The sequence below is a fragment of the Notothenia rossii genome (genome assembly GCF_949606895.1).
Source record: "Notothenia rossii genome assembly, chromosome: 4".
Taxonomy (NCBI): domain Eukaryota; kingdom Metazoa; phylum Chordata; class Actinopteri; order Perciformes; family Nototheniidae; genus Notothenia; species Notothenia rossii.
The window spans coordinates 63122108-63187107 of record NC_136902.1 but is presented as its reverse complement, the minus strand read 5'-3'; the positions used below and the strand labels follow the sequence as shown (position 1 = coordinate 63187107).

The window sequence follows — 65000 nt, the reverse complement described above, 5'->3', positions numbered from 1 at the left end:
TTCTTACTTTTTGAATAAAAATAATTTTTGTATCACTACCCTTCTAAGGGACAACATGGGTTAAAAATGAAAAAGATGTACTATAATAATTATTTAGTTATAAATAATAATTTTACAGTGATTTGGAAAAAGCATGTATTCACTAAGGAATTTGAAGTTGGCCAACTGTCGAAACTATTTTGAGCAGGTAAAGACCACCATATGTTAACCCTTTGATACACAACATGGGTCAAAAGTGACCCGAGTGAGTTTTAATGGTAAATATCTTTGGAACAAATTACTTTAATAATTCAGAATTCCAGGTATTGCTCAATTAACTTGTTTTTAATCATCACAAATTCTTACTTTCATTTTTCGTTTCTTACTTTTTGAATAAAAATAATTGTTGTATCACTACCCTTCTAAGGGACAACATGGGTTAAAAATGACCCATATTGACTTACAATGTTATTTGATGCATGGGTGAGTGTTTCTTAGCTATATTTTTGGAAATTAATTAATTTAATCATTTAATATTCCAAGTATTCATTAAATATCTTATTTTTGATCACAACACATAATTATTGTCATTCTACCTTTCTTAATTGATGAACTAAAATAGTTTTGTATTTCAACATCAGTTTTACATACATGGGTCAAAAATGACCCATGTGTGCAAGTGTGATAAAAATGAAAAAGATGTACTATAATAATTATTTAGTTATAAATAATAATTTTACAGTGATTTGGAAAAAGCATGTATTCACTAAGGAATTTTATTGGAAGCTTTTATTTGTAAACGATTGCCGTTAGGAACCTGTTTACCGTGGACAACTTTTCACATGCCAAACTTGTCACAACTCAACAGGCTCCAACCCCCCGTGTTCTGTCGGCAAACCGACCGTCTCAAGTCCCCTCTCAAGTCTCCTCTCAAGTCTCCTCACAATTTCCCTCTCGAGTCCCCTCTCAAGTCCCCTCTCCAGTCACCTCTCAAGTCTCCTCTCGAGTTCCCCCTCCAGTCACATCTCAAGTTCCCTCTCGAGTCACCTATCGAGTTCCCTCTCGAGTCTCCTTTCAAGTCACCTCTCGAATTCCCTCTCAAGTTCCCTCTCGAGTCCCCTCTCAAATCACCTCTCGAGTCCCCTCTCAAATCACCTCTCGAGTTCCCTCTCAAGTCTCCTTTTGAGTGTCCTCTCGAGTTCCCTCTCCAGTTCCATCTCAAGTCCCCTCTCCAGTCCCTACTCAAGTCCCTACTCAAGTGCCGTTGGAGGTTCCGCTGGGGGTCCTGCCAACTCCATGTTCTGTCCCGTTGGGGGTCACGTCGACTACTCTTCTGCCGGGGGTCCTGCCAACCCTATGTCCTGTCCCGTTGGGGGTCCCGCCGACTACTCTTCTGCCGGGGGTCCTGCCAACCCTGTGTCCTGTCCCGTTGGGGGTCCCGCCGATGACTCTTCTGCCGGGGGTCCTGCCAACCCTATGCCCTGTGTCGTTGGAGGTTCTGCTGGGGTTCCTGCCAGCTCCATGTCCTGTCCCGTTGGGGGACCCGCCGACTACTCTCCTGCCGGGGGTCCTTCCAACCCTATGTCCTGTTCCGTTGGAGGACCCGCTGAGAGTCCTGCCAATCCCATTTCTTGTTCCGTTGGAGGTCCCGCTGTCACCTGTGTCGCCGGGGGTCCTGCCAACTCCTGGTCCTCTTCCGTGGGGGATCCTGCCGAAACCTGTCCCACCGGCTCCGGTTCCTGTCCGTCCGACACCGGGTCCTGCCCGGCCTCCGGAGCTGTCCCGTCAGCGCCTTCCTGCCCGGCCTCCGGAGCTGTCTGGTCTTCGCCCTCATGCTCGGCCCCCTGAGAGCCGCGGTCTTCGCCATCGGGCCCGGCCCCCTGACTCTACCTGCCGCTGCCTTCGCCCTCATGCTCGGCCCCCTGAGTTCGCCCGCTGTGGCCTTCGCGCCTCCATGGTCTCTGCCTTGCCCCCGGGCCCGAGATCCCTTCCGGGTCCTCCGCTGTGCTCCTGGGCTGTCAGCCCAAAACCCGTCCTGCTGACACCCTCCACCCACCCTGGTGGCCCTAGTTTTGTGTGTATTTAAGTTCTGGTTTTTCTGTCTGTCTGTTACAGCTGCTGCCTTCCTGGGGCTGTTAATTATGTGTGTGTGTGTGTGTGTGTGTGTGTGTGTGTGTGTGTGTGTGTGTGTGTGTGTGTGTGTGTGTGTGTGTGTGTGTGTGTGTGTGTGTGTGTGTGTGTGTGTGTGTGTGTGTGTGTGTTTGTGTACATGTACATGAGCTGCGCAGTTACCCTGATGCCATTGGCCGTCCCGACCCCGCAACATCTGAACCGTTGATTGGAGGACGTCATCCAATCCCCGCCCGTTTCCGGAACATCGTACGGGGGAAGGAGTACACAGGCTGGGAATGAAGAACATTCTGGAGGCTCTGTGTTGGGAGACAGACGCCTCGAGCCTCGTGATACTTTACTCGTGTGTTTATGCTATTAGCTCCCCTGTAACTAGTAGACTGCTTAGCAGAGTGCTAAGTAGTGTGTTGTGCCTCGTGTTGTGTTGTGTTTATAATTGTGAGCTTAGACCCAGGTGATTAGCACTTGTTGATCAGCTGTTAGTATTTCTGTAAACATGTTAGCTTAGACCCAGGTGAGTAGCACCTGTTGATCAGCTGTTAGATTTGTGTAACGTATTAGCTTAGACCCGGGTGATTAGCACCTGTTGACCAGCTGTAGCTGTGTGTGTGCAGCCTTCCTCATTTCCATTTGTGCCACGTGTAACGTGAGGTTTTGTTTGTAACTCTCTTTTGGAGTCCCCTTTTGTTGATGGTTAGACCATCCGTTTGGGTCATTTTAGGCCGTTTGCCTGTCTTTTTGTTGCCACCTGCTGTAATAAAGCCACTTATAATTTTTACCAATTCTACTCTGGTCGTGTTGTTCCCTTTGGTACCCCGAGCCCAATAGGGAACGTAACACGTGGGGGCTCATCCGGGATATTTAAATTAATTCCTGGGGTTATAGGTGGTTTTGTTATAGCAACAAACATTTTTTGTAATACGTGTGGGCAGTACAACCGAGAATGGCGTCCTTCGCCTTAGAGTCGTTCTTAGTTTGGCCATCCTATGAGGAGCTGGATCGGTGTAAGAAGGACGATCTGATAGAGATAGTGCGGCACTTCAGTCTTGTGGTAAATCGGCAGATGTTAAAAGAATAGTTGAAGGCATTGGTAGGGGATGAGATGGTGAGAAGGGAATTACTAGTACCGGCTGTGCCCGCTGAGCTCCCAGGGTCTAACGCTTTAACTGAAGGCCCGTTTAGTCAGAGGCAGGCGGCAGAGTTTACATTTACCCAAGAAAAGAGTGATGGCAGTGAGGGGGGCGAGCCGTGTGAAGCACCGCTCATGCCGCCTCGCAAATGTCCACCCTCTCCTGTTGGCAGTACAGATTCCCGGGAAGGGAATAAACTTAAAGTCCGCCTCGCCCGACTTCAGTTGGAAGCTAAAGACAGGCAACTTCAGTTGGAAGCTAAAGACAGGGAGCAAGACAGGCACTTTCAGTTAGAGATAAGAAAAATCGAAGCAGATAAGGAAGTCCGGATCTGGATACGGCAGATGGAGCTAGACTCAGAACTGCGCGCATCCGGTGTTCTTTGCAATCCTAGAAAAAGCTTTCCACTTCCTTCTCATCCACCTGCCTTCAATGTAGGGAAAAATATAGCATTAGTGCCGGTTTTCCGGTGGATGCATATTTTGGTGCGTTTGAACGCATTGCGGTGGCACTACAGTGGCCGGTTGAAGCCTGGGCGCTGTTGGTACAGTGTAAGCTTCACGGGAGAGCTCAAGAGGCAGTTTCTGCTCTTTCGTTAGAGGACAGCCTAAGTTACGACCTGGTGAAGCGTGCCATACTTAGGGTGTACGAGTTAGTTCCCGAAGCTTATCGGCAGACGTTTAGGAACCACAGGAAGGGTTCTAATCAAACACATGTTGAGTTTGCCAGGGAGAAGGGGATGTTATTTACAAAGTGGATTGACTCGTGTAACGCCGCAGAGTACTCTGCTTTGAAATAATTAATTCTCATGGAAGAATTTAAAAGGGGGTTGCCTGACCACATTGTGGGATATATAAACGAACAGAAAGTACAGTCTCTCTCCGCAGCTGCTGTACTGGCTGACGAATACGTGCTGATGCACAAATCGGTGTTCTCTCTGGTTGTTGCCGAGAGACCTCGCCATATGCCCGGTGCACCTGTTGGTCAGCCAGCGAAAGCTTTCACTGTAAATAAAGAGGAGAGAGAGTGCTACTTCATCAGTCTGGACATGTTATTGCTAACTGCACGATTCTCAAACGTAAGGAGCAGCCAGCAAGCATGACCCGGCCGAATAGCATTGGTTTAATTAATGCGGAGTCACCCAATATTTCTTACTCTGACAATGATGAAGAAACAGATCCATGCTGTAAGCCTTTTGTGTTTGAGGGGTTGATATCTTTAATAGGTGAGTCGGATGATCAGAGACCCATCCGCATCCTACGAGTCACTGGCGGTTCCCAGTCAGTGATTGTGGCATCTGCCCTGCCATTTTCCGACCAATCAGCGTGTGGGTATGGATCGATATTATGTGGCATTGAAATGGGTTACGTGCCCCGGCTCGTACACAATGTACACATACAATCAAAGTTGATTACTGGATTTTTCCCTGTTGCTGTGTGCCCCGCATTACCCATACGTGGTATAGTTTTCCTAATGGGAAATGACATTGCAGGAGGTAAGGTAACCCCTGCACTTGAAATATTGGATTCTCCTCAGGATGTACTGTCTGAGGTAACAAATGCCCACATTTCCCCCATTTGTGCTGTCACTCGCGCGCAGGTGCATAAGAGTGACTCAGATGTGTCTTTAAATGATACTATGTTTGGGACACTGTTTACAGATGACAAGATGCCGGAGAAAAAAACAGAAGTTGTGGTTTCCGCTTTCCCTGCCGTGGCCGCTGCGCCAGCGCAACCTGCCAGCCCAGTTGTTAACGGTTCGACACTCCCGGTAACCCGAGAGCGTTTACTCGCTGCGCAGAGAGAGGGCTGATCCGACGCTTGCGAAGTGTTTCGAGCAGGTGGTGAGTAATAACAAAGCAAGGGGTGAGAAGGTAGCTTATGTGCTGGATAAGGAGATATTAGTGCGCCAATGGTCCCTCACTGCTACTGCTGAAGCTGACTGGAGTATAGTGCATCAGGTAGATGTGCCGGCGCCATACCGTCAACATGTACTATCTGTAGCGCATGAGAGTCAATGTTCGGGACACTTGGGCATGACTAAAACTTATCAGATTGTTCTCAAACATTTATTTTGGCCAGGTTTAAAGAAGGATGTCTCTAGCTTTTGCCGCTGCTGTCATGTGTGCCAGGTTGTCGGTAAGCCTAATCAGAAAATTCCGCAAGCTCCGTTACATCCCATACCGGCTATAGGTGAGCCCTTTGACAGGGTGTTGATAGATTGTGTTGGCCCTTTACCACGTACAAAAACGGGTCAACAGTATTTACTCACAATTATGTGTACGTCCACTCCAGGGCTCGACATTAAGGACTGCCCGATGGCCCGGGGCCATCTAGTATTTAGCTCGGGCCATGAAGCTTCACCTGCTGGTTGCCCGATTGGGCAATCTATTATACCAGTATAATGCAGCTCGCGGATCCAGTAATGAGTGACCCGACAGTAAAACTAAACATATCTATAACTAGTTTAGGTAGTTTGAGAGGTAATTAAAATAGCTACGTGTGATATTCTAACCTGAAGTGTGTGTTTTGTTCCGCTCACCGCTGCATGTGATCATGCAGAGCTGTGTGTCGACTCGTCAGCAGCAGCTGATCTCTCTCTCCCTTCAGATTAGACTTCACTCGCGTTTATGTCCATATCGATCAGATCCAGCTAGTTTTAGCTAATGATATGACTACCTGCTTATTAAAAGACACCGTGACCTAAACAATAAGTGTCGCTATGCAACTGGGTGAGGCCACAAAGTATAGCGCAGCATTAGGCATGGGTTTACATGCCCACCGGAACCCCGAGGCATTAGCAACAGATCAACGCACAATCAACCCATACAGCACATCTCTTTCTCCACATTAAGTGTTACACATTAGAATTGACTACTCTTGTCTGTCACATACTCTTCTTGTCTGTCACATAAGTGGCGCAACTGAAGCGATATTGCGCTAAAGGGAAATTATTTGACCGGACATTTTGACCGAAGAGATTTAGATTTGCTTGCTAACGGGAACTCTGATGTCACCATTGTGTGTGCTTCGCGGAAGCACTCAGCTGCTCGGGTCTGCTCGGTCAGCTTCTGGATGAGGAGGCATTCCTTCGACCAACTTACAGTAGATAACATTACAAACATTTTTAACAGGGGCCATAATAGCGTAAATAATGTTTGTTTTGGCAGTTATAAATGCATGTAATGTTTTCTACTTTTTTACATCTGGGAAGGCATTTGCCTTCATCAGATGGAAAGTGTCTTGACCAACAACTTAAGTATTTATTATAGCTATGCAGGGCATGCAAGCGAGCAAACACAAACAAGTGAAATGAAGAATACAATTGAAATTGTAATATTGTGGTGGTTCATCTTATAATTCAGTTTATAGAATGCACCAGACAGCATCTAAGACCTGCAAAAATCTAAATGTTCTAGGAGGAGGCCCCCCAAACCCTTCGTGCGTCATTTCGTCCGCGCACATTTTTCAGGGCAATCTCTATTGGGCTCAGGGCCATCTGTAAATTAGCTTAGATGGCCCACAGGGCCGTCTCCCAAAATCCTTAATGTCATGCACTGCACTCGTTTCCCGGAAGCTATCCCGCTGCGTTGTATTACTTCCGCCGCTGTAGTTAAGGCGTTGACAAAGTTATTTTCCACATTTGGAATACCGTGTGTAATTCAGAGTGACCAAGGGACACATTTTAAATCCAAGTTGTTCAAACAGGTCCTCCAAACACTACAGGTGAAACATGTTATTTCCAGTGCGTATCACCCAGAGTCCCAGGGTGCGTTACAATGGTGGCATCAGACCCTAAAAAGCATGCTGCGGAAGTACTATATGGAAACGGAAAAAAACTGGGATGAGGGAATTCCCTTCGTTTTGTTTGCAGCTCGTGAAGCTGTTTAGGAATCATTAGGATTCAGCCCCGCGGAGCTCGTTTTCGGCCATACGCCCCGCGGTCCCCTTAAAATCTTACATGATGAGTTTCTCTCGGCTGATACTCCTCCAGATAAGAACGTATTGGATTACGTTAGTCAGTTTCGTGAGTGTCTGCACCGGGCAAATTCACTCGCTAGAGAGTCGCTCTCCGCTTCACAGGCTGTCATGAAGCGTAATTATGACCGTGCCGCTGTTCCTAGGCACTTTGAGATAGGTGATAAGGTCGTCGCACTATTGCCTATTCCCGGCGCTGCGCTCTCTGCCAAATTCCTCGGACCATACGAAATCCGTGATTGTCTTAGTGACACAGATGATGTTATTGGTACTCCAGAGAGATGACGTAAAACGCGCGTCTGTCACGTCAACATGTTAAAGGGCTATTATTCACGCACCGCCGCTGATAGCCAGCCGGCCGGCTTGGCTGATCAAAGAGTAGCTGTTTCCGCATTAATAGTTACAGATAGTTCCGGCCCATCTGACGATGGTTTGGTGATGCATTCACATCATCAGCCGGGTACTCGGTTATGTAACTCGGAGATGATAGAGACGCTGCCCACTATGTTAAGTCATCTGCAGGAGGAGCAGCAGTATGACATAACCCAGTTAGTGGCTCGTTTCCCGTGCCTTTTTCATGATGTCCCAACACAAACCAATGTGATAATGCATGACATCGATGTAAAAGGCGCAAGGCAGATTAAGCAACACCCGTACCGTGCAAATCCGACCAAGCGCGCACTTATGAAACAGGAGGCTGAATATCTTGTATCTAATGGCTTAGCTACACAGAGCTCTAGCCCAAGTTGCTCCCCGTGCCTTGTAGAGGCTAAATCTGACGGTTCTCCCCGTTTTATCACCGACTACGCAAAGTGAATGCCGTTACGGAGTCCGATTGTTATCCTCTGCCACAATTTAGTTTCCGCTAAATACGTCAGTAAATTGGATCTGTTACTGGCAGGTACCATTAACAGACCGTGCCTCAAAAATCTCCGCCTTCGCTACGCCTGACTGTTTTCTGCAGTACACAGTCATGGCTTTCGGCATGTGTAATGCTCTGGCTACTTTCCAGAGGTTGGTGAATACTGTCCTATCAGGCATAAGTAATTGTAACGCCTATTTGGATGATCTCATCGTGGACATGCCCACTTGGGAGATGCATATGAAGATCCTGGGGCAGGTATTCACCCGCCTCGCACAGGCTTCTCTTACGTTGAATCTGGCCAAATGTGAGTTTGGGAAAGCTACTGTCACCTATTTAGGGAAGCAGGTGGACAAGGCCAAGTCCGACCAGTGGAAGCTAAGGTTGCTGCGGTGGCTGAATGTGCGGTGCCCGGCACCAGGAGTGACCTCCGTTTTCTCGGTATGGCAGGCTACTACCGTAGTTTCTGCCGCAATTTTTCCACTGTAGCCCAACCCCTAACTAATTTGATAAGTCCCAAGGTGGACTACGTTTGGACCCCTGAGTGCCAATATGCATTTGAGTGTGTAAAGACACTCTTAAGTCACGCTCCTGTGCTCGCTGCTCCCGATCTTGCTAAGCCCTTTACACTTGAGGTGGATGCCAGTGCAGTGGGGGGAGTTGATCATCCTGTCTGTTATTTCTCCCGCAAGTTCAATAAGCACCAGGTCCGGTATTCGACCATTGAAAAGGAGACCCTTGCTTTGTTGTTAGCTCTCCAGCACTTTGAGGTTTATGTCGGATCCAGTTCCTTGCCAGTTGTAGTGTTTACCAATCATAACCCCATCTTCTTTTTGTCCCGCATGTACAATCACAACCAGCGTCTCATGCGGTGGGCTCTGATCGTTCAGGACTACAACCTGCAGATCCGACATAAGAAGGGTTCAGAGAAGGTGTTTGCAGATGCTTTGTCCAGACTGTGTGTGTGTGTGTGCGTGTGTGTGTGTGTGTGCGTGTGTGTGTGTGTGTGTGTGTGTGTGTGTGTGTGTGTGTGTGTGTGTGTGTGTGTGTGTGTGTGTGTGTATGTGTGTGTGTGTACATGAGCTGCGCAGTTCCCCTGATGCCATTGGCCGTCCCGACCCCGCAACATCTGAACCGGTGATTGGAGGATGTCATCCAATCCCCGCCCGTTTCCGGAACTCCGTACGGGGCCGGAGTACAAAGGCTGGGAATGAAGAACATTCTGGAGGCTCTGTGTTGGGAGACAGACGCCTCTAGCCTCGTGATACCTTACTTGTGTGTTTATGCTATTAGCTCCCCTGTAACTAGTAGACTGCTTAGCAGAATGCTAAGTAGTGTGTTTTGCCTCGTGTTGTGTTGTGTTTATAATTGTGAGCTTAGACCCAGGTGATTAGCACTTGTTGATCAGCTGTTAATATTTGTGTAAACGTGTTAGCTTAGAACCAGGTGAGTAGCACCTGTTGATCAGCTGTTAGATTTCTGTAACGTATTAGCTTAGACCCAGGTGATTAGCACCTGTTGACCAGCTGTAGCTGTGTGTGTGCAGCCTTCCTCATTTCCATTTGTGCCACGTGTAACTTGAGGTTTTGTTTGTAACTCTCTTTTGGAGTCCCCTTTTGTTGATGGTTAGACCATCCGTTTGGGTCATTTTAGGCCGTTTGCCTGTCTTTTTGTTGCCACTTGCTGTAATAAAGCCACTTATAATTGTTACCAATTCTACTCTGGTCGTGTTGTTCCCTTTGGTACCCATAGCCCAATAGGCAACGTAACACTGTCATTGTTGATTCATTGTTTGTCTTTGACTGTGTTCTTGTGTTAGTGTTCTGTTTATGCCTCTAGACCTTGAAATAAAGGTATTTTTTCAGTTTATTCTGCATTTGGGTCCTGCCTGCTTCACTCAAGCGTAACAAAGAGCTGTGATATCCAGCACTTTTTTTAAAGGATAATGAAAAAGATTATGCCATGAAGTTTGCATGTAAAAAAGTCTGTGACCAACACATTGTTACTTTACTATCTGTTTGTTTAACGTTTCTAGGTGATGCACACAGACCAGAGGATGCTGACCACCAGAGACAGACCTGTCCCTAACATCAGTGAACTTCAGCATGGACTCAAAGGTACAAAGACCCCTTTCATACTGTACAAAGAATCGAGAAACGTTCTGGTTTAAATAGATAAAGTAACAACTATAATACACTGATATACATGCCATTAAACTTGACTAAATACTGACATCAGGGAAGTTGACTGTTCCTTCCTTGCAAAAAGTTACATTTAGATTTGACCAAGCAACAGGACTTTTTTGTCAGCTTTCACATTTCAATGTTTTTAAGGCAATTATTATTTTACTTAGTGAAAATTGCTACCATTTGTCTCTACATATTGCCTGTAAAAAACGTGGTAAAAGTGGTTCTTGCAGTGAGACAACCAAACAGCATGACACTACAGTTGCACTAAGTTCTGATAACAGATGAATATTATTTTAATAATAACATATATTTTAATGTTGATTAACTGCAGAATGTTTATTAAACCTTATTATAATTATTTACCAAAAACATCTGGTGTGTGTTACCTTCCTCATCCCTAGTGGGTTCGTAACAGGCTCTAACGGTTCAAAATACATGTCAATCATCAAAATCAACCAATGGGTTCCAGAGAAACTGCAAATACGGCCATTTCCACCCAAATGACCCCAGAGTGGAGTTTTTTTTTGGTAAACCTCTCTAAAAAGTTCAAATGTCACTTGTTTTGCATCAATCTTGATACAGGGTACTTATTATATGTTGTACTTTGGATTCCTAAAGCTTTTAGTCTACTAACCCATCATCCAAGGGTGGTTTTCACTATATGCAAAAAAGAACTTTTGACGGACACTATAATTTACATTTTTTTACTATGTTCAATCTGAATTTTCTATAAAATAAAAAACATCTATATTCATTCTGACTTTTCTACATCCAACTCAGAGGTTTATCATTACTTTGAGAAAAAAGATCATTAATTTACCCCTTTTAGAAGTGAAGTTATTGCCATTTGTTGTGGAAATGTCATTTTCGAGCCTGAGACCTGAAAAACAGGCTTGGGGCCTAACAGGTTAAGAGTGTTCCATGGAATATGACAAAAAGTGTTTCTGAAATAAATTACCTACCCCACCTTTAAGCAACGTAAAATGTGCAGACCGGGAGCAACAGATGTAGGTTAGCCGGCTAGCATCACAGAACAGCACTGCTGAGCATGTTAGCTTAACTTGGTAGCATCAGCTAGCTCTGGAACTTCCAGCTCGGTGGCAGCAGGTCCCACCTCGGCTCCACGTCTTTGCCCTTATTTGGAACAAGAGGGAGTTAGTGGCCGACACCGCCTACTTTAGGCTGCTCCGCAACTCCGCAGAATCCTATGGGTGACGTCACGGACACTACGTCCATTTATATATATACAGTCTATGGTAATCAGTGGCGGCGCCAGGGTATGGCTGGGGTAGGCTATAGCCATACCAAGAAATGGCTTAGCCCTACCTTAGCCCGACCATGAAAAATTATGTTAAAGTAAGCATGTTGAGAACACGGATTACGAAAAAAATCGACCGGTCGTGTCCACAACACACAAACTGATCCTGAAGTGCACGTTACTGAGGCAATATGGTTGAGACCATTCGGGCTTATGTTAGAGGGGTGTAAGGAATAGTCTAAGTAGTGGGGGAGTTTTATACACTAAAAGGTGTGGAAATTCTCTCGCGTTATAATATCAGCACGGCTGCAGTGAGATCAAAATGCCTCCGAATGCAATTTGAATAAACCTACAGCCAATCAGAGAAACGAAACGTTGGGTCTGCGTCATGCATTACTGATACGTCACGTTCACAGTGAAAAGTCCCCAAACTTGCGCCGAGTAAATTGCAGACAGACAGCAGAACTTCTAGGATTAATTGTTTATTTCGGATGGATAGATTTGTTCTTAAACGCCCTCGCATTGAGGTACAACAAGTCGAACAGGCGCTTTAATGCGACCCTACAAGGATGCCTTTACGGATTTACACAGACTCATGCATTTCCCTGACTCTGCCTGCGAACTCTGCTGGCTGCGAATGCAGCTTCTCCTGTATCCGTCGCATCAATAATTATCTAAGAAACAGCATTGGTGATGCACGGAAGAGCAACTTGGGGGGTATACTACGAAGCAGGATTTTCGCTTAGCCGGCTAACTTCAGGGAAAACTCGGGGTTTCCGGTCCTACGAAGCTGGTTCTCTTTTTAGCGGGCTAGATCTCCATGGTAACTGATGCTGTGCGGCTAACCTGGTCGGGACCAGGTTAGGTTGCAGGCTAAGAGCTCAACTCAGTTAAAGCACTGCCTGCTGACCAATCAGAGCTCAGTGTGCGGAGTTTAAAGCGATCAAGTCATATTACAGGAGAAAGGAAATACAGAAAAGCTGCCGTTGCAGGAAAGACGGCCGGCAAAAATCACTGACTGTGTGAACGTGAACATTAATAGAATATCCCCTCCCATCTTCAGAGCAATCTGACTATTATAACATTAGCGTTAAGAAAGCTTACTTAAATATCTGCCACAACATAAGTAACCGGATCAGAGTAACATTAACATTAAGTACTCGGCATATCACATCATAATGTATCATATATTTCCTTATCTGAGTCAGCCGAGCCGTATCTGGCCATGCAACACTCACAGTGTCACATATTGTATGCATAAGTATTATTTTAAGCAACACATTAAGTTGACGAAACACTCGAGACAAATGTAATTAAAGTCGGATCGTGTCTTAGACGGGGCAGTGATATCATAAACCTTTTAATGTACGCATTCAAACACTTTTTCTTTTACCAGCTGTATTCACCTTGCAGGTGCAGCTATGTGGCTTTGATCCTGGATAAAGTGTTTAAGTCATGGATGTTTAAAGTTTAACTTCTTCATATGTCTAAATTATAGTTGACTTTTCATTCAGGAAGTATGACGCTGCGCTGTCAGTACGCTTCTCCATGTTTGTGATGCTCCAAATGCTCCAAATACCACCCCTTTCATGTGAACGCGCACCTAACTAGATAGGACACGGCTGGCTTGAGCGATCCACTTGATAACCCGCGTCGTAGTACAGTTTAGCGAGAGCGCGTATGTTTTGGATTAGGACCAGTGCTTGAATTGGGCCGGTACTCACCGGTACGCAGTACCGGCACTTCTGATTTTTACCCATGTGGTACCGGCACTTCTTACTGAGTACCGGCACCTTGCCGGTACTCAGTAAAATGCCGGTACTCAGCCGCCGGCAATATACGTATATATTGTAAACGCAACGCAGCGCAAATGTGGGTCTGACTCTGCCTCACAGAGGGTGACTGGCTGTCTACATGACGTGGCCTGCCGACATTGCCACTTTCATACAGATCATACTAATGCCCTCGATTGGTCTCTGTGTGTCATTCAAGCTCGGGAGGGTGTGTGTTGGTGTATGTGTGGCGCGAGCAAGCGAGAAAGCGCGCGCACCTGTTACGTGTATTGTTGTTAGCATCTGGTGCTAGCTAGCTGCGCTAACGGATATAAGGAGCTTTTTCAACAACAAGGTGAAGGGAGAGTCCTTTGCTGTCAGACTGAGAGGCTGATAACTACAGCTCTGGTGAGGTAAATTACTCTCTGAGTCTTTAGATAGTTAACTTAGTTTAAGTTATCTCAGTGGGTCTCAAACGGTTCGGTCACCATTTATGTAAACACATATTTCCATTTGAGGGGGTAGTGATTAGTAAAATATGCATGAATAATACAAACAAAATGTTAACTAGGTGAAAAAAGGTAAGATAAACTTGTTGAGAGCTAAAACTAGTCTTTGCTGTTGCCTCAAAGAGGAGCAGGGGGGAGAGGAGGGAGACAGGAGAGGCCGATTCAGGAGCCCAGACACACTCACAACTATAAATGAACCAAAAACAAATAAATAAACAAGTTTCAATGTTTTTTCATATTGGATATTGGGGTGTAGTCTCTTTATTTCCCCCTCAAAATGCAACAGATTGATGCATTTAAGTCCAACATTTTAAAAAAAATCTTACCGGGGGAGCATGCCCCCGGACCCCCTATATTTGAGGCCCGGCTCCACTGTTCCCAAATAGATTTGCAATTTTTTTTAAATAATAACCCATCTCCATATGTTTCTTTTTGGGTAGTAGATTTAAACTAGAGGGCTATCACTTTGTGCAGCGACGCTATTGACAAATAAATCCAGCAAAATGGCAAAAAAAACTGGTAGTGGCCTCAGGGACGAGGAGTCATTTAACCAGCCAGTAGGAGTCGAGCTTTACTTTCTTTTATATCCATAAAGAAAAAGTAAATCTGTTTACAGTTGTTTCATTATGGATGTTGAGAGGTATCCATATATCTCTTCATTTTTCTCTCAAATTGCACCAGATTGATGAATCTAACTTCAATATTTAAAAAAAAATGTTCCCGGGGGAGCATGCCGACGGACCCCCCTAGACTAGAGGGTGTCAGGTCCACTCCCCACTTATAAAAATAGCACTTTACCACTGCACCCTCTCTAATCTCAGATGCACCCTGAGTCATTTTTTTTAAGTACAGTGAGCCTTTCTAAAATATACAGTAAAGAGACAAACCCACCAGCATTATAGGATATACTATGACTTTGTGCCAAATACTTGTTGCTGATTTAGAGTACTGGCACCTTTTTTATTCCAATTCAAGCACTGATTAGGACAACCGGCTAACTCAAACATATCCAGGTTAGGTTGAACCAGCTTCGTAGTACAGGCCTCTGGGCCTGCTGGCTACAGTATCAATAAGCAGAGGAGTAAGGCACTGGATGTCCAGTGTGTCATTGACATTTTTGCTTCCAACCACAACAACCGGCGGTGTGTATGGGCTCAGAACAGTCTCATAATACACACATGCACACAGAAGGATTCACACTTGTATTTCATGATCCGCAAAAGGATTCACACTTTCAATGCACACAGAAATGTGTTCCGTTTCATATACATGTAAACAGAGGCGCGGGAAGGTATTTTGAGTGGGGGTGCTGAGGTGCTGGACTCCAGTGAACACTATTACGGTCACTATAGAGCACGCACAAAAAAACTCCCCACACGCAAACACACAATAAACCTGCGACTGTTACAATGAAGGCTCGATAATCAGCTTACGGCATATAGGCAGGGGTAAAGTGCTATTTTTTACGAGTGGGGAGCGGACCTCACCTCCTCTAGGGGGGTCCGGGGGGATGTTCCCCCGGGAAGATTTTTTTTAAATATTGAAGTTAAAAGCATCAATCTGGTGCACTTTGAGAGCAACATTAAGAGATCTATGGATACATCTCTCAACACCCAGATGAAACACAACTGTAAGCAGATGTTCTTTTTCTTTATGGATATTTTACAAATCACTCCCCTTTCAAACTGTATTCTTGTTTTACTGCCATATAGTATTTCATAATTGTTTTTCCTTTATTCTCTTATTTGTTTGCGGATCATGAAATACAAGTGTGAATCCTTCTGTGTGCATGTGTGTATTATGAGGCTGTTCTGAGCCCATAGAATCGCGCTGCTTTGAGAACGTCAATAGTGAGTTTTGAATATATTTTGTAATAATGGGTCATTTGAAAAAGTGTTTTGTATGACAATAGAGACACAGGCCACCTGTTGTGTGCTGTGTCTGTCTCTCTCTGTTTACCTGTGTGTGTGTGTGTGTGTGTGTGTGTGTGTATGTGTCTCTCTCTCTCCCTCTCTCTCTGTCTCTCCCTCACTCTCCCTCCCTCTCTGTGTCAATTCTATATGCCAACTTTTCTTGTTTCTGCCGCTGCGTAGCATGCTGTAACAAGGTGGAATTAGCAGAATAGGCTATTGTATTGTTTAACTCACACCTGTTGCTATCGATGTAATTTAGCTGATAAAAAGAGACTAATAACAGCTAATAAAAGCCTCACGCGTGGCGTTTCACTGTCAAGGGGTGCAATATAGTGTGTATGTAACTACATTACAAATACTGACTCGAGCCCCACCACTGTATGGGTTAGCCCTACCATAGACTACCCAACAAAAATACTCTGGCGCCGCCACTGATGGTAATGACTAATAACAACTGGTGCACAGATGTGAGGGTTATTTCTTCGGACTGTTACGCTCATTTAGAGCACCTCATGATCACATGCCGGGCTTTTCACCTGCCGAGAGAATTCACATCTGTTGTGATTACAGCAGTGTATATTCCGCCGCTAGCCGACAACAACACGGCACTCAGCTGTTTGGGATTATTGACAAGACCAAGACTTCACGGCCAGAGGCGGCGTTCGTTGTGGCCGGGGATTTTAACACCGCTAACATGAAGAAGGTCCTGCCGAAGTACTACAAACACATCAGCTGCCCGACGGACCATGTTTATTCCCCTTTTCGACATGGATATAAGGCTCTCCCGCACCCTCCCTTCGGCAAATCAGACCACATCTCACTGCTGCTCCTACCTGCTTACAAGCAGAAACTTAAAAAGGGACAGACCGGTAACAAGGACAGTACAGCGATGGAGTGAGGAGTCGGATTCAGCTCTGCAGGATTGCTTTGCATCTACGGAGTGGAGTGTGTTTGAGGATAATAACATCAACACGGACACGGTCATCTGCTACATTGGGAAATGCATCGATGACATGGTACCGAAGGTTTCTGTACGAACATTCCCAAATCAAAAGCCCTGGATAAACGGCGAGATGCGTGGCAAACTGAAAGTGCTCACTATCGCGCACGGAGCTGGAGATTTGGAGGAGTTCAGGAATTATGAACTCCGGAAAGCAATTAGCAGGGCAAAGAGACAATACAAAGACAAGGTGGAATCTGACTTCAAAGGCTGTAACACCCGGAACATGTGGGCGGGACTAAGAACATTGACAGACAGAGAAGGAGCAGCGGGGGGTGCTGCGGGAGTGTCTGCGTGCGCCTCTCTCCCAGATGAGCTGAACAGTTTTTTTTGCACGATTTGAGAGCAGCCAGACGGGGGGTGCAGAGAAGGATCAGGAGCCCTGCCCCAACCCACACAAGGCTCCTGGACCTGATGGCAACCCTGGCCGTGTTCTCAGGGTGTCTGCAGTTCAGCTGGCAGAGGTGTTCACAGACATCTTCAACAGGTCCCTGCTGCAGTCTGTAGTCCCCACATATTTTAAGCACTCCACCATCGTTCGAGTCCCAAAAAGACAATAATCACCAGCCTCAATGACTACCGCCCAGTAGCACTCACCTCCATCTTAATGAAGTGCTCCTCCCTCCCTGACTCTCTGGACCCCCTGGAGTTTGCCTACAGAGCAAACAGGTCCACAGACGATGCCATAACCCTCACCATCCACACTGCCCTCTCACATCTGGACCAGAGGAACACATATGTGAGAATGCTGTTCATTGATTACAGTTCAGCCTTCAATCCCATTGTGCCCTCCAAGCTGGCCATCAAGCTCAGAGACCTCGGGCTCAACAGCGCCCTCTGTGACTGGATCCTGAACTTCCTGACGGGCAGACCCCAGGCAGTGCGGGTGGGAAACATCACATCCTCCACCCTGATCCTCACCACCGGAGCCCCTCAAGGCTGCGTGCTCAGCCCTCTCCTCTACTCCCTGTCTAGCGTGCACTGTAAACAATTACCAGCATTTCACAACATTTAACAGTATTATTTTACAGTGACATATTGTAATCAAGACCCCCTGTAATATCCCAACAAATACATGTAAAAAATACTGTATCCTCTGATTTCACAGCATTGAACTATTATTTCACAATAAAATACTGCAATCAAAATCCTCTGTAATATCACATCAAATGTTGTAATATCACAACAACATTGTAAAAATTGCAAGGATTTCACAGCATTTAAGAGTATCATATTACAGAGAAATATTGTAATCAAAAGCCCCTGTAATATCACAACAAAATATCTATAAAACAGTAGAATTGGATTTCACATTATTTAACTATTATTTCACAGTAAAGCAATGTACTCAAAATCATCTTAGCACAACCATGATAGACTATATATATAAAGAGCACAACTCATTACTGTAAAATTTGAATTGTGCACCATTGCACATGTGCAGAATAGACTATTCTAACCGGCGTGTGTCCTGGCAACCCTGTCTCCTAAAAATTACGTTCCCACAGAACTAAACTGCATTCTCAATTACGTTTAGCTAGAAATGTATTTTTGCAACGATTCCAGGGATGCCTGACTTGAGTTTCTAGCACCAGGGAAAGTGGAAAAAGTGCCCCAAATCAGCGTCTTAATTTACCCAGGGCCTAGTGCTTGGCTTTCGGCATGAAAATTCAGGAAACTCCCCTGAGCATTTTAGTAAATATCTCAACTTTGGAGAGGACATCCGAGAGGAGTTGGGGGACAAACGACACATCAAATCACATCTCCACATCAAGCCGAAGCTAACTAGAATACTCTTGACTGCCTAGCATGCGGGGAAATTGGCGTGCTCTATCACCACAAGAGCGAGAGTGAAAGTGGCTTAACTGAAGGCTTTTTCCCGTTTTAAGCCGTAACGTTTGACATTCGGAGCAGCAGAGGGATGAATCTGCATGTACTCTTCGAGACGATTCCAACGACACCAAGCTCAAAGCTGTCGGACCTTCCTTTGTGCCGCCTAGAGTATTGAGAGCCATGAAAACATGACCTTTAACCTTAGTTTGCGACCTGGTTGAAGGTCACAGCGGCCACAAATTTTGCAAGCGGGTTCCACACAAGTTAAAGTCCATGTAATGTCCAAAATAAAAGTTATTCTGTGTTAATAAATCGCTTCATCACTTTCCACTGTTTCATTTGACATATCAACATCAATGATTCTTTCCATAAATACCCCCCAAATAACATGAAATGTGTGCCACTTTCCCGTGTTATTCCGCTCCGGTAGCGAAAAGCTTGCCAGCCATTAACCCAGCTGTGTGACGTCACACGTGGCAAACACCAGCCTCGTCTGGATTGTTTGTTTTGTATCCTTCCGCTATTTTCGCTCAACATATGTGTAACCGGACCTCGCTAAACCTTTTTTTATCTAACAATTCATGATGGGGAAGCGATGTGTAGTTGTGAGCTGTGAATGTTTCCTGATTGCTATAAACATTGATCATGGGTGCTGGAAGATTGTGCACAAAACTCGGGTCAGAATTAAGTTACTACAGGTGTTATGCCAGCTTGAGCTAAATGTCACCAGAGTACAGTGAACTTGCCTAGTGACTGAAATATATAAAAGTTGAAGTGAAATAAGTAAGGCCAAAAATGAATTACGTCTGAATATCTTTATTATTTTTACCACTTTTAATTATTTGTGGGCTCGCACATATACCAAAATAGACTAATGTACACTGCAATAAAGATAAAATGTTACAAGTGAAAAATTAACAAAAGAACCCTTTTTTATTTATCAAACAGTAAATTAATACAATCTTACAAATTTGTGATTTGGAAAATGTTGTTATATTTACATGTTTCTTTGGAAAAATAATATTGTAAATGATGTACTTTGTAAATTATTTACATCATGCGAAACCATTTTAACCAGTTCAGCTGCATGACTTATGTCAAATTACAGATTTGGCCATTGAAATCCCTGATAGCGGCCTCCCGGCTCAGGGTAAGTCTTCCGTATCTCGGTTACAGCACATGCAGCGGGACTCTGATTTTTGGGCCGAGTAGGCCTACACCCCAGCACCAACGTACAAACTGTCGATAAGCTGTATATCGATACTTCCTAATGAAAAAAAAGTATACAGATTATAAATATATTTGGAGAAAAATAAAATGTTATGTAGTAGCCTACTATTATGTAGCAATTGTTACAAATTGGCTTATAACATGATATTTGTATTTTACTTGTACAAAATAAATATGAGGTTATACATGACTGCTTGACAGAATCATAGACCTCTTATATATTTCCTCACATGTGTAGTTGTTTCTTTTCTCAAGCATACATTGAACTTGCATACACAGAAAAAATAAAAGCCAAGCTGTTTTTGACTGCTTGAAAGAGTTTAATGGTATCTTTAAAAGTGTACCATATCTGTAGCGACTAAAAGTATTATATGAAAGCAAAGCTGCAATAGGCAGTTGGGTCAATCAATATTTACTTACTGGTGTAGTGGGCCATCAACTGCTCTGTGTTGTTGTTTGTATTGAAGATACGCTATTTTCAGTGTCCAAACACTGAGACAGCCTTCTCTAAAGCCTGGGTGGCTAATAATGCACCTTGGTTTCTCGTCGGTGTCTTCTATCTGGCAGAGTCCTGCACGGGTCTGATTTTCAAGACCCGCTCCCGCCCCGCACCCGTGACGTGCAGTACCGAACCCGCCCCGCTACCCGCACATATTGCCAATTAGTCCCGCAACCCGACCCGACCCGCCGGCACATGATCCGCAACCCGACCCGAACCCGCATATATATAAGCAGTGACAACGTGCAATTATTAACACACGCAGTTGCATATTTGGCTCAAAAAGCCTGGGATGTTGTTTATTTTCTCCATCTAGGATGACACCAAAAGCCTCCCAGACGTTGGATTTTGCTCTTGAGGAAGAGTTATTGAAAATGCTGTATTCTCCGCTATAGAGAGCTTCACCTCAGCCATTCAGAATGTGGTGCGCTCAGCAGCAGATAGATGCACTGCAGAGGTTATGATTATGCTCGGTACCGCGGAGGAGAGGTCTGAGGATTTAAACATTAAACTAAATTATTATTGTTTAAATATATTTATTATGCAACACCCGCAACCGGACCCGCATCATCTTTGTTTTACCCAGAAGCGAACCCGGAAAAAAGCGTTTGAAAAAATACCACCCGCAAATCACATTTTTTGCGGGTCACCCGTCGGGTACCCGCGGATACCCGACCCGATGCAGGACTCTGCTATCTGGTCAGTAGGTTGCAAACTGTCTATTTGTTCCATCACCTGCCAGATCTCTCTGCAGCATACACATTCATCTGCAGTGGGCATGCTTTCACAGCATTGACATGTACACCTGAATATTGTACATAACATTAAAAAACAAAACAATATCTGCCGGACGTGTGAGGAACAGATGACAAATTAAGATCGACATTTAGTGCAGGTCAAACTAAATAAAACAGAATTTACCATTCAGTATTGCCGACTCGAGTCTCGCCGGCTGCGGAATCCGCTTCTCTTTCACAAGTTTCTGCCTCGTTGTTCGATTGCTGGGCAGGAGGCTCGTACTTATAAGGCAAAATGCCTTGAAGTGAAAGGCTAGCTGGTTCACTCTCTACTTCTGTAACTGAATCCAGATAACCCACTGAATCTGAGCTTGAATGATCGCTGTCGCTGTCGCTGTCTGAAGTTATCGCGTTGCTTGCCATTTGGACTGATTTGATCAAATGGCAATGTTTGCCACGTGTGACGTCACCGCTCGTTCGGGAGTGATCGGGGGCGTACTCGGCAAACTTCGGAACCAACATCGGTTTTTAACGTATATGTCATTTAATTATGACGAAACTTTAAACATTTGTATTTATTTTTATTCTGGTGATATCTAAACTACATGTTAAAAAACACCTGTGTTAGATGCATTACATGGCCTTTAAGCAACATACTCTCAAAGTCTCGGAGCGCCAAGCACCTTTTTTCAATTTTTTTCAATTTTCTCTCCCTCCCTCACCAAAGGGTGTCCAATCCTTAGCTCTAGACAGGATTTTGTGAGAGTTTGACATTAGATTGAAAAAAAAATTCTGGGTGGGTTACGGTTCCCATATTTCAGATACCTTATCTGGACCCTATTTAGAGTCCCAAGGTGAAAATTATCTTTCCAGCCCTTTCCAAAGTCAGGTTATTAAAGATTAAAGATTATTCAACAAAACATTTCAATAACGTGCTTTAACCACTAGGTGTCCCTATTTACCAATTGGATCGAATATATATAACAGCCGAATTAGTGTTGAGAAAGTTGAAGATCACGTGACATACACGCCAGAAAAAACGTCATTTCCGGGTATTTGTCAACCGTAGGTGTCACGTTTGAAGGGACGAAACGGAACGTCATCGCTCGAACGGCCAATAATATCGCTCTTTGAGGAACCCAAAGCCTCCTGACAGAGATGCCTCGATCCTTTCGAAAATTCGCACGGAGGCAACAGCCAAGGTGAACATCTGTGAGTTTCTCCAAGGCGGTTACCATCGGTAAACAGCAAGTAAGTACTGCCCATAATGTGGAGTAGTGGTGGACATTATGTGCTTTCGATTGCAAACGCCAGTGGAGTAGTGTCGTTTTGGTTTGTACATGGTAACGAATAGATAGCTAGCAACATTAGCTTGATAGCAGCCATGTCCACCTTCAAGCAGGTGGCCTTAACGTTAGCCTAGCTAGTGCTAGCCAGCGCCGTATATGGCTATGGTAGATGGCTCTGGTGCTAGCCAGCCAACTGTTGCTGACTGTTCCATTTGTTGGCAGAAGGCTTATGCTGTATTCGAATGAAAGAGCGAACAATTAATACTTTAACAGGTAAGACTGGCATAATTGCCATTGGTATAAGCTAGTTAGCTTAGCATTGCTGCTTACTAGCAGGTTGGCTGATGTTAGCTAGCTAATGAATGTTTCTTGTGCTAGGTGGTTGGTGGTTTCATGACATTGTCTAATCAAATTAGGCCTAATCTAAATCGGTGTCAATGTTGGTAAAGTTAGTTGCTCTTATAATGTTCTTAATGAATTTGTCACGGACCCTATTGCACATTCGTGTCACCACGTGTCTGCTTTCAGAATATTAAACTTGTGCTCTCTCCTGACAGACTGAGAGGCTGATAACCTCAGCTCAGTGACGTAAAGGCACACCTTTTATATCATCATTATAGTTTAAAAAAAATAAGAGACTAAATTAAAAACAGGTATAAAATACTATATGACATTAACACAACAGTTGTTAAAAATAACAAGAATATAGTTTTAAAAGGGGAGTGATTTGTAAGATATCCATAAAGAAAAATAAAATCTGTTTACAGTTCTGTTTCATATGGGTGTTGAGAGATGTATCCATAGATCTCTTAATGTTGCTCTGAGACACAGAGTTCAACATTTTATGACTGAGCATGCTGCTCTCAAAACATGCTCAGACATAAAAAGTTGAACTCTTTTTTAGCCTCATTGTAGCCTGTGGCTTACTTAGAGTTTAAGCCTCGCCTAGCAAGCAAAGTTTCAATCACTCAATACTTTCATCAACACTACTCTGGATGATAAAGGATTACCAAACTCTCTCTCCCTCTTCACAATGTTTACAGGTTCGCAATGTTTATAGGTTTGAAATGTTTATAGGTTATTGCAATGCGTAATGTTATTTCTCTGAAAACACAAACATTTTTTATCTTATTTTATTTCTATACTATTCTAGCCTAAATTAGCTTCTACTTTTACCTGCATTTTGTACACTGTCCTGTTTTGCACTTTTCCTGTCTTGTCCCTGCACCCTGTCCAATGTTGTCTTTATGTCAGTACCTACTAGGGCTGGGCGATATGGTCTCTAAATGATATCACGATATTTACTGACTATATCGCGATTTACGATATATATCGCGATATTCTGAAATGTCCTCTAAAAAAACAACATTTTTTTTAATTATTTTTTTTATTTAACCCCTTGATGTTTACAGTCACGACAGTATGATGATTCTAGTAGTCCCTGCAACATATGTCTGCATTAAAAAAAATCGACTAATAATGAAGAAAATTAACACATTTGTTGCAATAGTAATTTATGCACTAACTACATTACTACTTGTACTACAACATTTGAATCATCAGTTCTTCCTAATTTTCCTCAATTGTTCATATTTGGTTTATGAAAATAATGATATTGTGGTCATTGTTAAAAAATGTCTGCTATTATTATGAGTATTATTATTATTATTATTAGTAGTATAATGCGCTTTCTGTCTTCCTGTCATTATCATGAATTAGACATGTAATGGTTATGTATTAGATTAGATTAGAACCTTCATTCTCCTAAACTGCTGGGACATTTCCCTAAAGCCAATACCTTTTATATTTCCTACTCTTCACTTACTTGTCAGCATAGGTCGGCATTGATGTACAGAGCCGACAGAAGACCTTGTTTATATTGGCATCATATTGAGAGGTGCAGCGACGCGTCCTAAAACCAGGAAGTAAGCTGCTGGTTCCCTCGACAAAAAAGCAATGGGATTTTTCCACAGGGTTTTGGAAAATAGCTGGAAATAAGGTCAGTGGAAAACAAACCTGTTTGATAAATGCACGTTTTGTTCAGCCGGATAATCTCCACATGTCTACCCTACTTTTATAATTTTCTAATCATAAATCTAATCGATAGATTATAAAAGGATTTTAGGACGCGTGACTGCACCACTAGAAGCCAACTCCATCGATCAAGCTGGCTGAAACTTTCTCTCCCTCTTCTCATGCTACCTGTCACTCTCCTTTAACTCCTCCGGTGACTTTCTTTTATTTGAAGATAGTTTTTTGCCCGGCGCTCACGGGCAAACGGGTATGGAAAGCCAAAAGTGCCATAATACGGGGGTGAAAAAACGCGCGAACATACGGGGAGGTCCGTTTTTTCGCGCGAAAAAACGGGCCAATATACGTGCGAATGTTCGCACGGTTTTTTATATGATAATGAGCCCCTCCTTCTGATTTCCTTAGCCAATAAGTTCAAAGTGTCTGTAACCAATCAGTGAAGGGTAAAGCCAGACCAAAACAATCTGTAGATGAAAAGTTCCTGACATGGTGAGGCTGTGCTGTAAATTGTGCATTATTCCAGATTCAGGGGACTAAGTATTAATTTGCCTTTGAATATAATAAATATATCAATCAATATATCAATATAACCTGCCTTCATTGTTTTTTTTAAATAAAATGGCATTACCCTTTTCCTTAAACCTCTGGAGTGTGAAGTGAAGGTATTTTCTCAATTTTTAGATGTCTCCTTAAATCCACTTTTAAATGTACTTCTTATAACATGGCATGGTGTTACATGTCAAAATGTTCAGTAGTCTCTGGTGTTGCTAGAAATGAAAATTCACTCACCTTAGAGCACTGTCTTATGAGAAACCTAGCTTAGAAATCCGATTTTTGGAAAACTTCAAAACTGTTGTGAAACACATATGTACTCATGTCATCCATTTTTTTTGGTGTTTCAGATTTTGTTCACCAAAGTCTTTGGTTCACAAAAGTAGTGAAATATATCAATTACACTATAAGCCTATATAAAAGTGTTGTTCATGTCTAAAATGAAAATGTGTAAATTATAATTTAGAGTAAAATATTTCCATCCCTCTACTTTCACCACAGAAAAGTTACATCAGGACTGAATAATGACTTCATATTCCATACCAAGGTTTATGTGATGTGTACAAATACAAATTCAGCATTTCAACTTTATTTTTCAACCAACTATTTATGTTAACATATGAAACTGTAAAATCTCAATATTTCCAATATCAGAACTTTTTCAACCAACTATTCATTATAAATGTAAAGACAGGGGGTTTTTGTCCATGGTCTTTGTCTGTCTTCCAAGACAGTGGGTTTGGCTGCTGTGTAGGTGGGGCTGATGGTGCATGGCCTGCTGGTGGCTGTGTCGGAGGGAGGTAGGTGGTAGGGGTGTGCATTGGCACTGCCCTCACAATTCAATTCGATTACGATTCACCAGGTAACGATTCGATTCGATTCTACGATGCATTGCGATGCATTGCGATGCATCACAATTCTACTGCACACAACAAGGGACTTTTTTCGTGAGTCATGAGGCAATACAAGCAGTCAGATAGGATAGATTTTATTGGCTGCTATGTGTGTATTATCACTCTCCTGCATCTTTGACATAAATGTCATTAAATAATAATAAAAAATGGTACAGGGTATTGGATATGGCATTTTCAAACCTGAAAAAAAAGAAAACATAAATCACTGCTTTGAATAAGAAATGTTTCTCTTCTCTCTGCTTTAGAACCATTTGAAATTGAATAGAGCAATTACAGCCAATATTGTCCAGCAGTTATTTTACACACAATAAAATAGACGCTCTACAACAGGTCACTTCCTGAACTCCTGTGCAAACAGTAATCAGTCACACTATTGTAACAACAACCAACCACCCAGGCACCCAGCAATAAAAATACTCAGTGCAACACACAGTAACCACTTATTACTGTGAAACTTTTTTCAAGTAGTAAAGTCAAGTGCAACTTTTTTCAACAAAACAACAGCTTAGCAGCTTTAAGACAATGACAACAATTATATACCTGAGATGAGAATCCTACCTGGCAATCACATCAGCTGCATACAACAAAATATCAAGATGAGAAATATATTGTAATGTAAACCAAAAATAAAGTGTGTAGGCTTAGGCTACTACCAAATTTGTGCAAACAACTTCTTCCATCTGAGTTCAACATCACCATCATAAACAATCCGTTTCAGAGTGAGGAAATATATAGTTTGACCTAAGCCTACATCATAACTTCTCACTGTTCAGCATTTGGGAATTTCAAGGTTCTTGTGCAAAAACACAAGCTGATCAACATGGTCCGGTTTGAGAGCGCTTCTTTTTGCAGTGATAATATCTCCTGCAGTGGAGAATACTCTCTCTGCTGACACACTTGTCCCTGGGATGCACAAGTATCTCTTTGCCAACCTAGAGAGGAGAGGAAATGTGCCCTTATGGCGATGCCACCAGTCCAAGGGATCCTCAGAGAGAGGTGCAGCTGGAGATCTACAGTACAATTCCATTTCCTCGTCAGCACTGGCATCGGCGGTCTTACTCTGTCCTGCAGGTTCACTGATGTCATTGAAAGCAGCTCCCAGCAAACTCACAAGCAGCGATGACGAGGCTCTTCTTTTGGGGGCAGAGGGGCCTGCTAAGTCAGACACATTGTCATCCACGGACAGCAACTCTTCATTGGTTCCTGAACTTCCTGTTCTGCCAGGCGCTTCATCTTCTGTCCTACGTCTCCTCTCATACTGTGTTTGAACAAAATAAATAAGAGCAAAAAACAGCAGTTAGCAGCACTTTCTCAGCCAATGCTGCAGCTCACATCACAACAGATAACTATTTTTCTCAGTCTTAACATTTTACTGACTATGCAGCTGCTTATTTAACATTACATTGTTATTACAATTGAATTGAAAGATATTCCATAAGTTTTACAAGTAGAAATTCAATTACCTCCAGGGATGCAGCCTCTGAAGTCACTCCTGCGTAGACATCTAATCTCTCCTCTTCTGTCAGGAAAGGTAACCCCTTAAAGCGAGGATCCAGGGCAGAGGATGTATGAAGGATCTTCTTCTCTGCCCCACTGTTGTACCTCTTAAGGAGATCTGTTTTGATGGCATTCTTCACATCCCGGATCAGTGGTTGGTCTCCAATAGTGTCTGACATGTTATGGAGGAGTTGGGCATATACTGGTGCAATGAGGCTGACTGTAGGACTGCTCTCCTCTGACATAAAAACAGTGGCATCCTTCACTGGTTTTAATGTCTTCACTGCTTCCTCCATGTTAGCCAGATCTGCTCTGCTGAGAGTGACGATGTCACTTTCATCTACATTTAGGGCAGGCGACAGCAGTGTGGCATGCACTGCAGCTTGCAGTTGCAAAAACCTCTCCATCATATCGTGAGCACTATTCCACCTTGTGGCGACATCAGTTATTAGTTTCAGTGGACTTGTCAGTTTAAGAACAACCCTCTGGTTTTCTTCAAGCAGGTGCTTTGCCTTTGTGCTGCGGTGGAAGTATGCTGAGATGCGTCGGACTCTGCCCAGAAGCCTGGAGACCGTCGGTAGCTTAAGCGCCCGCTGCGCAGCGAGGTTCAACGTATGCGCGAAGCATTTAACATGAGGGAACTTCCCAATTTCAGCAGCACTTATCATATTAGCGGCGTTGTCCGTCACCAGCACAACACTTTTATCTGTTAGCTGCCATTCCTCAACAACATCCAAGAGTAGCCTCGCCATATGAGCACCAGTGTGGCTCTCATAAACTGCTCTCGTCTGCAGCACATGTGATGCAATCTGCCAATCCTCGCTAATATAATGTGCCGTTATGGTTACATAGGACTCTGTTGCGACTGAAGTCCAGGCGTCACTTGTAATGGCTACACGACTGGCTTTACACATGGATTCCATTACCTTTGCTTTGGTTTCTTTGTATATTGCGGGAAGCGCAGAATCCGTGAAAGTAGCTCTTGTCGGTAGCTTATACCGGGGCTCAAGTGTTTTAAGCATGTGGCGAAACCCCACATTTTCTACCACAGAATAGGGTCGTAGATCTTTCGCTATGAAACATGCCACCGATCGTGTGATCCTCTTTGCTCTCTCAGAGTTGTGTGGCAACGTTGACACTAGCGACTCGTCAATTCTTGGCTGGGATATATCAACTTTTTGTGTTGCTTTTGAAGCCAACTCAGGATGCCAGCGATCAACATGATTTGTGAAGTTAGTTGTGTTGCCAACGTGCTTGATTTTAGTGTGGCAGGTTTTACACACCGCGTAAGTCTTGTCTAGTTTCCCATTTACTTCGTAGAATCCAAAATGTGCCCAGATGTCAGCTTTCCACGCTTTGGGTGCGTTTTTAATGGTCCGTCTATCGTGGTCATCTCCCTCCGCCTCAGCCATCTTGATTAATGTTGTTATGATGCCGCCGGAAGTAATTGAAACTTCGCGGGGCAATTGTTCTGTCACTAGTTTGGAGTTTAACACAGTTTTAAACTGGAGTTGTAGTTTAAAACTCCAAACTAGCGACAGAGCAATTGCCCCCACAACTTTCCACTGGAGGCCAGAAAACATAATCGATTATGGCACTTTGCCGCATCGATGCTGAATCGTGCATGCCCCGCATTGCGATGCATCGCCGAATCGATTATTGTTGACACCACTAGTAGGTGGGATTGTCCCGGGTTGATGCTGGGATTGTCCCGGGTTGATGCTGGTGGCTGGATGGGAGGTACGTGTGCTAGGCGAGACTTCTTTGCTGGCTGGGTTGATCGTGATGGCTGTGGTGGAGACCTTTGTATCGAGGTGTATCTTAATCTTGTGGCAGGCACAGATGGAGGTGGAGGCCGCTGTAGGGATGCTGGTCCTCTGGTCCTCGGGTCCTTGGTGGTGATGGCTGTGGTGGACGCCTTTGTACCGAGGTGTATCTTAATCTTGTGGCAGGCACAGATGGAGGTGGAGGCCGCTGTAGGGATGCTGGTCCTCTGGTCATTGGTGGTGATGGCTGTGGTGGAGGTCTTTGAGCCACGGTAGATTTTGACCTGGGGGCCGGCACAGATGAAGGTTCTGGCTGCTGGATAAACGCCGCCTCTGGGCCACTAGGCCCAGGCAGCTGTGAAATCTGAAGGAAAAAAAACATACCTTTACATTTAGCAAATCAAAATAACTGTATGACGTATTTTTCTCTAATCAAAAATGGAAATAAATCCACATGCCATATTATGACTTTTATGAAGGATTAAAGCCTTCTTCATTTCCAGTATATAATACAGTGATAACACACACAACCCGGTTGACTGTACTCACTTTAACCTGGCTCTGTTGTACACTGATAGGCACAATATTAGCATAGCATTAGCGCGCTATTAGAATTTCAATAATATGAACAATTATGAACTCAGACCAGCATTTCACATATTTATACAAGCAGAATATACTTGAAATGTAAGCCAAACTACTGCACGGGAGTCATACACCTAGTAACATAGAAGAACAAAGAAGCTAGCGGACGCCATTAGCCACTGTAGTGGAGCCGAACTAGCTGACAGAATGACATTAAACTACACATAAAGAACAGTTTCAAAAACACTTCTTAGATCGAAATATGACATAATCTTTGTACACACTACTAACCTGTTGAACAGGAGAAATGAATGAAGCAGAGGGAACGTTGTTGCCGTTCCAGCCAGAATGCCAAGTCTGCGGCAGACACATAATAACAACACTTACTTTACGGCATGCGCTCAGCAACACATTCCCTTTTACGGCATGCCCACTGAGGCCTTTCCGTGTCCTATACTGCCCTCTGCTGTTTGTAATGATATACAATATTTAACATAAACATGCCTTCGAGAGTATAACTTAATTTATACAAGACAATATACATTGAAAATGTGCCCACATATTTATGCGGTTATCTGAATCATATTTCTACCCCTTATATTCGAAAAGATATGATTAAATATCTAAAATATGCGCACTTCGACGCTGCGTGGGTGGACTCCAGTTATATCTTTCAAACTAAATCTATCCACTATCTGCTTGTAGACTAACGGTCAAAGGGTCTAATATCCGGGAGGGCCGGGCTCGAGTCTCGGAAAGGAAACGTTTTTTTGTGTTATCTCTTTTCATTCACTTACAATCTTTGTATAAATGCAAAGTATTCCAAGGTCTGCTTCACCTTAATTGTTCCAACTGCTTGGCAACAGCTGTCTGTTCTCCAGTTGTTTAAGGTGGTAGCCTGTCGCCTGCGTTCATGTTTCAAATAAATGGGAATTGATCAGCCTCAGATGTATTAATTTATAAAAAAAAAAAAAAATAGAATTCGAATGTTTCTCTTCAGTGCAATTGCAATTGCACATTGCATCATTTTTGTGTTCTTTGTTCTGTTTTAGAAAGGAAGTATTGTTTACTTTTTTCGTTGTCTACAAAACCGGAAAAACAACATAATTGTGCTTTTCCAGACACTGAAGAAAGAAAAATACCATGAATTTTCGGTATCAGGGCTGTTAGGGAAAAGATCAGGCAATATATCTTGAGAGAAAACTTATCTTTTGATCCCGTTTGAATTGTGCCACGAATTACACTTATGATGTTTGTCATCTTAAACAATCACTTCCATGTCAAAAAACTCAGTTTGTCGTAAAACTGAGTTTTTTAGGTTTTCAAGACTATGAAAAATACGCAACTAGAAAGAAGTGAAATGTGCCAACGTGACGGCCGTCTTGGTGTGTGGTGCGCGACGGGAGATGTAGGTCATTGACTGGTTTCAGGCAAAAAAAAAGTGTTACTTCACAGTTTTACGACACATTTCTATTTTTTTGACTTGCAAAATTATCTTTTAAATTGACAAAAATCATATGTGTAATTTGTGGTTCAATTCAAACGGGATCGAAAGATAATCTTTCTCTCTCCATTGACTTCAATACATACCTTTTCCGAAATAAGGTCCCATGGAGCTCAACCGGAAAGGGAGGGACTTCGCCTCTCTATAAGCATGCAGCAGCAGTAGCAGCAGGCGGAAAAATGTCTACGAGAAACTTCATCTTGCGTTGCAAAAGGACAATGAATGACTGCACAAGACTTCTCCAAACAGATGATGCCGGTCATGCCGTGTTACAATCCACAGTAACGAGGTAAGGGCCAAGCCTATCGCTACTACCAACACAAAGGAATGTAGTTTGTTTTTGCATGTAACCTAAACTGAGGTTGTGTGAGATCTTTCACACTTACAAATTCTGTCTTCTCCCCTATTTCACCAAACCGTTTACTGGCAGGTTAGAAACCATGGAAAGGAGCCTCGAGTGGTCACGGGGCAGGCTAATTAACGTCCCTACAGCTGATCTTTTACTTCAGGACCTTCGGGAATATATACTTGAAGTCCGGAGATCTTGGCCTACCACACCCGCACAACAAGGTAGGTCGATGTGATAATTGTTCACTTTAGCATAGGCTTTCGTTGATAAACCAGTGCTAGTATTGTTGAGTACTAAGTGTCCAACAGGCCAATACATTTTAAAGTAATTATTTGTTTTAAATATGGGTAATACCAATATAAACACCTTTTTTAATCTGTAGTTGCCAGCTATTAATTACAACATTCTGGTGAGACGCTCTGAGTCTCGAGTTGTCCACTTAAAACTGTACTCCAAATTCCACCTTTATATCCTGCCACAGTAGAGGAGACGCTATTCCCCCTCCCCCGTCGAGGGCAGTCTGGCCATCTGTAGTACACCACGTATCATCAAACGTGTGAATGAGGACATTGAAAGGGTGCCAGAGGGGGAGTCTCTGTCTTCAGGGTTGGAAGACACTGACTGCAACTATGTATCTCTATGCCCATACACATTTATGCTTTTGTTCTTACTGTATACTGCAACTATAGTGTATTGCATGTCCACTGGTTTAATGCCAAACTGCATTTCATTTTTTTTTAAAGTATCTTTAGGCTGGGCAATGACAATAAAATAGACGCATTGTGTGCGTTTCTGGCACAACGGCATAAATGCGTTGCTTTTACAACAATGACAATAAATGTAATCTAATGTTTTGCTGTTGTTGCAGGTCATTCTGGCTACCACGCCCCACTCATTTTGTTGGGTGGTCGAGGTCCCCCACAATTCAGCATTTCCAGAGAGCAACTCTCTTTTTTGAGGAGCTGTGGTTTTACAGCAACAAAGATGGCACAGATATTAAAAGTATCTCTGCGCACAGTGAGACGGCGATTGAGGTATGTAGCAATGTCTTCAACATTGGAAGTGCCATCTTGTCTCAATTTATTGTAAACATCCCAAGGAGGGGTTGTAGCCATGTTACACTATGCATGTTGTAAAGTAAATCTGAATACCGTAGGTCTCATATATTTAAAACATGTTTATTTTTCAGGCAGTTCCACATGCTGCGCTCTGGGACATACTCCACCATCTCAGATGCTACACTAGACGACCTCATCAAGGAGATAGTGGCTGGGAATAACCAGATTGGCCCTGAATCTGTCAGGGCACAGCTGCAGGCCCAGCAGATGTGGATACAGAGACGCAGAGTGCGGGACAGCATGAGGCGGATAGACCCAGAAGCAGCTTCACTGGACATGTCCTCTCAAGCTGCAGAAGACAACTCCAAAACAGTGGAGGATCTGCAGAAGCAACTGCAGGAGTTAAGAGTCCAGCGAGAGTTTTGCTAACAGAGGTTTGCTGGCTCCGACGACAACATCCGATTCTATACAAGGTAATGTTTTGGCTAAATTCTATCCAAGTTTTTGAGATTAGCTTATAAAGAATCCTGTTTACCTGCCGTGTGACCGCTGACTATATGCATGCAGTGTTGGAATAAGTACTCAACTTAACTGAAGTATAAGTACAAATACTATGGTTTTAAAATACTCCTGAACTGAACATGTAGAATCATAAATCCTGTGTTTTCATATATAAAAAGTAACTAGAAACTATGAAGGTTAACTAAATGTGGTGGAGTAAAACATATTAATACTAACAACATACTGATAATATTTTACTACAAGTGGAAATCTTCAAAACCTTACCAAAGTAAAAGTATGTCAATATCCACTGCGTTTCCCCCAGTTGCACACGTAAGAATGAAGAGTAAACGTAGTCATTGTGTGTAAAATGTTCCCTGTATGTTTTAGATTATTATTACTGCTGCTAATGTAGTTGCTACATTTTACTGCTGTAGATTACTATACCTGCACCTAGTGCCTTCTTACTCAGTCTATTTGAATTGTAATGTATTATAGCAAACAAGAGGAAAGCATTAGCCCATGTGTTACAGTTAACACGATTGTATTTACTGTCAATTAATGACTGACATGTGTCTTTTGTGTACAGATTCCCGAGCTATAACCACCTGATGGCCTTCTGGTTTTTAATTGAGCCTTCAATTCATTAAATGGTTTGTGTTACTAGAGCGATATCAACTGCCAAGAGTAATGAAGAAGTGGTTACACACGCACGTCCATCAACGGTAGGTTACGTTTCTTTTAACACACAATCTAAACACAAACTGAAGGGAAAATGTCTCTCCGACATTTCATTGCTTTTGTGTAGGCTAAAAGGCTAAAGTACTCAATCCTTTTTGAATACATCAGAGAACTAAAACAACTTAATGTTTTTCCCATAGTGTGCTACACTCATGACATTAATATAGTAACCTTTTTTTGTTTTTATCTTCCAGAGACAGCTGCTTCAGCCAATTGACGAGTTCTTCCTTTTTCTATGCTTCCTGTCGGTGGGTTTGAAAGAGAGGGACCTTGCAAACCGCTTCAACGTACACCAGTCCACTGTGAGCCGCATCATTGCAACATGGACAAGTTTTCTTACAACTTTATTGGGGTCACAGTGCATCTGGCTTACACCTGCAGAAGTTCAAGCCCACCTCCCAGAGGCATTCAAAGATTTCCCAGACACACAGGTGATCCTGGATTGCACAGAGCTGAGGTGTCAAACACCATCCTCACTCCTCCTCCAAAGTGAAATGTATTCTACATAGAAATCTCACTGCACCATGAAAGCCCTGGTTGGCATAGCCCCACATGGCGCAGTGACATTTGTTTCCAGTCTGTATGGTGGTTCTGTCAGCGACAAGGAGATTTTCAAACAATCTGGAATAGCTGCTTTGTTGACTGAAAACATAGCAGTGATGGTAGATAAGAGCTTCCTGATCAGCGATTGCTGCAAATGCAAGGTGTACTGCCCACCTTTTCTGTCAAAGCAGAAGCAAATGCCAGCCTATGAGGTGAGGGAGACACAGGCCATTGCCAGACTGAGGGTTCATGTAGAGCGTGTCATTAGGAGGATAAAAGAGAACAAACTTTTTGATGGTGAATCCCACATAGGTATTGTTTGTATTCTTATCGATAGTCATGAACTTTCTCTTGTGACAAAATAGACTCTCCGTTAGTAAACGTTTACTCTGTGTAAAAGTGATTTCTGTGTGTAAAAGTGAGGTAACATGTGTAGATGAATAACATCAACTTGTATTCGTCCCACACATACACACCTATAGATGTAGTTATATTTGTGTCTGTGACTTTATACTGAATGGGAAATAACTGGAAAATACCTGTGTAAGAGAGAGACTCCTGTCCCGCCTCTCCATTTTATTTTTAGTTGTGCATTGTTATTTGTGCTTTAGAAACATTCCACTTGAACTTTATTTGAATGAACTTAGTAGTAATTATTGTCCTATATTTCTTTCAGATTTCACAGCTGCCTGGGCCTAGGAGAAAGAACCTCCATCTGTGCCTGCACCAAGGTCAAGATCTACCGTTGCTCAAGGGCCTTCACCAGAGCCATCACCACCGAGGACCAAAGGACCAGCATCACTACAGCGGCCTCCATCTGTCCCTGCCACAAGATTAAGATACACCTCGGTACAAAGGCCTCCACCACAGCCATCGCGATCAACCCAGCCAGCAAAGAAGTCTCGCCTAGCAGACGTACCTCCAATCCAGCCACCAGCATCAACCCGGGACAATCCCACCTACCTCCCTCCGACACAGCCACCAGCAGGCCATGCACCATCAGCCCCACCTACACAGCAGCCAGACCCACTGTCTTGGAAGACAGACAAAGACCATGGACAAAGACCCCCTGTCTTTACATTTATAATGAATAGTTGGTTGAAAAAGTTCTGATATTGGAAATATTGAGATTTTACAGTTTCATGTTAACATAAATAGTTGGTTGAAAAATAAAGTTGAAATGCTGAATTTGTATTTGTACACATCACATAAACCTTGGTATGGAATATGAAGTCATTATTCAGTCCTGCTGTAACTTTTCTGTGGTGAAAGTAGAGGGATGGAAATATTTTACTCTAAATTATAATTTACACATTTTCATTTTAGACATGAACAACACTTTTATATAGGCTTATAGTGTAATTGATATATTTCACTACTTTTGTGAACCAAAGACTTTGGTGAACAAAATCTGAAACACCAAAAAAAATGGATGACATGAGTACATATGTGTTTCACAACAGTTTTGAAGTTTTCCAAAAATCGGATTTCTAAGCTAGGTTTCTCATAAGACAGTGCTCTAAGGTGAGTGAATTTGCATTTCTAGCAACACCAGAGACTACTGAACATTTTGACATGTAACACCATGCCATGTTATAAGAAGTACATTTAAAAGTGGATTTAAGGAGACATCTAAAAATTGAGAAAATACCTTCACTTCACACTCCAGAGGTTTAAGGAAAAGGGTAATGCCATTTTATTTAAAAAAAACAATGAAGGCAGGTTATATTGATATATTGATTGATATATTTATTATATTCAAAGGCAAATTAATACTTAGTCCCCTGAATCTGGAATAATGCACAATTTACAGCACAGCCTCACCATGTCAGGAACTTTTCATCTACAGATTGTTTTGGTCTGGCTTTACCCTTCACTGATTGGTTACAGACACTTTGAACTTATTGGCTAAGGAAATCAGAAGGAGGGGCTCATTATCATATAAAAAACCGCGCGAACATTCGCACGTATATTGGCCCGTTTTTTCGCGCGAAAAAACGGACCTCCCCGTATGTTCGCGCGTTTTTTCGCGTGAAAAAACGGACCTCCCCGTATGTTCGCGCGTTTTTTCACCCCCGTATTATGGCACTTTTGGCTTTCCATAGCAAACAGCTGCTACGGAGCCAGCGCGAGCAGGCTCCCGTTTGCCTTTCACCCAACAACGACAACCGCCTCACGAAACGCTATGTTGTAGCGTGAATAAACGAAACAATTTAACAAAATTGCTTGTCAAAGTACCTATACCAATGGACAATTTTATTTTTTTTAAGCAATATTTTTAGTGGCCCGAGCGGGCAAGTGGAAAGTACGTTATGCTGGCCCGGGGTGTCTAAATAGTGCTTCCGAGCCAGCGGGCCATTTATAATGTCGAGCCCTGCTCTCTGTCACTGTGCATGTGTGTAATGTTTGTGTGCAAGTTAGACGGGGCCTGCGTGTGTGCCTGCGTGTGTGCCTGCGTGTGTGACTGTGTCTATGAGGGAGAAAGGAAAGCTCATTTTGGCCGCGGCGGGAAATTGATTTGACAACATAATACTCGATGTTCACGATGTGGTCATTTACGACATCGCATGGAGTGCAATCCACGATGTATCGTGTAAAGTCGATATATCGCCCAGCCCTAGTAGGCTACCTACCAGCAACACATTTCTAGTATGTTGTAAAACTACATGGCGAATAAACAGATATTGTATCTTGTATCTTCCTCTAGGCCACTGGTTCTCAACGGGGGCGGTACCGCCCCCCAGGGGGCGTTCAGAGAACATCGGGGGGCGCTGGAAGCAATATTTTTGAAAGGGGGGCGTTGAGGTGTTCTTGGGGGGCGTTCACGAATAATGTCTTTTTGTCATGAAAAACGCTGGCCACAGCGTCTTTTCCTGTACAAAAAGCAGCTGTCAGCATCTTTTGTTGCTATAGGAAACCACAACTCTGCTTGCGATTGGTCAGCTGTCAGCAGTGTTATTACGGGTACGTTCGTAAATGCACGAACGGTCAGTCCGCTCGGACAACCCGTCTGTTCCGCCAGAGCACCCAGCTGTGAGCGCTCAGAGCGCAGCGCTCTGGACTGTGGAACGGGGACGCTCGGAGCGCTCGGAGCGCATTTACGAATGTACCCTACAAAAAGCAGCCGGGAGCGGACCGGAAGTCGTTGTAATTTTGGGATCGCGACTGTTAATAATCTGTGTCACTTTGTTACATTTTGATATGTTTTGATATGACAAATTCCACTAACAGATTCGGACTAAGTGGTCAGTTTATGAAAATAATACCCGTTTCTATGTCTGCTACGACATGGAAGAGCTGGCTAGCCAGGCTGCTCCACACAGAGCTATGTTTGTTCAAAATTACAACGACTTCCGGTCCGCTCCCGGCACGATGTCTTGTGATGTCACCAGCTAAATATTAGCATCATAAAACAACAAAAATCATATCACATCAGCAAAATGGCCGCGAAAAATATAAAATGCAGACAGTACTCTATTGAATATCTTAGCTATGGCTTCATACCGTCTCCTTCCAATGCACAACTCCCAATGTGTTTACTTTGCGAACATGTATTTTCCAATGAGGGAATGAAACCCTCACGTTTAAAGGAGCACCTTACCAAGATCCACCCGGATAAGGCAGATAAGGAGCGTCCGTTCTTCCAGGCCCTCAAAGAGAAACATGGTAGGAGCACCATCAGCAGTCTCTTCCCTAGGAAGACTACCCAGACTGACAGCGGGCTAATAGCGTCATATAACATCTCCTTGCTGATAGCCAAATGTGGGCAGCCGTTCACAATCGGAGAGAAGTTGGTACTCCCTGCCATCAAAGAGGTCATATCTACTGTGATGGAGCGTGATCCCACACAGGTGCTGAAATCCATCCCACTCAGTAATGACACCGTAGCACGCAGGATTGATGAAATGGGTGCTGATACAGAGGAGCAGCTGTGTGCCATCCTGCGGGAAACTCCATTCAGCCTTCAGCTGGATGAGACAGCCACTTCTGACAACAATGTTCTGTTGATGGCCTATGTCCGCTATAGCACCTCCAACAGTCAGGAGATGGCTGAGGAATTTTTATTTTCCAAATATCTGGTCACAGACACCAAGGGCCAGACCATTTTTAATGCACTGGATGCTTATCTACAGGAGAAGTCAATCCCGATCAACAACATCCTCGAATGTGCTACTGACGGTGCCCCTTCCATGGTTGGCAGGTACCGTGGCTTCACCACTCTGCTGAAGGAGCAGGTCCCGCATGTCCTCAAAGTCCACTGTGTCTTGCACCGCCACAACCTTGTGGCCAAATCTAAAAGTCCACCTCTCCACGAGTCTCTCAATGTTGCAGTAAAGGCAATAAACAAAATAAAAGCCCACGTCCTGAATAACAGATTGTTCCGACAGCTGTGTCAGGAAAATGATGAGACCTTTGAGCGTCTTCTTCTCCACACTGATGTCCGCTGGCTCTCAAAAGGAAACTGCCTTGCTCGTTTTTGTGAGCTGTTTGACAGCATCCTGGAGTTCCTGGAGGAGGTGGATGCAGCTCTCGGGGAACAGGTGTCATCCAGCCGCTGCGACATCATGTACCTCACAGACTTCTTTGGCAAAATGAATGAAGTCACGCTGAAGCTCCAAGGAAAAGGAGTTACTCTGATCCAGAGCAAGGCGGTCATCCACAGTCTCACCTCCAGGCTGGATCTATACCGGAAGAGCATAGGCAGGAGGCAGTTTGCTCATTTCCCGCTGTTGACCAAGGTGATCTAGCCTAGGCTACTAAATAATGATAATAATAAATAATACATGTAATAAATGTAGGCTACTCTATGCAACACTATATTTTTGTTCCTGGTTAGTATAAATAACTTATGTTCTGAATGTATTATGAGAATAAAGAAACATCAATTAGTAAACTAATTAGCAATAAAATAACCAGTTTAAAATCGGATGGTAACATTCTGCACCGATAACAATTTCCTGGTTATACTCATTGCAGGTGTCTGAGGCTCTTACCGATGAGCGCCTTCTCATTTACACAGACCACCTGAGGATGGTGAATGCCGATTTGAAGATCCGCTTCAGAGATCTTTTGGACCTCGATGTTCCCACCTGGTTGGTGCAGCCCTTTCAGGCGGACGTGGCGGAATGCGAGCCAGCAATATAGGAGCATCTCATCGACATCCAGAGTGACGATGAGGCCCAGGCTATTTTCCGCACCTCTGGCTGGGGCAACATGTGGGTCAAATACTCTCAGCGTTACCCGGCTCTCTGGGAGAAAGCGAGGCTGCTTCTTCTGGCTTTCCCAACCACATACCTCGTGGAGCAGGGATTCAGCCAGGTCCTCCACATGCAGTCCAAGTACCGCAATCGCTTGAATTTGACGGCCTCAGGTGCACTGCGACTGAAACTAAGTTCTCTGCAACCCGCAGTGAAGAAACTGGCGGAGAACCACCAAGCGCAGGGCTCACACTAACCTTCCCCCCCCCCCCGCAATTTGGCGAAATGCAACACCTTTCCGACCTGTTAGTTCTGTAGCCCTAATGTACAGTTTTGTAGCCTACTGTTTGTTCTGCACTGGACATGTGTGAAATTGCTGCTGTTCCGTAGCAGTTTGTTTGTATTCTCTGCTCTTGTCTGAGTTTGTTTAACACTCATAAATATCATTTTAATTCACATTCACATGGCTTTTCTGCTCTCTGGTAAACTAATGATAATGATATTCCAACTGCCCAGTTAAATCAAATCTATTATTTGGCATTCAGTGACATTCTTTTTAAATGATATAACACAGAATTTTAGTCAACATTAATATTCAGGGAAGAAAATAAGTCTACTTTTTTTGATGGGGGGCTGTAAGAGACCTGGATAATAGACAGGGGGGCGCTGGCCCAAAAAAGGTTGAGAACCCCTGCTCTAGGCCTACTGATTGCCTGCCTGGTGTTGACCGACGCGACGAGGTGTATTGCCTAAATCCTAAATCCAATCCAGGATTGCTTCCTAGTTGGAGGTAGGCCTAGTATGCAACACAGACCGTAGTTTATAGACTGTGCATAACTGCAGTCCCCAGCTCCAGTGCTTCCCTCCATGAAGTACTGAAGCTCAGACATTTGTTACCTGTGCAGCACACCTGAGATTAATCACTTCATCCAATACTGTTTGACAGTACATTTATGTGAGTTTACCTCTCTTGCTTTCCTGTGGTGGTTTTTTGCTGCCTCTATTCCAGATTTCAGATCCTCGTGATCCTGGTGTGCGTGCGCCTCGAGGAAATTGCTAGTGACTGTTCGAGTGTTGTTGCAGCTAAGGTAGTTAACATTTCGATATGATTGTGTGACTGCGGTCTCGTCTAAATGGGATGCTCAACTACCTGACTGAATGGCTACACCTTTACAACATGCTCATGTTCATAATCTGCATACAAACTGAAAAATTCCTTTTGTTGGTTGCCTTTGTAATTTCTCCTTTCTCTGGTCTCCTTTTTTCTAGGTCATCAGAGAGGCCAACCATCCTCTTCAGTGTCAAGCAGCCAGGCTAACCATCCTCTTCAGTGTCAAGCAGCCAGGCTAACCATCCTCTTCAGTGTCAGGCAGCCAGGCTAACCGTCCTGTTCATTGTCAGGCAGATTGAATTATGTTTGGGTAGGTAACTAGTTACCACGCACAACAATGTTCCACTGTAAATATATTGGATGTCAGCATGTGTCTGAGAAGGTGCATAACTTTGTTCAGCACACAAAGCTGCACAGTAATGCCCCCAATTTTCACTATCAGTGTGGGGTGCCTGACTGCTCACGGAGGTACAGAAAACACACAGCACGGAAATCGCATATATATATATATATAGGCTGCATAAGTACTACCTGCAAGCTGCTCGGCCTATACCGTCCGACATATCAGCTCTACCACCTGACACATCCTTGAAATGTGTGCTTGAGGCTTGTGCATTTAAGTGTGACACTTTAGCCTCTCTTATTAAGCATTTGAAGACACACGTAAGGGGAGGAATGGAAACTAGATGCCCATTTAGAGGTTGTGATTGCAGGTTCACAAACGTGATGACTTTTGCTTCACATATTAACAGGAAACATAGGCGTGCAGAGGATTCAGTTTTAGATGACTTGGTACTAGACAAGTCTATTACTACAGAGTCATTGCCAGAACCCATTCAGTCATCTTCAGAAGCTGCTGGTGAACATGATGATGAACATGATGAGGAGCCACCCAAAAAGCTTTGCTGACATTTGCAGGCGAGGTAAAGTTGTTGGAGATGGATGCCCCTCTCTTCTCCAACAAGTTAAAACTAGAGTGGAATATAAAACTAGGAACAACACTCTGGCTCGACGCCGACGAAGCCGAGAGGGAAGAAGGAACACTGGAGTGGCAGGAGAGTCCAGACTGACGAGAGGTCCTGTCGACCAATACGGGTATGTGTAGGGGTGGACAAAATATAGATATTGCAATTATTGTACGTTGAAGGTTACAGTAATAATAATTCCTTGCTTTTACATAGCTCTTTTAAGGACACCCAGTGCTTTACGATGGTCTTCTCATTCACACACTGAGAAGCGGCGAACATACAGCGCCAGTGTCCTCTCCATTCACACTCACACACTAATGGCGGTCAGCAACCATGCAAGGCACTGACACGACCCGTTGGGAGCAATTAGGGGTTAAAGGGGCACTGCCATGCTAGACTAACTTAGGTTATTTGAATTGAATGTCTAAATTATGTGTGTAGATTTTGTATAATCGCCATCAGTGTAACTGTGTCCATGATAATTGAAATGTTCCCACTCCAAAACCAGTCCAAATGATTAGTATTGATTCAACCTATGATTCCTATCCCTAGGTGTGTGAGGTGGTGCCCAGCAGACTTACCAGAGGGGGAGACCGAGGCAACGTTGGAGGATTCGAAAAGGGATCTGCGGAACATCTACTCAGGTATGCAATATACTTTATTTTTGGTGAATTGACACCTAAATAAACATCCCACATTAAGCAAAAAGGCCACCTTAATATTCAGAATGACTAATGATGAGCATGAAATTAAAGGTTTGACACTCAACATTTCCCAGAGGTGGGGACATTGAATTTAATTGTTGTTACTTGGGTACTCTCAAAGATGTATTTGTATGTCTGTACACAGAGGAAGGGATGGGTGGGGCAGAGAGAGCAGAACCTCGGTTATGGCTAGAAAGGATCCGTCTAGTGTAAATATGACGTCACGTTCTCGTTGTAACTCTCGTTGTAATTGGAGCGGCTCGGAAACACATCTACAGCAGTAACATAATGCAACATACACATTAATGCAGCAGCAATATTAATAGAGAAACATCAGACATAATAGTAAAACACTGCAAGGGAACATTTTATTGCACCAGGAGCTATCTTGGGACTTTTACTGCGACAACGTTGACTTGCCTGTGAATACAAAATAAACCATAGTGTTGGTGATCTACAGTGTTGTCATTCTTCTTTGAACACCAACAAGACCGCTAACACCCTATTTCAACAATCACACTCCCTGTCATTGACATAATTAATAGATAGTTTAGCTTCTCACCATCATTTGCTGTGGCCAACTGATGTTAACGATCGTAACAGAAAGGCTGCCTGCCAAACGTAAACATTGAGCCACGTGACATTCAGCCAAACTCTCGCGAGAGTTTTACACAAGACGGATCCTTTCTAGCCATAACCCAGAACCTCTGATGGTGAGGACCTACGTAATTCTGCGGAGGTACCTCAACAGAATGCCTGCTCCAGCGATGTTCAAAGAGGAATGGCCTTTTCTCTTTTCTCAGAGAGGGCTTTTCTCCCACTTTGGCCTCCTGACGGACGTCAACATACTTCAGAAGCTCCAAGAGGCCCTGGGTCAGAGAGGACAGACCATCCTGCATTTCTGCCAGAAACTGGACAACCCGAAGATCAGGGAAGTTCTGGCCAGCTATGATCCAGAGGGTTCGGAGAAAGCTGCCTGCATCCTCCAGCTCCTTATGGTCTACTTTAAGGAGCCTACGGAGAAACTGATGCTCGAAGTTGATGTACATTATTTTTAATTTATTTAAAATCCTAAACGAGTGATTACATTAGGGGCGACTGAAGCTCAGTTGGTAGAGTTGGTCTTTCATCGACCGTAGGGTTGGTGGTTCGAATCCTGGCTCTGACTGTCCGCATGTCGGAAGTATCCTTGAGCAAGACACTTAACCCCCAAGTTGCTCCAAATGGGCCGAGCTGATCTGTATTGAGCTGTGGTGCGCGGATTAGCTGTTGCCTTAGCATCACCCAGGCGGGGGATACACATTGGTTTGCGGACGTCCATTTGTAAGCGCTTTGGTTGTCTTGAAAAGCGCTATATAAATGCAAGTAATTATTATTATTAGACCATTTATTATGTTCTGATTTACCTCTGACCAATGAACGATCTTCATCCTTGCATAATGTTAAATCTATGCTATTGTGTGTTACTTTGTTACAGACCTGTTCCACTGCTGCTGATGTAGTGAATACTGCAGCACTCCCAAGCACCCCCTGCTTGATCATTCAAGGTAATGTAATGTTCAGGGATGGGATTTTTCCTGTTTATACAGGATTTCCTGCTTTTCTGACCTGAATGGCTAGACTTCACTGCTGCTTTTATTCTTATTATATAATTTCACTTAGGACATCCCTATTCTGCTCCACCATCGATGAGGGATAGGATACTGAATGGTTACTCTAAAGAGCTTAAGTGTTCCTTTGCATCGAGGGGAGAATCTGACTGAAGGCCTTCCATCTCTCCTGCACTCCATTCAAGTCCAGTCTGTGAAACGACACTTACGATACTCTGACGCCACATGTTTCAGCGATTCGCGTTAGTTAAAATCTCTAGCCTGTTTCAATGATTCAGGGGTCTGACGAGTTTGACATGTTCTCGTTCCAGCTGGGCTCGTAACCATCTACCCATAGAGGAATGAGGTTAAACCGTCTAGCCATAAAGGCAGAGGGAGGAGGGCTAGGGAGTTGCTTTGTCGTTCAGCCAGATTCTCCTATCTGCACAGGGACCTTTGATGCTTTTACAGTGACTGTTAAGTAGCCTACCTCACTGATGGTGGAGTAGAAAAGTGCTGTCCACCTGAAGTGGAGGGTTCTGTGTAATGTCCTTGCATGCTCTGCACTGTATATTTTCCTGCTTTTTGGTCCTTGGCCAATCAGGAATGTTACTAGGATCTGGTATTGACATCTCTAGCTCAAGTATTATGTTTGTTTTGATTGATTCTAGGAATGTACCTATCCACAATAACGCATGACGGGGTATCTGTTCATTTCAGGTGACACAATGAAGCCTTCTGGGTGGATGCTATCCATCGAGGGACAAGTGGTAATGGGCCCACACCCATTTTTTTTGCATCGGGTAGCTGCTTTATTCAGCAGCTACTATGTCTTCAACCTCGAATATCCCGTTGGATCATGCACACTGGAGTTCATCCAAAGGTATTGTAACACTCAAACACATGATCAATGTCATCAGTAAGACTTATCATGCAAAGTTGTTTTTCACTATCTGGCTATTAAGTCTATGCCTTTCTACAGAGGCCACAAAGTAGATTAAATGCTTTGATTATGAAGCCTGGAACCAATTATGCGAATTGGGACCACACCATCACTTGATGTTGCTGGGCTATCTTGTTAAAAAATTGACATGGTTTAATTCACATTTATAGTATGGCTTCAAAATTCGGATAAGTAAGTAAACCTTATGTTAGAGGTACCTGAGGCACTCTGCTAGGCTACAAATAATGTTATTGTGAGAGGATGATCCAACAGGTCTGGACTAGTAACAGTCGGTGTGGGAAAAGACACAGGTGAACACCTTGATAAATGCTGCCTGCAATACATGAGTCTAATTAAAACTGAAACTTATCTTTGCTTATTAACAGGTTCTTCTTGGGCATCAACCCGGAGAAAGGCTCCAAGGCAAAGAAGCGAAGCTCCATTAACCCTCACGTGAGCACCCTTCACCGGAAGCTGATAGACTTAGAATGGTCTGCATAGACTGCATGGTGTGCGGGGACAAGTCCAGTGGGAAGCATTACGGTCAGTTCACCTGCGAGGGATTATTTGTTTAAAGGATCCGTTAAGGGTTAATCTGTTTTTTATGGATAGTTGAGGTGAACTAGTTCATGTTCCTGTTTGTTTACTCTGTTGTTTACACTGTTGTTTATTTTGTCAATAAATATGCCAGTGGGCTTCCATTGATTTTACCTCATTTGTGCGTTTGGTGTTGTTTTTACTTGTACAATAAGATTACGTGCATTTTTGTAGTGCAGCTCCAGTACTTCCAGGAGGAAGCTCACACTTTGGTTTCCTGTTAAACTTGGACAGGAAACCATTGTATGAGCTTCCTCCAGGAAGTACTGGAGTTGGGGCTTACAGTTATGCACATGTATCATTGTAAATTCTTACTGGCTACTCCTGCATTACTTTCACAGTACACATTGTAAATTCACAGTAAATTACTGGCTACTCTTGCATTACTTTCACAATAGAAATGTAAAAGTACAGGCCCTTGTTGTAATGCATGTACAACAAAATGATGTAATTCCCCAGTAACATACTGTAATATCACAGTAATTGAAGCTGTGAAGTTACAGTATACAGTTGTACCTTTACAACAATGCATTGTAATATCATGGATGTGAAATTACAATACATTGCTGTGAAGACATTCACAGTAAATTGCTGTGAACCTTACTGTGAAAGTCATGCAACAAGTTGCCAGGTAATTATTGTGAATTCACAGTGGATATTTTTACAGTGTGGCCACACACAGCTCCAACACCATCGTGAAGTTTGCTGACGACACGACCGTCATCGGCCAGATCACAGACGGCGACGAGACGGCGTACAGAGAGGTCGAAAACCTGACATCTTGGTGCCAGGATAACAACCTCCATCTCACCGTCAGCAAAACAAAGAAGCTGATTGTGGATTACAGGAAGCAGCAGAGAGAGGGACACGCCCCCATCGCCATCAATGGGACTACGGTGGAGAGAGTCAGCAGCTTCAGGTTCCTCGGTGTCCACATCACTGAGGACCTGACATGGACTCTTCCCACCACCACCATCACCAAAAAAGCTTGACAGCGGCTCTTCTTCCTCCCCAGGCTGAGGAGGTTCAACATGGACTCCAGGATACTCTGCAACTTCTACAGGTGCACCATAGAGAGGATAGAGAGGATGCTGACCTTCTACAGGTGCACCATAGAGAGTATCCTGACTGGCTGCATCACAGCCTGGTACGGCAGCTGCCCCACCCTCAATCGTAAAGCTTTACAGTGGGTAGTGAAAACTGCACAGAACATCACCAGGACGGAGCTGCCATCCATGGAGGACCTTTACTCCCAGCGGCTCAGGAAAAAATCCCTCCGGGTTATAAAAGACTCCCATCACCCCAGCCACAAACTGTTCAGTCTGCTGCCGTCAGGCATCCAGACAACAACCACCAGATTCAGAGACAGTTTCATCCCACAGGCAATAAGACTGCTAAACACCTGAACTGCTGAAACAACATCCATAACATTCATTTGCTACTTAGTAATTATGTATCTATTTATCCAACATATCATTCCAATAGCTTGCATATAGACTCTTAACTATTGTTCTTTTTCTATTTACTTTTTAACATTTACTTGCTCTATATTTTTCTGTTTATCTGTATTATTGTGTTTCACTGTTGGAGAAGCCTGTGACCTAAGATTTTAATCGACATAACAACTCTGTAGCTATGTTCGTATGACAAATAAAGAACCTTGAACCTAAGCGACGTGCCGTCAAAGTCTGTGATGAAATGTTCGTCAAATCTCTTTGTGAATATAATTATTGCTGGGTACACTCTGTACACTTGGAAATGATCCAAATCCAATTAATAAAGAAGGCAAGCACATGAACCAAAAATGGAAATGATTGTTTGCAATGCAAATACAAATTGGCTTAAAGGGGATCGTGAATCTAAAAAAGGATTCCAAAAAGAGGAGAATATATATTTTTTTAAAGAAGTTAGATTGCACGAAAACGTGGACCCACTTGTATATGTTTCATCCTGTGGTTAAGATGAATATATATGGTAAAATAATAATAAATACTGAAGAAGACAGACGCTTTATTTTTCTACATTTGACTTTTATTTCCCATCTGTGTTCAGTTTGGCCTCATCATCTATAGCCTGGAGCGTGTGTGTGTGTGTGTGTGTGTGTGTGTGCGGGGACATCCTCGTCAGTGAGAGGGCCCAGGGGACGGTTTGAGACAATGATAAGGTCTTGAGGTCTTGGGTACGAGTGTCTGTATGAAAGAGCAGGAGGGAGAACTGTGTGTGTGTGTGTGTGTGTGTATGTGTGTGTGTGCGGGGACATCCTCGTCAGTGAGAGGGCCCAGGGGACGGCCCGGCCTCCTCAGCCTCCTCATGATGATTGATGCTGGCGGGCCACACACGCCCCGGCCGCCCAGCTAAATTAAAAGCCTATTTTGTAAAGTTGTAAAGAGAACAGAATGGTTGGAGGGTTGCTGTGTGTGTGTGTGTGTGTGTGTGTGTGTGTGTGTGTGTGTGTGTGTGTGTGTGTGTGTGTGTGTGTGTGTGTGTGTGTGTGTGTGTGTGTGTGTGTGTGTGTGTGTGTGTGTGTGTGTGTGTGGGTGTGTGTGTGTGTGTGGGTGGGTGTGTGGGTGGGGGGGTCACAGCCGGGGCGTGCTCCAGTGTCTTTAGTATCATCAACCCCTCAGAGGATAGCCAGAAGGGGGTCTCCTCCATGCCTGATGCTCGTTCTCTGTCTCATTCACACATATACACAGGCATAAACACACACACTGATTCACACAGAAACCAAAACACATAAACATACACTAGTAAAAGCCTTTTTGTGTTTAAGATCAGTAAATTAACCCCAAGAAAACATTTAGCAGAATTAGGCCAGTTTTTACTTTATTACTGTCATACCATCAAAAAGGCACTCAAATACTGAAATATATTACTTTCGAATAAAAAGCACATTATATACTTAGTGTGCTTTTTATTCAAAAGTAAAATATTACTGTTGTTGTCCAAGTACTGTACTGTTTTACTACTAAGCTGAAGATAATGATGCAGCAATTTTATAGAAGTACCTTTTTTAAATAAAAAGGTGCACTCTCTCGTCAACCAAATTCATTATGCTTAGTTTTGGTCATCATTTTTATTTTTATTTTATGACTGCCACTCAAAGCCAACAGACAGATTTATATTCTTCATACAGTCCAATACAAACTTGAATCTATATTTGAAAAGAGACTTTTAAAACGGGTCGACATACTGTACCAAAAAACGTGCATCATGTTGGACAGGTCTCCTTGAAAAAGAGATCGAGGATCTCAATGGGACCACCTGGTTAAATAAAGGTTTGAATTGAATTAATTAATCACTTATGGTCAGCCATTCACATCATCAAGAAACATCTACTCCAACAAGACAACACATGCGCAGCATTTACTAAAAGCGCTGCATAAACAAAACGCTACAAATACAAAATACTGCAAATAAAATAACGCTGCAAGAAGCTCAAAACACCAAGGAAACGTACAAAAGTGATGAACACATGAGCGCTTGTTTCCGTTCAGGGATTATAAAGTTGGTCAACAGAGCTCCTAGCTTGTTAACCTAGCAAACTTAGTTATTCCAAATATACTGACAAAACATTTGATACTTTGATACTTGTTACCATTTAAATATGTTGGTCAGTACTCATAGCTTTGTTAACCAGCCTAACCCAGGGTACACTTAAATGAATCGAAGCCTATGAAAAAATTGCATAAATATTTGTATAAATGACTATGCAAAAAATGTCATATTCTGTTATATGATCCGTCTCTGTATTTGTAGATACATAACCTTGACAGCCACTAAAAACTGGACCCACTCTTGTTTGTATATCATTTGCAAATCATTTATCCTCAATGTGAATTTAATTGACCAGACGATTCCGAGTGGCAACAACCAGCACACACACATCCAAACACACACACGCCTTCATGTCACCCCCCCAGCACACACACACATCCAAACATGCACGCCTTCATGTCAACCCCCCACCCTCTCTGCATTCAAGCTATGCCAGACACGCCCCCCCCCCCCCCCCCTCCCTCTCTTCTGCTGTTGGCAGCAAGAGGTGAGTGGAGTGACAGCCCACCCTGAGTATGGCCAACCAGCAGGACACACACACACAAACACACAAAAGCACACACAAGAATGCATGCGTGCACACCATAGAGGTGCAGACACACAAACCAGAGGTCAGCCCTGTGTCAACTGGGGTGTGGAGGCCAGCTGAGGATGTGTATTGTGCTAATATGAGGTGTGTGTGTGTGTGTGTGTGTGTGTGTGTGTGTGTGTGTATGTGTGTGTATGTGTTTGTATGCGTTATTGTTGTGTAACTGCTTTATTGATGTTGTATAAATGTGTTGGTGATGTAAGGACTGACAGAAGGTTGAGTAATTGTCATGCAACATTTGCAGCTACAGGCTAAATATGCTATAACCTTTTTTTTAAGCTATGCAAGTAAACCATGCTGTGCACAAATATTGCATTTATAGTAGGTCAAGGTTGAAGCAGAAAGAGAAACAAGGTTAAGTCAGTTTATACGCATATACATTATACATACTGGTACATATTATGCATATATGTACAGCAAAAAATGAATGGCTCATCATAAGGGCCTAGCCTAGGCCACTAAATTATTGACAACACACAAATACTATACAACAGTCACCTATATGATGTACATTGTACCTATTTACAAAAAGAAATATTATAAATAATTGGTGAATGCATACTTTATTGTTATTCTCTAATCAGTAAGCTAGCTACTTGCCTATAAGTTACATGTTGACTAAATGGGATAGTGCTCATTTGCTTTTTCAATATCAACATTGCATTTTTATAATTTTGCAAAATGACTACTCCTTACAATGTTTTAAAGGGGCCCTATTATGCTATAGTTATGCTATATGCTCAGATTCACATTTGTATTTAGTGCTTCTACTGGATGTTAGCCTTTGAAAACCTTTTACATGCAGCCTATATAAAACACTACAGGAAAGGGAACATCCCAAAAAGAATAATAGGGCCCCTTTAAAGTAAGGGGTCATGTCCCCAGCATCTTCAGAGTAAATGACACCTGATGGTCAGTGCTATGAAAGTAAAAGTATTCGACAACAGCGTAGGAATATGTAAAAGTTCTGCATTTATTTTATTACTTGAGTAAAAGTAGAAAACGTATTAAAATTAAAATAAGCTTGAAGTACCAAAACTAAGATACAGAATGGCCATTTCTAGAACAATATATTTACCATATTACGCTATTATAATTATTGATGCATTAATTTCTTCATCATTTATATTTTTCAGCTGGTAAATGTGGAGCTAACTTTAATGACTTTTTATACTGCTTGGTATTTTAAAGTACATCATCAATTAGTTCATTTAAATGTATTTTAACATATAAACCTGCAAAGTAACTAGTAACACATGTTTACAAATAAATGTAGAAGAGTAAAAAATAAACAGTATGTGGAAATACTCAGGTATACGAGTGCCTCAAAATTGTAATTACGTAAACTTTAATGATATTCTGCCTATTGAAGTCAGTGACTTCAGGCAGAATAATGGAGTGGTAACAAAATGACCATTCAGTCTGAATCAGTCCGTCTCGTCTTCATCATCACCACAGTCATCATCAGAACTGTCATCATCCTCTACCTGCCCTTTACCTTTGTCATCCTCACATCACCATAGCAATTTCTCCATCATGGTCATTGGTGTGGTTCTCTGTGGTTTCTCATTTTCCTCATTCATGAACATATCAGTACACACACACACACACACACACACACACACACACACACACACACACACACACACACACACACACGTCACACACACACACACACACACACACACACACACACACACACACACACACACACACACACACACACACACACACACACACACACACACACACACACACACACACACACACACACACACTCATCAGAGAGAGGTCTTAACCCCAGTGAAGGATGGGAATGCTGAGCTGAGGCCGCCTATCAACACTGCATATATGACCAACAACACCCCCACACACCACACACACAGAGATCTGTCACTATATAGTAAAGTGGCAGTGGGGGGGGGTTACAAAGGCAGGGAGTGTGTGTGTGTGTGCTTTGTATGCATGCTGTCATGATCAATTTCATTCTGAGAGGTGAAAAGCAGATTTTCTCAGTCATCTCATGCGCCACCCTATTGTGCTCGTGCACATGTCTGTCTCTGCAGCTTCAGTTGCGTGCTGCGATTGTGCAAAATACGTATGTACCATATGTGCGCCTCCTTGAGAGCATATTGGTATTTGTTTCTGCATCTGTGTGTCTGCATCCAAATGTAGAAAGGATCAAGCTATGTTGACACTGTCTCTCTATCTGTGCGTGTTCCTTTATCTGTACACAGAGTATGATTCTTCAAACTAATCAGAATCCTCCAAAATAATGGTATTTTCTCCATCGTCTACTGCTGTTTTAATTTTTCCTTGAAAAAAAAAAGTCTAGCATTGAGAAATCGGTTCAAAGGATAATTGCCCTACAAATTGGCAGAGGTGGGAGTAAGTCTCAAGTCTTGACCTACAAGTATCAAGCAAGTCCCAAGTCACTGTGGTGAGCAAGTCAAGTCAAGTCATTGCTCAGGTCACGCAAGTCAAGTCAAGTCATACGAAATTCTGATGAATAAGCCCAGTTTCCGCATTTCCGCATCAGTTAAAAGACAGTGGTTATGAAAATGGATTCAACCCACACTATGATCTTCATTAAATACACAGTTAATAATTTGAAATCTAATTTAGACCGATGACAGTCATATTAGATCAATATTAACCCTAGAATTGCAGACAATATAGCTAGGACTCAATCAAAAAGTCTGTTCAAAAAGGTAGAATTCCAGGTAAGAAAATCATATATGGTCATTGCACATATTTAATTTACATTTCTGTTAACACTAGAACCGCCAACAGCATCATCACCTACATAGATATCATTTTTAAATCATTTAATTTGTTCCTCTTCATAATTTCCTTATAAACTAAGTAGAACGATTTAAAACTAACTTAATTGGGTTAATTTTGAAATGGCTTCAGTTTATCATCATAACAGATCAAAAAGTTGAGATTCGTTTTACAATAAATCAAAGAATGATGCACTTCTACAAACACAAACAACATAATTAAAACATTTAAACAAACTACTAAAAGTAGATTAACTACATTATTCAAAGTTTTTTGTAGTGACGAATGAAGTTGGATGTTGTGGTGGTCGTGTCACCGATCTTTATGCTGCAGACCCTGCATACCGCTGTTCTCTTCTTATTACCGTCATCGACAACATAATCCTTGAATCGAAACTTCACTATTTTTGGAGTAACGCTAGCCGCTGCCATGTTAACTGACACTCCTGCCGTCTAGTGGGTTGCCAGGTTTGCGCGCACGGCGGTATAATCACGTTTCGAAAAAACTAAATGTAATATCTCAATACAAAAACAAACGTAAATATTTAATTAAAAAAAGTCAAGTCCTTTCAAGTCATCTGTCTCAAGCTTAAGTCAAGTCTCAAGTCATGAATACCAAGTCAAAGTCAAGTCAAGTCTTTTATCAATGTTAGTCAAGCAAGTCTCAAGTCCAAAAATATGCGACTCGAGTCCGACTCGAGTCAAGTCATGTGACTCGAGTCCCCACCTCTGCAAATTGGAGCTTATTTTTCGTAGTCTCCACCATCACCTCTATCAATTATCATATGTAATACCAAAATATTGTGATCAAGGGAAACAGAAGCAACAATGCTACATCATATTTAGATTACATTTTAGCCAAATCATTTGTCATTTAAAGGGTCCCTCTTAAGCTTTTGGGGATTTCCCTTTACTGCAGTCTGATAGCGGTGTGTGCATGTAAATGGTCTACAAAGGCTAAAATCCAATGGTTTGGTAAAGCATGTAAACATGTCACAGTAGAGCAGTGGTTCTCAAACTTTTTCTATCAGGCCCCCCCTTTGGAGAAAAAAAAAAGTTGGGCCCCCCCAACACAAATAGTCAGGCTCAGTGGCGGCGCCAGAGATTTCAGAGATAGAGGGTGCTCAAACATTTAGGGTTTCCCATTAATGTACCGGTCGCTACAGTTGAATTTTCTACTGCAACAATCCCCACGCAAATACACAGTGTACCCGTGACTGTTACAATGCAGGCTCGATAAACAGCTCAAGGCATATAGGTGTCAGCAGGGGATTTCTTTTTAAATATTTAAATTTAAAAGCATCAATCGGGTGCACTTTGAGAGCAAAATGAAGAGATCTGTGGATACATCTTTCAACACCCATTTGAAACAGAACTGTAAACAGATGTACTTTTTCTTTATGGATATTTTACAAATCACCTTTTTAAACTTTATTCTTGTTTTACTGTCATACTATTTCATACCTGTTTTTCATTTATTCTCTTATTTTTTTATAACTATAATGATCATATAAACGTGTGCCTCAGAAATAATTGTTTACATTAATGGTGACCAAAACATTTGAGACCCACTGAGATAACACTGATAGAGTCCTTTAGCTCACTGAGTCTCTCAGTTTGACAGGAGAGGACTCTCCTCCACTTTGTTGTTGAAAAAACTCCTTATATCCGTTAGCGTAGCTCGCTAGCACCAGAACCTAACAACAACGATCTTCGGTACCGGTGCGCTCTCTCTCTATCTCGCTCGCGCACACAAAATGTCTCGTTCCACACATATGGAGCCAAATGAAACACAGAGACCTAGACGTAATAGCACTGTACTGCATCATATTATTTTTGAATCAATAATCTTTCAAATTATGATTTTTTTTAATATATAACCATTTTTCCTCCTGGTCTCTCTCCCTGGCATGTCTCTGCGCGCACCCCACTTTGAGAAACAATGCAGTAGAGGCACAAAATATGACCCTGAAAATGAGCATAATAGGGCCCCTTTAATAAATAGTAAGACGTAGTCTATTTGCACAATTAGAAAAACAATGCAAAGTAAATATTGTAGACGCATTAGTGTCCCATAAAAGCAACTTGGACTCTTTCTTTACTTATGTTACATAGTGACATCACTATGTAACGCTCACACTTTGGTTGGCTTACGCTCCAACACATTCTATGTGATAGGCTAAGGGATGGGACATCTATAAGCGGATGACAAATCATAACAGAGCCGGCTAGCTAACCAATAAGAGCGGTCTGGGCTCTGGTTTCAGACAGAGGGTGAACAAATGTACTGAAGCACAGGCAATATGAAAAAATAAATCACTTTGTTACAAATCTCAGTGAACTTGCCAAGTATTGATTTATTATTACCTATGAAAGACAATTCTAATAAAATCAAGTTGCACTAAACCTCTAATGCTATCAAAGGATATCCTTCACAAGTATAGTTACACCATTCCATGCATGTGTGGCCAGACAGACATGAAGAAGTGAAGAGTGGGAGGTTCTGGGTTGCACCGAGGGTCCATGCTGTCATTCTGTCATCCCTCCCATACCCCGCCCTGTCTCTGGGCCAGGCCCGATCTGGGGCCCTTGTGTCACCAACAGATGGGCCTCTCACAAAAGGACCCCTCAGCCCGCCAAGCCGGTCTCCTGAACACCCGATTAAATCTCAATAGCAAAGTTAGAATTGATGCACTGAGTCTATGGTGATTCAATTAGGGCAGGGCGGCATGAGGAAAAGACAGGGTGATAGAGAGGGAAACAATAAGCGGGTAGTTAGAAAGTAATTTACCTGGTGTTATTTTGGTCAGAAGAACAGGGGCCAGACAACCCCATGCTAATGTTTGGTGGGATAATGTGCTCTTGGCTTCTGGCAGAGATATATCAAAGTAGGCTGATCTGAAGACTCATTGGAGACACTCAGTATTACAGACTCGCTGAATTACTGACTTCTTAAGAGGCATGTCGATGCCTAGACATCAACTAGAGCTTTGCATTCTTATATGCAGGTTAAAATTAGCAACAATGTTTTCACAGAGTGACTTCGTATCAATTTTAAGCCAATTTATGAAGACTTTTTCTAAGTGGTAGCACCTTTTATCATATTATGAGGCGTTGGTTTTTATTTGTAGAAAGTGATAGCAGTGTCTATTGCTGTCAACAATGACGAAGCACCCAAACAATTATGTCAATTCAGGTAGATCTAGTTCATTTTTAGCTTCATATAAAGTTGACCTATTCTCAAACTAGGGTTGGTAATCTTGAGAAGGTAGCCCAATCACAGGTTTGAAAAGTATCCCAGAGAGAAAAAAATAACGTACTTTTTTCTCTCCAACGAAAGTAGCCAGGAATACCAACACTACATCTAGAAAGTCTAACAGTTGGCAAAACTGACAACCCTTCATACTTCCTTCCAAAGCCTTTTCCCCCAAATTATCATTTTGAAGGAAAACATAGAACATGGCTATTGTTAGCATACACAGCTGTCAGGCTAGCAGCTTGTGGAAGACTCCAGTTGATGTGCAATGAGTACAGGGGATTGTGCACATAGCCAGGAAGACAGGATCTGATTCTTTTTGGATTTCCCTGAGGCCCTATCCACATGGAATTGTTTTCTGGCAGTGCATTGGGTAGAGCCTACTCCCAGGGTGTCCTTAAAAAAAACAGTCACAGTTTTATTTAAATGTTTCTATGACTACGATATCTTGAAAACATAACGTCGCTTTTTTAAGACAGGGTTGCTTCGCCCCCTTGCCTTTGGTCTATCTATTAGCCTGTTCAACCCTGAGCCTGTTTTTCAGGTCTCAGGCTCGAAAATGACATTCCCAGAAAAAATGACCATATCTTCCCTTCTTAAAGGGTTAAATTAATAATCATTGTTCTCAAAGTAATGATAAACCTGTGAGTTGGATGTAGAAAAGTCAGAATCAATATAGATGTTTTTTATTTTAAAGAAAATTCAGATTGAACATAGTAAAATGCACACTTGTCAAAGCATTAATTCACGGTTTTTAAGAAGCTTATCTCCATGTAAATATGGTAGACTACCCAATATTCGCATCGCTCTAATCCAGTGGTTCTCAAAGTGGGGGGCGCGCACCCCCATGGGGGACCAGGAGGAATAATGGTTATTAAAAAAAAAAATCATATTTTGAAAAATTATTGATTCGAAAATAATATGATACAGTACAGTACTATTACGTCTGGGTCTCTGTGTTTCATTAAAGCTTAGCTCTGTGTGTGTGTGGAACGAGCCATTTTGTGTGCGTGCGCAAGCGAGAGAGAGAGAGCACCGGTACCGGAGATCGTTGTTGTTAGCTTCTGATGCTAGCGAGCTACGCTAACGGATATAAGGAGTTTTTTCAACAACAAGGTGGAGGAGAATCCTCTCCTGACTGAGAGACTCAGTGAGCTAAAGGACTCTCACGGTACGTCTACACTACAGGCATCAAAAAATGCTTTCAACGCTTCGCCCATTCACTTGAATGGGGTGACGTAGAAGATTTTTAATCTTCGCCGAACTGCATTGTGGGGAGCATGGCATGGCTTTGCAAGCATCACAAGCATCTATCGGCATCAAAAGTTGAACAATGTTCAACTTTTGAGGCTCGATGCTTGGCATCAGCCAATCAAATTCCGTTTATGCAAATCCCGCCAGTGCAAGCTCAGCCAATCCAACCGCGTGCAAGCTGGGAGAGCCAGACCGCAGTTCATTTCCTCATATTCCAAACGAGATATTACGGTAGCAAATCAGCCGGTTCTTTACGACCGGAACTATTTACCGGGATACAAAGCGGAGGAACCAGGCATGGAGGGAGGTGGCAGAGACAGTGGGTGAAACTGATAGTTTTTTCGCCTGTTTGGAGAGTTTATATCCAGTTTACTTCGTTTTAACATTGCTATTGCTTTGTATGTCGGGGGCGGGAGATTCATGTGATTGGTTGCTCGCAAAAAATCGCCAAGCTTCAGACACGCCCAGCTTCAAGATTTTTTCATGCCTGTAGTGTAGATGGGCCGTCAGTGTTATCTCAGTGGGTCTCAAACGTTTTGGTCACCATTAATGTAAACAATTATTTCCGAGGTACACGTTTATATGATTATTATAGTTATAAAAAAATAAGAGAATAAATTAAAAACAGGTATGAAATAATATGACATTAAAAAAAGAATAAAGTTTAAAAGGGAGTGATTTGTAAAATATCCATAAAGAAATAGTAAATCTGTTAACAGTTCTGTTTCAAATGGGTGTGAAGAGATGTATCCATAGATCTCTTCATTTTGCTCTCAAAGTGCACCAGATAGATGCTTTTAACTTCAACAGTGCTAACAGCTAACGGCTGATGTGTAGGGACATGTTGCGCTGTCGGGTGCTAACCAATCACGAAGCATCATTTCTTGACTGGCAGCAAAAACAACCAATCAGAGCAGTGCTTCTCTGGCTGGCTCTGTCCAATCACAAACAAGAAGTGTTCTCCCTAAAGGAATACCCTGTCCGTCCAATGTGAAATGCTGTAGTGTTTTCTGAAATGCTGTGGTGTCTTTTGAAATGCTGTAGTGTTTTGTGAAATGCTGTAGTGTATTCCAAAATGCTGTGGTGTTTTGTGAAATGCTGTAGTGTTTTGTTAAATGCTGTAGTGCTATAGTGTTTTCTCAAATGATGTGGTGTTTTCTGAAATGCTGTAGTGTTTTCTGAAATGCTGTAGTGTTTTCTGAAATGCTGTAGTGTTTTCTGAAATGCTGTAGTGTTTTCTGAAATGCTGTGGTGTCTTGCACTTCAGGGCCACCATATAAACTACACCGGAAACAGCAGTATAATTTATTGTGTTAACACTATAAACTTGACAGTTTTTTTAACCCGAACCACCTACTGGTTAAAGCACTTTATTACACGTTTAGAGTAATTGCAATGCATTTATATTGTGTTGCTTTTTAATGACTGTTTTTAAACGCCTTTTTCTTAATGTCTTTCATTTTTGTAAAGCACTTTGAATTGCCTTGTGTTTAATGGTACTATATAAATAAACTTGATTTGCCCTGCCTTGCCTTGCCTAAGGTCTGCTGCATGTTTTGTTGAATGTGTTATATTTTATGAAAACATTTAAATATTAAGAGTAGCCTACATACAAAATAGGGGGAAAGTAGAAGGTCATTGATAGAGATATAGAATAGAAAATACCAAAGAGATACGGTAAAGGATCTTTACAACAAAACAATGTAGTGCCGGATGTACAAAGATATTAATAGGAGGATGTGCAAAACAGACAAACTAATTAGGCTTTATTAAAACATGAAATAATACTTTAGGTTTTCTTTTAAATACATGTAAGCAAAATGCTTTGGGGGTATCTAGAGATAAATATTGAGCCTGACAAAGTACTTAAAGTCTAATATATTGCATGGTTTGTTTTGGGACTTGACAATCAACTTTTCTGCAATGTTAACTATGTTGAAGCACTTATTTTAACCGATATTATACATACTAATTATACTCTTATAAGATGTATGTAGATAGTATAAGAAATGTTCGAGTCCAGTTTTGGATCGTGTGCCATCGATGGGTTTCATTCCATTTCAAAGTGCTGTTTGACGCTCAGCGTAAATTTCGCCCACTGCCACTCCAACATCCAATCACATACCTTGGGGACTAATCACGGGGTTTGTCGCCAACATGGACCGCATTGGTCCATGTCGGCGGCAGTTAAAGACGGGCGCCGCCGATGGGAATACATTGCAATCAGTTGAAAGCTCTTTGCGTCCGTTTATGAAGCTGAAGGAGACTCGGTGCGTCACAACTGCACGCCAAAGGACCCTGACCAACCGTCGCTATTGGACTATCAGGGAGTGAGACTGTGTTGTATCAGTTTGCTTGATACCTATGTTCAAAAGCCCTGCTCCTGAAGCTGCGTTGTCAGCTTTAACGACCATCCTTTCACATCCCTGTTACATGGCAGCTGGACTTCATTGTCTCCAACATTTTGCCATTCTTTGATGCTGTGACTCAGCTGCTCACTTAATAATGTGAGAGTTAAAGTACATAAATAATGAAAGATAACTGGGGCTCTTATGTTTGTGTTGGAGGCCAGGGTTATGCCATGAAGATGAACTACATCTTTGGATAATGCGTTACAAAGGTGCTTCTAATGGTTACATTCTAAAACCTCAGCTTTTTCTGTCCATGTCCAATCATCCACGTTTCTATTTCTTCTTATTCTTGGTAGCCTCATTCGATACATGGGTACATGTTATTACAATCCCAATCAATTAATAATGCAACTGATGAATAATAAGCATTCACAAAGGAGCATGAGGGTCTCTGTAATTCCCTTGTGTGTGTTTGCTTATTTGTGTGTGTTGCCGGCATGTGTTGGTCAAATATACTCTTTACAGTGGTACTATTGGCAAGGCCAAGCCGATAGGACACCGAGGCCGACAGTAAAATGGATGTACTACACCGCCACATCAACACACCATAATTGAATGCTCTGTGTCTGTATCGTGTGTTTCAGCAAATGTTCGGTCATTAATTTTGAAGAAGGATATCAGCTGATTGTGATTGTACTCTTCCCTGTTCTTCTTGCTTTGTGAGGACCCAATGCTCCCTTACCCTAACCCAGTGGTTCTCAAACTTTTTCTGTCAGGCCCCCCTTTGGAGGAAAAAAAAAGTCGGGCCACCCCAACACAAATAGTCAAGCTCAGTGGCGGTGCCATAGATTTATTTTGTGGTGCTGTGGGGTAGCTTGACGTTTCATAGAGGGTGCTCAAACATTTAGGGTTTCCCATTAATGTACCGGACGCTACAGTTGAATTTTCTACTGCAACAATCCCAACGCACATACACAATGTACCCGCGACTGTTACAATGAAGGCTCGATAATCAGCTCACGGCATATAAGTTAAGCAGGGTTAAAGTGCTATTTTTATAGGTGGTGTGTGGACCTCACATAGGGGGGTCCGGGGGCAAGCTCCCCCGGGAAGATTTTTAAATATTGAAGTTAAAAGCATCAATCTGGTGCACTTTGTGAGCAAAATGAAGAGATCTATGGATACATCTCTCAACACAGAACTGTAAACAGATTTACTATTTCTTTATGGATATTTTACAAATCACTCCCCTTTAAACTTTATTCATTTTTTAATGTCATATAGTATTTCATACCTGTTTTTAATTTATTCTCTAATTTTTGTATAACTATAATGATCATATAAACGTGTGCCTCGGAAATAATTGTTTACATTAATGGTGACCAAAACGTTTGAGACCCAATGAGATAACACTGAGAGAGTCCTTTAGCTCACTGAGTCTCTCAGTCTGACAGGAGAGGGCTCTCCTCCACTTTGTTGTTGAAAAAACTCCTTATATCCATTAGCGTAGCTCGCTAGTACCAGAAGCTCCGATCTCCGGTACCGGTGCGCTCTCTCTCTCGCTCGCGCACGCACACAAGATGGCTCGTTCCACACACACACAGAGCCGAGATTTAATGAAACACAGAGACCCAGACGTAATAGTACTGTATCATATTATTGTCGAAACAATAATTTTTCAAAATATGATTTTTTTTTTAAATAACCATTTTTCCTCCTGGTCTCTAGCGCCCCCCCTGTCATGCCTGTGTTGCAAGAAGAACACATAGAACCACTGCCCTAACCTCAGTTTTTCAACCACAATTGAATGCCTAACCTTAACAAAGACCGTAATGTAATCCTTATTCTAAGATGCAACAAAAATGTGTTTGCCTTACAAAAATGTCCTCACTCCGGAGTGTAAAACTCAAACAGGGCCTTGCAAAGATACCTAGACAGATATACATATGTCTGTGTCCGCTTTTGTGCACTGCAACTTCTAAAGTGTGTGTGGCAGCAGCATGTGGTTGTCATGAATGATATGTGTTACATGTGCTGTCTGTCTGGTATGCCAAGCACGTCAAGCCTGCTTAAGATCGGCACAGCCCCTATAGAGATGGCTTATCAGTGAAGGTACATATGGAAGAACAGTTTGCCTATGCAGTCTCCTACCACCCCCTGTCAGAGAGAGAGAGAAATAAATCCTTATCTCATAGCGCTCATCTTCCCCTCCATTGTCTTTCTCCCTCCTTCTCCTCTCCTTACGCTCTCTATCTCTGTCTCGTCTTGGAGATATGCTAATCGCTGTGTAAGTATATCCTGTCAAATAATTACCATATATTAAGCTCAACTCATCTTGGCATAATTCCCCCTACTACATAATCGTATTTGGGCTTCTTCCTTTGGAAAAAAGCAGCGGACTGCAGGGACTTACCTTAGGCAAGTTAAGGTAGTTCATCGTCATTGATTGATTATCAGGCTCATCAATGTGTTAACAAAATGTGTGTGTGACTTGTAGTGGGTGGGGAAAAGTCTTCAAATTGCTCATGTGTGGTTCCGGTTGGTGGATCAACAATAACTATACTATATAAAGTATTTGGTTGCTTCAGGTGCAAATTTGAGACAGGTCATTGAGGCACTCAAGAGGAACTCCGGAACTATACGGACGAGCCTTAACCATTAATCAATCACATTTTTTGTTATATAAAGCAATACCTCAAATTACACATTTGTCTGAAGGGGCCTCGTAGTGTACAAGGAAAAACTCAGAAAGAAACCCAACAATTAACAAGACATTTAAAAAAATGCTTGGGAAAAACAACAGACATGTACAAAATGTGTCAGGGTGTGTGGAAAATGGGACCCAAGTGCAGTTTAAAAAAGGTCTAAAAAAGGTAAGGTAACAAAAAGCGAGCTTTATTAACAAAAGCCGAAGGCAAGAAAAAACAAGAAACTAATGAACAGAAACAAAACCGGGGAGCACGACAGACAGGAACAAACTTACGATGGGAACAGGCAGGAGACACGGACAAGCATAGGTGACAGGGACATGAAATGACGACGAACAGACATGGAGCACAGGGGAAGACAAGACTAAATACACAGAAGGGTAATCACAGGATAAGACACAGCTGGCAGGGGAGGCAGAAACACAAGGGCTACAGGTGAACACAATAAGGCACCATCAGACACAGGAGGGAAACTATCGACAGGAAATCAAACACAGGGAGTAGGATCAGACAAGACACAAGAGGCCTGTACTACGAAGCAGGATTTTTGCTTAGCCGGCTAACTTCAGGGAAAACTCGGGGTTTCCGGTCCTACGACGCTGGTTCTCTTTTTAGCAGGCTAGATCTCCATGGTAACTTATGCTGAGCGGCTAACCTGCCCCCGGAGCAGGTTAGGTTGCAGGCTAAGAGCTCAACTCAGTGAAAGCACTGCCTGCTGACCAATCAGAGCTCAGTGTGCAGAGTTTAAAGCGATCAAGTCATATTACAGGAGAAAGGAAATACAGAAAAACTGCCGTTGCAGGAAAGACGGCCGGCAAAAATCACCGACTTTGTGAACGTGAACATTAATAGAATATCACCTCCCATCTTCAGAGCAATCTGACTATTATAACATTAGCGTTAAGAAAGCTTAATTAAATATCTGCCACAACATAAGTAACCGGATCAAAGTAGCAGTACAGTCCGCAGCATATCACATCATAATGTATCATATTTCCTTATCTGAGTCAGCTTCTTGAGCCGTATCTGGCGGTGCAACACTTACAGTGTCACATACTGTATGCAGAAGTATTATTTTAAGCAACACATTAAGTTGACGAAACACTTGAGTCAAATGTAATTAAAGTCAGATCCAGACGGAGCAGTGATGTCATAAACCTGTTAATGTACGCATTCAAACACTTTTTCTTTTACCAGCTGTATTCACCTTGCAGGTGCAGGTATGTGGCTTTTATCCTGGATAAAGTGTTTAAGTCATGGATGTTTAAAGTTTAACGTGTTCATATTTGTCTAATTATATAGTTGACTTTTCATTCGTGAAGTATGACGCGCTGCACTGTCAGTACGCTTGTCCATGTTTGTGATTGGTCGAATGCTCCAAATACCACCCCTTTCATGTGAACGCGCACCTAACTAGATAGGACATGGCTGGCTTGAGCGATCCACTTGATAACCCGCGTCGTAGTACCGTTTAGCGAGAGCGCGTATGTTTTGGATTAGGCCAACCGGCTAACTCAAACATATCCAGGTTAGGTTGAACCAGCTTCGTAGTACAGGCCTAAGGAGGAAAACATTTCAAAACAAAAAGGTGGAAAATGAAAACAAAAATCCAAAACCATGACAGAACCCCCCCCCTCAAGGGACGGATTCCAGACGTCCTAAAAAACCCTAGAAAGTCCAAAACCTTTAGAAGGGTGTGTGGAGGGGGTCCGGAGGAGGACCGGAGGAGGTCCGGAGGAGGGACTCGGACGGACATCCCGGGGCAAAGCAGAATCCATGGAGGGGATCTCGGGCGGACGGCCCGGGGGCAAGGCAGAGTTCGAGGAGGGGGTCTCGGGCGGACAGCCCGGGGGCAAGGCAGAATCCATGGAGGGGGTCTCAGGCGGACGGCCCGGGGGCAAGGCAGAGTTCGAGCTGTCAGGGGGCCGGGCTCGAGGGCGAAGACCACGGCTGGGGAACTCAGGAGGCCGGGCTTGAGGGCGAAGGCCGCTGCACTCAGGGGGCCGGGCTGGAGGGCGAAGACCGCACAGCTCCGGAGGCCGGGCAGGACCCGGTGTCGGCCGGACAGGAACCGGAGCCGGTGGAACAGGCGTAGACAGGATCCTGGACACGATCTGGGCTGGTGTCAATGGAACCCCGGATGGAGCAAGGGCTGGTGTCGATTGGACCACCAATGCAACAGGGCAAGGAGTAGGCAGGACCCCCGGTGGAAGAGGACAAGGAGTTGACAGGAGCCCCGGCGTGACAGGTGACGCCGGGGCCTCCAACGGAACAGGACATGGCGTTGGCAGGACTCCCGGCAGAAGAGTAGTCGGCGTGACCCCCAACGGGACAGGACACAGGGTTTCATATTAGTCCCAAAAAAGCGTGTCTAAACAGCAACAGATAATCACAAGACTATTAAAGTCAAATATTACGTTGATAGGAAATCCCTAGGATAAAGCCCATTTTCTTAGTAAACTAGATATAATTGTTATTTTAAAAAGTGTTAAGTGTTGTTTTTGTGTTGAATTTCTATCAACCACTTTGTGACTGATCTCCTCAGTGAGAGCCATTCTTCGTGAAAAAACTCTTTGTCTGCAGGTCAGAGTTTAAAATAATCATGGATGTATAATAAGAACTGGATACAGCGTGGGAGGCGGGGCCTCATTCATTCCTATGAGAGTTGCTCATTGGCGCATGATGATAAAATGTCCCAACTTTTGAGAGAGAGAAACGTCACAGATTACCCGGCATGCCTGAGAAGTAACCGTATGTGCGCTCATAAAGCATGCGCAACTTTAACCAAAATGCTCGTTCACATCAAGCACGTCAATTTGCGTACAGGTAACAGCACCACACGTTCATGACAGCATGGTAATGATTTGTTATTATGATGGATTTCACATTAACGAGGCGGCAGTTAGCAGCTAGCGGCTAGCTAGTAATTATGCTAATGTGCATATCAATCGTTATGTACTTATATTACGCTGTAACAGGATCTAGTGATATCCAAGCAACAGAGCTTCATTTAGCATGAAAATAATTATTGCACTGTATATATATA

The 65000-nt window shown here is 42.9% G+C and overlaps 2 protein-coding genes across 21 annotated transcripts; one reads left to right on the top strand and one right to left on the bottom strand.

Annotated features, from left to right (window-relative positions):
• The first annotated feature begins 22077 nt into the window (after positions 1–22077).
• LOC307038233 (zinc finger BED domain-containing protein 5-like) lies at positions 22078–47118 on the top strand. 20 transcript variants are annotated; one of them, XM_079679581.1, is made up of 13 exons: positions 22078–22269; positions 24145–24306; positions 31258–31726; positions 32374–32539; positions 32695–33036; positions 33654–34236; positions 35025–39087; positions 39326–40634; positions 40816–41752; positions 42178–42269; positions 43133–43876; positions 44639–44801; positions 45248–45576. In XM_079679581.1, exons 7-8 carry the CDS (start codon positions 37789–37791, stop codon positions 39491–39493), a joined length of 1467 nt encoding a protein of 488 aa, XP_079535707.1. In that variant the 5' UTR covers positions 22078–22269; positions 24145–24306; positions 31258–31726; positions 32374–32539; positions 32695–33036; positions 33654–34236; positions 35025–37788; the 3' UTR covers positions 39494–40634; positions 40816–41752; positions 42178–42269; positions 43133–43876; positions 44639–44801; positions 45248–45576. The 20 variants fall into 20 exon arrangements, with proteins under 20 accessions (XP_079535707.1, XP_079535710.1, XP_079535709.1 ...); XM_079679584.1 differs by having other exon boundaries at positions 24140–24306; XM_079679572.1 differs by lacking the exon at positions 22078–22269 and adding an exon at positions 46126–47118 and having other exon boundaries at positions 22286–24306; positions 45248–45404.
• On the bottom strand, positions 25952–28973 carry LOC307038232 (E3 SUMO-protein ligase ZBED1-like). Its single transcript, XM_079679569.1, has 2 exons — positions 27268–28973; positions 25952–27062 (listed from the first exon to the last, which is right to left on the bottom strand). The coding sequence occupies exons 1-2, from the start codon at positions 28882–28884 to the stop codon at positions 26574–26576; spliced, it is 2106 nt and encodes a 701-aa protein (XP_079535695.1). The 5' UTR covers positions 28885–28973; the 3' UTR covers positions 25952–26573.
• Positions 47119–65000: the final 17882 nt, after the last annotated feature.

Coding starts and splice junctions, on each gene's coding strand:
- LOC307038233 (XM_079679572.1), top strand. CDS start 37,789: ATGGCCGCGAAAAATATAAAATGCAGACAGTACTCTATTGAATATCTT. Junction 39,088..39,325: donor ATTTCCCGCTGTTGACCAAG/GTGATCTAGCCT, acceptor TACTCATTGCAG/GTGTCTGAGGCTCTTACCGA.
- LOC307038232 (XM_079679569.1), bottom strand. CDS start 28,884: ATGTTTTCTGGCCTCCAGTGGAAAGTTGTGGGGGCAATTGCTCTGTCG. Junction 27,063..27,267: donor CAGAGGCTGCATCCCTGGAG/GTAATTGAATTT, acceptor GTTCAAACACAG/TATGAGAGGAGACGTAGGAC.